The sequence below is a fragment of the Pezoporus flaviventris genome, unplaced genomic scaffold, assembly GCF_033815535.1.
Source record: "Pezoporus flaviventris isolate CSIRO_AGI_PZ_B2104156 unplaced genomic scaffold, CSIRO_AGI_Pfla_v1 ptg000112l, whole genome shotgun sequence".
Lineage (NCBI taxonomy): Eukaryota > Metazoa > Chordata > Aves > Psittaciformes > Psittacidae > Pezoporus > Pezoporus flaviventris.
This window is the reverse complement of record NW_026892660.1, coordinates 814,037-885,262: the sequence shown is the minus strand read 5'-3', so window position 1 is coordinate 885,262 and position 71,226 is coordinate 814,037.

Here is a 71,226-nt window from a genome sequence, read left to right as displayed (position 1 = left end):
GACGTTCGTGCTCTACTGACTGTGCTGCTGGGCAGCCAAGAGCAACGAGCAGAGAAGTTGGATTCAAATGAACTTCTAGGTATGAAAGTGAGGAGCGACAGCAATGACGGAGGCACTGTTGCAAAGCTGAATGTGTCCTGAAGATGCCCAGCACATGCTTTCCCTCCTGGCTCTTCGACTATGGGAGCAGACGGCAACCGTTCATGCTCTACTCACCGTGCTGCTGGGCTGCCGAGAGCAAGCTTCGCAGAGGGTGCATTCAAATGGACTTTTAGGTATGAATGTGAGGAGCAACAGCAATGATGGTGACACCGTTGCAAAGCTGACTGTGTGCTGAAGATGCCCAGCACATGCTTTCCATCCTGGCTCTTCGGCTCTGGGAGCAGAGGCCAGATGTTCGTGCACTAATCACTGTGCCCCTGGGCATCAGAGAACAAGCTTTGGAGACGTTGCACTCAAATGGACTTTTAGGTATGAAAGCGAGGAGCGACAGCAATGATGGTGACACGATTGCAAAGCTGACTGTGTGCTGAAGATGCCCAGCACATGCTTTCCCTCCTGGCTCTTCAGCTGGGCGAGCAGACGCCAGACGTTCGTGCACTAATCACTGTGTCCCTGGGCATCAGAGAACAAGCTTTGGAGAGTTTGCGCTCAAATGGACTTTTAGGTATGAAAGCGAGGAGCGACAGCAATGATGGTGACACCGTTGCAAATCTGACTGTGTGCTGAAGATAACCAGCATATGCATTCCCTCCTGCTTCTTCGGCTCTGGGTGCAGAGGCCAGACGTTCGTGCACTACTGACTGTGCTGCTGGGCAGCCAGGAGCAACCAGCAGAGAAGTTGTGTTCAAATGAACTTCTAGGCATGAAAGTGAGGAGCGACAGCAATGATGTAGGCACCGTTGCAAAGCTGACTGTGTGCTGAAGATTCTGAGCACCAGCTTTCCCTCCTGGCTCTTCGTCTGTGGGAGCAAAGACCAAGCGTTCGTGCTATACTCACTGTGCTGCTGGGCAGCTGAGAGCAAGCTCCGGAGAGGGTGCATTCAAATGTACTTTTAGGTATGAAACCGAGGAGCAACAGCAATGATGGTGACACTGTTGCAAAACTGACTGTGTGCTGAAGATGGCCAGCACATGCTTTCCCTCCTGGCTCTTCGGCTCTGGGAGCAGAGGCCAGACGTTCGTGCACTAATCACTGTGGCCCTGGGCAGCCGAGAACAAGCTTTGGAGACGTTGCATTCAAATGGACTTTTAGGTATGAAACCAAGGAGTGACAGCCATGATGGTGACACTGTTGCAAAGCTAACTGTGTGGTGAATATTCTGAGCACCAGCTTTCCCTCCTGGCTCTTCGGCCGGGCGAGCAGAGTCCAAACGTTCTTACTCTACTCACTGCGCTGCTGGCCAGCCGAGAGCAACCTCCGGAGAGGTCGCATTCAAATGGACTTTTGCATATGAAACCGAGGAGCGACAGCAATGATGGTGACACCGTTGCAAAACTGACTGTGTGCTGAAGATGCCCAGCACATGCTTTCCCACCTGGCTCTTCGGCTCTGGGAGCAGAGGCCAGACGTTCGTGCTCTAATCGCTGTGTTACTGGGCAGCTGAGAGCAAGCTGCGGAGAGGTTGCATTCAAATGGACTTTTAGGTATGAAAGCGAGGAGCGACAGCAATGATGGTGACACCGTTGTAAAGCTGACTGTGTGCTGAAGATGTCCAGCACATGCTTTCCCTCCTGGCTCTTCGGCTCAGGGAGCAGAGACCAGATGTTCGTGCACTAATCACTGTGCCCCTGGGCATCAGAGAACAAGCTTTGGAGAGGTTGCACTCAAATGGACTTTTAGGTATGAAAGCAAGGAGCGACAGCAATGATGGAGGCACCGTTGCAAAGCTGACTGTGTGCTGAAGATTCTGAGCACCACCTTTCCCTGCTGCCTCTTCGTCTGTGGGAGCAAAGACCAAACGTTCGTGCTATACTCACTGCGCTGCTGGCCAGCCGAGAGCAAGCTCCGGAGAGGGTGCATTCAAATGGACTTTTAGGTATGAAAGTGAGGAGCGACAGCAATGATGGTGACACGATTGCAAAGCTGACTGTGTGGTGAAGATGCCCAGCACCAGCTTTCCCACCTGGCTCTTCGGCTGGGCGAGCAGAGGCCAAACGTATTTACTCTACTCACTGCGCTGCTGGCCAGCTGAGAGCAAGGTCCGGAGAGGACGCATTCAAATGGACTTTTGCGTATGAAACCGAGGAGCGACAGCAATGATGGTGACACCGTTGCAAAGCTGACTGTGTGCTGAAGATTCTGAGCACATGCTTTCCCTCCTGGCTCTTCGGCTCTGGGAGCAGAGGCCAGACGTTCGTGCACTAATCACTGTGCCACTGGTCAGCTGAGAACAAGCTTTGGAGAGGTTGCATTCAAATGGACTTTTAGGAATGAAAGCGAGGAGCGACAGCAATGATGGGGACACCGTTGCAAAGCTGACTGTGTGGTGAATATTCTGAGCACCAGCTTTCCCTCCTGGCTCTTCGGCAGGGCGAGCAGAGTCCAAACGTTCTTACTCTACTCACTGCGCTGCTGGCCAGCCGAGAGCAACCTCCGGAGAGGTCGCATTCAAATGGACTTTTGCATATGAAACCGAGGAGCGACAGCAATGATGGTGACACCGTTGCAAAACTGACTGTGTGCTGAAGATGCCCAGCATATGCTTTCCCACCTGGCTCTTCGGCTCTGGGAGCAGAGGCCAGACGTTCGTGCTCTAATCGCTGTGTTACTGGGCAGCTGAGAGCAAGCTGCGGAGAGGTTGCATTCAAATGGACTTTTAGGTATGAAAGCGAGGAGCGACAGCAATGATGGTGACACCGTTGTAAAGCTGACTGTGTGCTGAAGATGTCCAGCACATGCTTTCCCTCCTGGCTCTTCGGCTCAGGGAGCAGAGACCAGACGTTCGTGCACTAATCACTGTGCCCCTGGGCATCAGAGAACAAGCTTTGGAGAGGTTGCACTCAAATGGACTTTTAGGTATGAAAGCAAGGAGCGACAGCAATGATGGAGGCACCGTTGCAAAGCTGACTGTGTGCTGAAGATTCTGAGCACCAGCTTTCCCTGCTGCCTCTTCGTCTGTGGGAGCAAAGACCAAACGTTCGTGCTATACTCACTGCGCTGCTGGCCAGCCGAGAGCAAGCTCCGGAGAGGGTGCATTCAAATGGACTTTTAGGTATGAAAGTGAGGAGCGACAGCAATGATGGTGACACGATTGCAAAGCTGACTGTGTGGTGAAGATGCCCAGCACCAGCTTTCCCACCTGGCTCTTCGGCTGGGCGAGCAGAGGCCAAACGTATTTACTCTACTCACTGCGCTGCTGGCCAGCCGAGAGCAAGGTCCGGAGAGGTTGCATTCAAATGGACTTTTGCGTATGAAACCGAGGAGCGACAGCAATGATGGTGACACCGTTGCAAAGCTGACTGTGTGCTGAAGATTCTGAGCACATGCTTTCCCTCCTGGCTCTTCGGCTCTGGGAGCAGAGGCCAGACGTTCGTGCACTAATCACTGTGCCACTGGTCAGGTGAAAACAAGCTTTGGAGAGGTTGCATTCAAATGGACTTTTAGGTATGAAAGCGAGGAGCGACAGCAATGATGGGGACACCGTTGCAAAGCTGACTGTGTACTGAATATTCTGAGCACCAGCTTTCCCTCCTGGCTCTTCGGCTGTGTGAGCAGAGGCCAAATGTTCTTGCTCAACTCACTGTGCTGCTGGCCAGCCGAGAGTAAGCTCCGGAGAGGTTGCATTCAAATGGACTTTTACATATGAAACCGAGGAGCGACAGCAATGATGGTGACCGTTGCAAAGCTGACTGTGTGCTGAAGATCCCCAGCACATGCTTTCCCTCCTGGCTCTTCGGCTCTGGGAGCAGAGGCCAGACGTTCGGGCTCTAATCGCTGTGTTACTGGGCAGCTGAGAGCAACCAGCGGAGAGGTTGCATTCAAATGGACTTTTAGGTATGAAAGCGAGGAGCGACAGCAATGATGGTGACACCGTTGCAAAGCTGACTGTGTGCTGAAGATGCCAGGCTCATGCTTTCCCTCCTGGCTCTTCGGCTCTGGGAGCAGAGGCCAGACGTTCGTGCACTAATCACTGTGCCCCTGGGCAGCCGAGAACACGCTTTGGAGACATTGCATTCAAATGGACCTTTAGGTATGAAACCGAGGAGAGACAGCAATGATGGTTACATGGTTGCAAAGCTGACTGTGTGCTGAAGATGCCCAGCACATGCTTTCCCTCCTGGCTCTTCATCTGTGGGAGCAGAGGCCAAACGTTCGGGCTCTACTGACTCTGCTGCTGGGACGCCCAGAGCAACGAGCAGAAAAGTTGGATTCAAATGGACTTCTAGGTATGAAAGTGAGCAGCGACAGCAATGATGGAGGCACTGGTTCAAAGCTGACTGTGTGCTGAAGATTCTGAGCACCAGCTTTCCTTCCTGGCTCTTCGGCTGGGCGAGCAGAGGCCAAAGTTTTGTGCTCTGCTCCCTGTGCTGCTGGCCAGCCGAGAACAAGCTCCGAAGAGGGTGCATTCAAATAGACTTCTAGGTATGAAAGCGAGGAGCGACAGCAATGATGGTGACACCGTTGCAAAACTGACTGAATGCTGATGATGCCCAGCACATGCTTTCCCTCCTGGCTCTTCGGCTCTGGGAGCAGAGGCCAGACGTTCGTGCTCTAATCGCTGTGTTACTGGGCAGCTGAGAGCAACCTGCGGAGAGATTGCATTCAAATTGACTTTTAGGTATGAAAGCGAGGAGCGACAGCAATGATGGTGACACTGTTGCAAAGCTGACTGTGTGCTGAAGATGTCCAGCACATGCTTTCCCTCCTGGCACTTCGGCTCTGGCAGCAGAGGCCAGACGTTCGTGCACTAATCGCTGTCCTGCTGGCCAGCCGAGAACAAGCTTTGGAGACGTTCAACTCAAATGGACTTTTAGGTATGAAAGCAAGGAGGGACAGCAATGATGGTGACATCGTTGGAAAGCTGACTGTGTGCTGAAGATGCCCAGCAAAGGCTTTCCCTCCTCGCTCCTATTCTCTGGGAGCAGAGGCCAGACGTTTGTGCCCTACTGACTGAGCTGCTGGGCAGCCAAGAGCGACCAGCAGAGAAGTTGGATTCAAATGAACTTCTAGGCACGAAAGTGAGGAGCGACAGCAATGATGGAGGCACCGTTGCAAAGCTGACTGTGTGCTGAAGATTCTGAGCAACAGCTTTCCCTCCTGGCTCTTCCGCTGTGGGAGCAGAGGCCAGATATTCGTGCACTAATCGCTGTGCCCCTGGGCAGCCGAGAACAAGCTTGGGAGAGGTTGCACTCAAATGGACTTTTAGGTATGAAAGCGAGGAGCGACAGCAATGATGGTGACACGGTTGCAAAGCTGACTGTGTACTGAATATTCTGAGCACCAGCTTTCCCTCCTGGCTCTTCGGCTGGGTGAACAGAGGCCAAACGTTCTTGCTCAACTCACTGTGCTGCTGGGCAGCCGAGAGTAAGCTCCGGAGAGGTTGCATTCAAATGAACTTTTACATATGAAACCGAGGAGCGACAGCAATGATGGTGACACCGTTGCAAAGCTGACTGTGTGCTGAAGATGGCCAGCACATGCTTTCCCTCCTGGCTCTTCGGCTCTGGGAGCAGAGGCCAGACATTCGTGATCTACTGACTGTGCTGCTGGGCAGCCAAGAGCAACGAGCAGAGAAGTTGGATTCAAATGAACTTCTAGGTATGAAAGTGAGGAGCGACAGCAATGATTGAGGCACGGTTGCAAAGCTGACTGTGTGCTGGAGATTCTGAGCACCAGCTTTCCATCCTGGCTCTTCGGCTGTGGGAGCAGAGGCCAAAGGTTCGTGCTCTACTCACTGTGCTGCTGGCCAGCCGAGAGCAAGCTCCGGAGAGGGTGCATTCAAATGGACTTTTAGGTATGAAAGCGAGGAGCGACAGCAAAGATGGTGACAGCGTTGCAAAGCTGACTGTGTCCTGAAGATGCCCAGCACATGCTTTCCCTCCTGGCTCTTCGGCTCTGAGAGCAGAGGCCAGTCGTTCGTGAACTAATTGCTGTGCCCCTGGGCAGCCGAGAACAAGCTTTGGAGAGGTTGCACTCAAATGGACTTTTAGGTATGAAAGCGAGGAGCGACAGCAATGATGGTGACACCGTTGCAAAGCTGACTGTGTGCTGAAGATGCCCAGCACATGATTTCCCTCCTGGCTCTTCGGCTCAGGGAGCAGAGGCCAGACGTTTGTGCTCTAATCAGTGTGCCCCTGGGCAGCCGAGAACAAGCTTTGGAGATGTTGCATTCAAATGGACTTTTAGGTATGAAACCGAGGAGCGACAGCAATGATGGTGACACGGTTGCAAAGCTGACTGTGTACTGAATATTCTGAGCACCAGCTTTCCCTCCTGGCTCTTCGGCTGGGTGAACAGAGGCCAAACGTTCTTGCTCTACTCACGGTGCTGCTGGCCAGCCGATAGCAAGCTCCGGACAGGTTGCATTCAAATGGACTTTTACTTATGAAACCGAGGAGCGACAGCAATGATGGTGACACCGTTGCAAAGCTGACTGTGTGCTGAAGATGCCCAGCGCATGCTTTCCCTCCTGGCTCTTCGGCTGGGCAAGCAGACGCCAGACGTTCATGCACTAATCACTGTGTCCCTGGGCATCAGAGAACAAGCTTTGGAGAGGTTGCACTCAAATGGACTTTTAGGTATGAAAGCGAGGAGCGACAGCAATGATGGTGACACCGTTGCAAAGCTGACTGTGTGCTGAAGATAACCAGCACATGCTTTCCCTCCTGGCTCTTCGGCTCTGGGAGCAGAGGCCAGACATTCGTGATCTACTGACTGTGCTGCTGGGCAGCCAAGAGCAACGAGCAGAGAAGTTGGATTCAAATGAACTTCTAGGTATGAAAGTGAGGAGCGACAGCAATGATTGAGGCACGGTTGCAAAGCTGACTGTGTGCTGGAGATTCTGAGCACCAGCTTTCCATCCTGGCTCTTCGGCTGTGGGAGCAGAGGCCAAAGGTTCGTGCTCTACTCACTGTGCTGCTGGCCAGCCGAGAGCAAGCTCCGGAGAGGGTGCATTCAAATGGACTTTTAGGTATGAAAGCGAGGAGCGACAGCAAAGATGGTGACAGCGTTGCAAAGCTGACTGTGTCCTGAAGATGCCCAGCACATGCTTTCCCTCCTGGCTCTTCGGCTCTGAGAGCAGAGGCCAGTCGTTCGTGAACTAATTGCTGTGCCCCTGGGCAGCCGAGAACAAGCTTTGGAGAGGTTGCACTCAAATGGACTTTTAGGTATGAAAGCGAGGAGCGACAGCAATGATGGTGACACCGTTGCAAAGCTGACTGTGTGCTGAAGATGCCCAGCACATGATTTCCCTCCTGGCTCTTCGGCTCAGGGAGCAGAGGCCAGACGTTTGTGCTCTAATCAGTGTGCCCCTGGGCAGCCGAGAACAAGCTTTGGAGATGTTGCATTCAAATGGACTTTTAGGTATGAAACCGAGGAGCGACAGCAATGATGGTGACACGGTTGCAAAGCTGACTGTGTACTGAATATTCTGAGCACCAGCTTTCCCTCCTGGCTCTTCGGCTGGGTGAACAGAGGCCAAACGTTCTTGCTCTACTCACGGTGCTGCTGGCCAGCCGATAGCAAGCTCCGGACAGGTTGCATTCAAATGGACTTTTACTTATGAAACCGAGGAGCGACAGCAATGATGGTGACACCGTTGCAAAGCTGACTGTGTGCTGAAGATGCCCAGCGCATGCTTTCCCTCCTGGCTCTTCGGCTGGGCAAGCAGACGCCAGACGTTCATGCACTAATCACTGTGTCCCTGGGCATCAGAGAACAAGCTTTGGAGAGGTTGCACTCAAATGGACTTTTAGGTATGAAAGCGAGGAGCGACAGCAATGATGGTGACACCGTTGCAAAGCTGACTGTGTGCTGAAGATAACCAGCATATGCTTTCCCTCCTGCTTCTTCGGCTCTGGGTGCAGAGGCCAGACGTTCGTGCTCTACTGACTGTGCTGCTGGGCAGCCAGGAGCAACCAGCAGAGAAGTTGGGTTCAAATGAACTTCTAGGCATGAAAATGAGGAGCGACAGCAATGATGTAGGCACCGTTGCAAAGCTGACTGTGTGCTGAAGATTCTGAGCACCAGCTTTCCCTGCTGCCTCTTCGTCTGTGTTAGCAAAGACCAAGCGTTCGTGCTATACTCAATGTGCTGCTGGGCAGCTGAGAGCAAGCTCCGGAGAGGGTGCATTCAAATGTACTTTTAGGTATGAAACCGAGGAGCGAGAGCAATGATGGTGACACCGTTGCAAAGCTGACTGTGTGCTGAAGATGCCCAGCACATGCTTTCCCTCCTGGCTCTTCGGCTCTGGGAGCAGAGGCCAGACGTTCGTGCTCTAATCGCTGTGTTACTGGGCAGCTGAGAGCAACATGCGAGAGGTTGCATTCAAATTGACTTTTAGGTATGAAAGCGAGGAGCAACAGCAATGATGGTGACATGGTTGCAATGCTGACTGTGTGTTGAAGATGCCAAGCACATGCTTTCCCTCCTGGCTCCTAGGCTCCAGGAGCAGAGGCCAGACGTTTGTGCTCTACTGACTGTGCTGCTGGGCAGCCGAGGGCAAGCTCCGGAGAGGGTGCATTCAAATGGACTTTTAGGTATGAAAGTGAGGAGCGATAGCAATGACGGTGACACCGTTGCAAAGCTGACTGTGTGCTGAAGATGCCCAGCACATGCTTTCCCTCCTGCCTCTTCGTCTCTGGGAGCAGTCGGCAGAGTTTCGTGCACTAATCGCTGTGCCCCTGGGCAGCCGAGAGCAAGCTTTGGAGCTGTTGCACTCAAATGGACTCTTAGGTATGAAACCGAGGAGCAACAGCAATGATAGTGACATGGTTGCAAAGCTGACTGTGTGCTGAAGATGGCCAGCATATGCTTTCCCTCCTGGCTCTTCGGCTCTGGGAGCAGAGGGCAGACGTTCGTGCACTAATCCCTGTGCCCCTGGGCAGCCGAGAACAAGCTTTGAAGACGTTGCATTCAAATGGATTTTTAGGTATGAAACCGAGGAGCGACAGCAATGATGGTGACATGGTTGCAAAGATGACTGTGTGCTGAAGATGCCCAGCACATGCTTTCCCTCCTGGCTCTTCGGCTCTGGGAGCAGAGGCCAGACGTTCGTGCTCTAGTCGCTGTGCCCCGGGGCAGCTGAGAAGCAGCTGTGGAGACCTTGCATTCAAATGTACTTTTAGGTATGAAACCGAGGAGTGACAGCAATAATGGTGACACCGTTGCAATCCTGACTGTGTGCTGAAGATGCCCAGCACATGCTTTCCCTCCTGGCTCTTTGACTGTGGGAGCAGACGGCAACCGTTCGCGCTCTACTCACTGTGCTGCTGGGCAGCCGAGAGCAAGCTCCGAAGAAGGTTCATTCAAATGGACCTTTAGGTATGAAAGCGAGGAGCGACAGCAATGATGGTGACACCGTTGCAAAGCTGACTGTGTGCTGAAGATGGCCAGCACATGCTTTCCCTCCTGGCTCTTCAGCTCTGGGAGCAGAGGCCAGACGTTCGTGCACTAATTGCTGTGCCCCTGGGCAGCCGAGAACGAGCTTTGGAGAGTTTGCACTCAAATGGACTTTTAAGTATGAAAGTGAGGAGCGACAGCAATGATGGTGACACCGTTGCAAAGCTGACTGCGTGCTGAAGATGCCCAGCACATGCTTTCCCTCCTGGCTCTTCGGCTCTGGGAGCAGAGGACAGACGTTTGTGCTCTAATCGCTGTGCTACTGGGCATGTCAGAGCAAGCTCCGGAGAGGTTGCATTCAAATGGACTTTAAGGTATGAAACCGAGGAGTGACAGCAATGATGGTGACACCGTTGCAAAGCTGACTGTGTGCTGAAGATGCCCAGCACATGCTTTCCCTCCTGCCTCTTTGGCTCTGGAAGCAGAGGCCAGACGTTCGTGCGCTAATCGCTGTGCCCCTGGGCGGCCGAGAACAAGCTTTGGAGAGGTTGCACTCAAAAGGACTTTTAGGTATGAAACCGAGGAGCAACAGCAATGATGGTGACACCGTTGCAAAGCTGACAGTGTGCTGAAGATGCCCAGCACATGCTTTTCCTCCTGGCTCTTCAGCTTGGTTTAGCTTCCCCCATCTCTTCCTGGGGTAGATTAGATTAGCTTAGCCTAGCCTTTAGACAAACACAGAACTCTCCACAAGCTTAATAATATCAGAAATGATGGAACTCGTAAAGGATGGGAAGACCATCAGCAAACCAGCTCCGAGAATCATCATGGCAGCGCAAGGTGGCAGTCTCAACCTTAACGGGCGTCCCCGCCCAGACAACGTTCACCTGCATGAGATGAGCTTCTGCCTCCCTCACACAGCATGAGGCTCGGGCTTTCATACTCACAAAAACGCACGCTCATTGCTACGCAGGGGGCCAGCCCACGTCACAAGAAGCGGCTAACCGCATCTAGGGATGTCTCCAAGGATCAGGACTTCTCCAGGCAGTTCTAAAGCACAACTTTCTGGCTAGGAACCAAAGCTGCCCTTCACCTGAAGCAGCCACAGCACAACTCGCTGCTAGGAGCCAAAGACAACAAACACTACTTTCCCACCCTTGTGTGTTTCACCACAGACCATTACCTGTTGTCCCTGTCATGACGCCCCAGACATAAGCCCCACAAATGGCACCTTTTTATCCTGGCATTTAACTCTCAGGCAATAACCCAGTCCAGCTCAGTTTAATCCAGTCCAGCCCAGTTTAATCCAGTCCAGATAAATTTAACCCAGTCCTGCTCAGTTTAACTCAGTCCAGCTCGGTTTAACCCAGTCCAGCCCAGTTTAACTCAGTCCAGCTCAGTTTAACCCAGTCCAGCTCAGTTTAATCAAGCCAAGCCCAGTTCAACACATTCCAGCCGAGTTTAATCCCATCCAGCTCAGTTTAATCCAGCCAAAACCAGTTTAGGCAAGTCCAGCTCAGTTTAACACAGTCCAGCCTAATTTAACCCTGTCCAGACCAGTTTAATCCAGTCCAGCTCAGTTTGATCCAGCACAGCCCATTTTAGTTCACTCCAGCCCAGTTTAACCCAGTCCAGCCATATTTAATACACCCCAGCTCAGTATAATCTAGCCCAGCCCAGTTAAACCCAGTCCAGCCCAGTTCAGTGAAGACCCGCTGTCATGGTTTAAACCCAGTCAGGTAACTCATTCACTCACTCCCCCCCTTGTTTCCCTCCCTGTACTCCCGGGGGGACAGAGACGAGAATCGAAAAGAATGCACCTCCCATGGGTTGAGATAAGAACTGTTTAGTAACTAAGGTATAACACAGATCACTACTGCTACCACCAATGATAATAATGATAAAGGAAATAACAAGGGAAGAGAATACAACACCTCAGCACCACCTGACGGATAACACGCCCCCCAAGCTCGACCAAGCACCGACCCATACCTCCTCCAACCCTGCAGTCTCCCAGCCCTCTTGGCTAACTCCCATGGGCATGACGTGCTGTGGCATGGAATACCTCTTTGGTCAGTTTGGGTCAGGTGTCCTGTCTCTGCTTCCTCCGGACTTCCCCTCCTCCCTGGCAGAGCATGAGGCTCACAAAGTCCTTGGCCAAACCAAAACATCATTGTTATCAGCTCTGTTCCCAGGCCGAAAATCAAAACACTGCACTGCACCAGCTACCAAGAAGGAGAAACAAGACTGCTACTGCTGAACCCAGGACACCAGCTCAGGTTGATCCAGCCCAGCCCAGTTTAACCCAGTCCAGCCCAGTTTAACCCATTCCAGCTCAGTTTGATCCAGCCCAGCACAGTTTAACCCAGGCCAGCCCAGTTTAATGCAGTCCAGCTCAGTTTAACCTAGTCCAGCCTACTTTAACATAGTCCAGCCCAGTTTAAACAGAGTACAGCTCAGTTTGATCGAGCCCAGCCCACTTTAACACAGTCCAGCTCACTTTAATCCAGCCCAGCATAGTTCAGTTCACTCTAGCACAGTTTACCCTGTCCAGCCCACTTTAATCCAGTCCAGCTCAGTTTCATCCAGCCCAGCCCAGTTTAACCCAGTCCAGCTCAGTTTAATACACTCCAGCACAGTTTAACCCAGTCCAGCTCAGGTTAATCAAGCCCAGCCCACTGCAACACATTCCAGGCCAGTTTCATCCCGTCCAGCTCAGTTTAATCCAGCCAAAACCAGTTTAACACAGGACAGCCCACTTTAAAACACTCCAGCCCAATTTAAACCAGTCCAGCCCGGTTTAATCCAGTCCACCTCAGTTAGATCCAGCCCAGTTCAGTTCACTCTAGCACAGTTTAACCCTGTCCAGTTCAGTTTAATCCAGTCAAACTCAGTTCAATCCAGCCCAGCCCAGTTTAACCCAGTCCAGCCCAGTTTAAACCAGTCCAGCCCAATTTCATACAGCCCAGCCCAGTTTAACGCAGTCCAGCTATATTTAATACACTCCAGCTCAGTATAATCAGGGAACAGCCTGTGGTGGCCGGCATCTCCACCACCCCAGCCATCCCGCCCAGCCTCTTCCTTACCAACCCTCGGGCTCCTCCAAAGCTCCTCAACACTGGTCTCGCCTGTCCCAAAGCCATTCCACAGAGTGACCTGGGGTCTCTCCTGCCCTCCGTGCTCTAGGAGTGCAACAGAAGCCAATGACCATGGTGCTTGCAAAAGGGACAGACCCCACAATCCTTCTCCTTACCTCCCTGACTCACCTCAAGCACTCATCCAACTCCAAAGGTCCAGGGCAAGACCTGCAATACCAAACACTAAAAGCACTGAACATGTTCTTCTCAATTCTAAGCTACCGCACACACACACACAGACCCCTTACCTCCTCACAGCCCTCCACCATTGGCACCTTCAACTCTCCCGAGTTACCTGCGGCACCTGAAACAACAAGGGAAACAAACAAACCCTGAGAGAGGGTTCAAAGTAACACCCTTCCCTCACTAAGTCCCCGCTCCCTCTCCCATCACTCTGCTACTCCTCCGCTGGCCTTTGCACGCCTTCCCTTCTCTTCTTTGAGCCCGGGCACCGCCTGCAAAACACAACATGAAGAGCTGGTTTTAATTTCACAAAAACTACAAGACGCTCCATCAGTTGCTGCTTCAGTCTGCTAAGCAGAACTCACCGAGTCCAAGACAGCTCTGAGGCACCCAGCTCACTTCACTCCTCGCTCTGCACCTCCAAATTAGAAACACACAGCAAGTCATAGGCCCCCAGGAGAATAAACTGGAACTTGCTTCTGACACCACAAACTGACTCACCTGGTTCCATCACTCAGCTCAATCCTCCTCCATCAGCCTCGCACACGTGGCTAACCATCTCACCATCTGCAAGAACAACCTGGCCTTATTCACAGCGACGCCAAGCAGAAGCTGATTCTTCCTCTAAGTCTCAGCCCAAGCTCACACCGACCCGTAGGTTGACAGGCATACACAGACTGACATTCAGACAATCTCAACACGGACCCTCACACCCTCTGTCTCAGACACTAACTCTACATAGGCTATCACACCCACTCCCAAGCAGACTCTCTGGCCCTGACTCATTAACTACAAGCTTATTCTCAGAGCTCTTCCGTCCATTCACACAGATCATCAAGAGGAGAGAACTACACTGTGATTATAGAACCCCACCACATACATTCCAGAGTTCAAGAATTCCAGCCGAGAGAAAAGCAGAAAACTCACAGCTACCTTATTAATACAGAAAACCATAGAGATAGTAAAGCATACTTCACCTGGTTGCTTATCTTACCAACCCCAAGGACCCGGGGAAGACCATCAGCAAACCAGCTCCGAGAATCATCATGGCAGCGCAAGGTGGCAGGCTCAACCTTAGCGGGCGTCCCCGCGCAGGCAACCTTCACCTGCATGGGATGAGCTTCTGCCTCCCTCACACAGCATGAGGCTCGGGCTTTCATATTCACAAAAACGCACGCTCATTGCTACGCAGGGGGCCAGCCCACGTCGCAAGAAGCGGCCAACCGTATCTAGGAAGGTCTCCAAGGGTCAGGACTTCTCCAGGCAGTTCTAAAGCACAACTTTCTGGCTAGGAGACAAAGCTGGACTTCACCTGAAGCAGCCACAGCACAACTCGCTGCTAGGAGCCAAAGACAACAAACAGTACTTTCTCACCCTTGTGTGTTTCACCACGGACCATTACCTATTGTCCCTGACACGACACCCCAGACATAAGCCCCACAAACGGCACCTTTTCATCCTGGCATTTAACACTCAGGCACTACCTTCACTAAAACTGACCAGGTACCTCCCAGGCACTTTCCAGCGTGTTCTCAGACATTCTGGCTCAAATACTACATTGGAATGATACATCTCAAACACCTTCCTGCCATTCTGACGTTGTCTCCCACCCCCTCGCCTCCTAAAGCGGTCCCTCTACTTAGCCTGCATAGGGGCTTGAGTCTCGAAGCAACCTCACTGCTCAGAACTCCCACGGCAGATGCCAGCCATGTTACAGACCTCGACAAGTTCCTCTTCATCATCTACCAGAAACAAACAAAAAACAGGGAACAGCCTGTGTTGGCCGGCATCTCCACCACCCCAGCCATCCCGCCCGGCCTCTTCCTTACCAACCCTCGGGCTCCTCCAAAGCTCCTCAACACTGGCCTCGCCTGTCCCAAAGCCATTCCACAGAGTGACCTGGGGTCTCTCCTGCCCTCCGTGCTGTAAGAGTGCAACAGAAGCCAATGACCATGGTGCTTGCAAAAGGGACCGACCCCACAATCCTTCTCTTAGCTCCCTGACTCACCTCAAGCACTCATCCGACTCCAGAGGCCCAAGGCAAGACCTGCAATACCAAACACAAATACTGAACCCCTTTACCACCTTCTTCTCAACTCTAAGCCACCACACACAGACACAACCCACTTACCTCCTCACACCTAGAAAAGCAACCTGGAGCAATGCCCCACAAGACTACTAATAGGTTGACTGAAGGAAAAGCTCTACTCTGCTTTATGCTTGTAAACAGTGAAAACAAATGCCTGACCCGCTTTTAAACAACCAACACAAGCAGTCAGGATATAAAGGACAAGGTCTAAAGAGCAGGCTTAGCACCTTTAGTCCTAGCAGTGATGTGGAAGCGCCAACACAGATCACAATCAAATGCACTCATTGAAGCAGTCAAGCTGTACTACCCAGCCCACTGTAAGATGGTGCTATAAAACACCCCACTTTCTTCTCATCCCTATGGCACATTTCAGACCTATTCGTGCTATCCTGATGCCGGTCCCCACCCCTCTTCTCACAAAAACTAGTCTTTCTGCTTAATTTTCATAGGGTTTTAAGTCTCAAGCCAAAATCACTGCTCAGATGTCCCATACTAGGCACCTGGGTGTTTACTGCATCCACCCAAATAATTTTCATCATCTGCAGTAACAGTAGTTATAAAAAAAAATAAAACAGAAACCAGAAATACAGCCATATAACATTTTAGAGGCAAACAAATAGAGGGAAATACCCTGAAATATTAACTACATCAGACTGTAAAGAAACAGCGCCCTCTATACTTTAGACTTTTAATGCGAGAAACATACAAGCTGAAAAGTAGTATTTTACCATTCCCTGCCAAAAATCACCATTTCTTTAACAGCCTCTACATCCCAAAACAACATTAATGTTCTGGTTTGGTCTTCTGTAAACCTAAGTATTCAAGTTAGTTTTCATAAGAGCACAGACCCAAAGGCACCCTTCACAAATCAGTTAGTCATATAACCTGTATAGTCATATAACCTGTTCAGTAACCACAACCATGACCATCATATGCAAAAAGAAACAGAAACAAAACACTATGAATGAGAACATAAACCAAAAACAACTTTTGCCATAATTTCTGCGCCAAAAAACCCACTTAGATTAACACCACCAATACCAATAGCACCTCAAAGAAAACCACAGCACAAAAGAGTTTACTGGTACATGCACACATAAATACTAAGCGAGCTTAAAATAGTTAGCCCAGAAAAAAATCATTTTAAAGAACTCAAAAAACAAAAGCAGAAACAAAGCACAAAGCATTAAATCCACAAAACCCCCCAACCAACTTACCTTCAAGATTGCCAAACCCTATAGAAGCTCCTTGTTTGGAAGCTGTGCCTTATATACCCCAGGCCCTACCCACAGCCCCTCCCTCAAAGCCCTGGCTCAGGGGTGGGTCAAACCAGCAGCTGAGGTAAATACAGCCTGACAAGGTACAGCTGGCTCTTTTGGTTTCTGGCTTTACCTTTTTGGCCTTCTTTTCCTGCCTTAGATTTACATTCAGAACTCACAGACTGCACAGCTTCACTTTTATGCAGTTAGGCTCTGAATTATATTTGGTTTCAGACCACACAGGGTTTTTCTGTCTCAGGTTCTGGGGATCAGACTCACATGGGTTTGCTTCCACACAGACTGGCTCAGACTCACTCCCACACTCGAACTAAACACATTCAGCTGGTTTAGCCAAGGGGAGCCATGCTGAGAATACCCAAGGAGCAACTTACTTCAGGGTCTTGCCATGGCCATTAAACAGGAATTATGCCTTCTTGGTAGTGTTCTTCCCAGTTTAACCCAGTCCAGCCCAGTTTAACCCAGTCCAGCTCAGTTTAACCCAGTCGAGCCCAGTTTAACCCAGTCCAGCTCAGTTTAACCCAGTCCAGCCCAGTTTAACCCAGTCCAGCTCAGTTTAACCCAGCACAGCCCAGTTTAATCCAGCACAGCCCAGTTTAACCCAGTCCATCCTAGTTTAACACAATCCGGCCACATTTAATCCAGTCCAGCCCAGTTTAACCCAGTCCAGCTCAGTTTAATGCAGGACAAAGCAGTTTAATCCAGACCAGCTCACTTTAATGTACTCAGGCTCAGTTTAACCAAGTCCAGCCCCATTTAAGACACCCCAGCCCAGTTTAACACACTCCAGAACAGCTTAAACCAGTCCAGCCCAGTTTAATCCAGTCCAGGTCAGTTCAACCATATCCAGCCCAGTTTAACCCAGTCAAGCAAGGTTTAATCCAGTTCAGCTGAGTTCAACCTAGTCCAGCTGATTTCAACCTAGTCCAGCCCAGTTTAATACACTCCAGCTCAGTTCAATACAGTCAAGCCCAGTTTAACCCAGTCCTGCTCACTTTAATCAAGCCCAGCCCAGTGCAACACATTCCAGCCCAGTTTCATCCCGTCCAGCTCAGTTTAATCCAGCCAAAACCACTTTAACACAGGACAGCCCAATTTAACACACTCCAGCCCAATTTAACCTTGTCCAGCACAGATTAATCCAGTCTGGCTCAGTTAGATCAAGCCCAGCCCAGTTTAGTTCACTCAAGCCCAGTTTAATCCTGTCCAGCCCAGTTTAATCCAGTCCAGCTCAGTTTAATCCAGCCCAGCCCAGTTTAACCCAGTCCAGCCCAGTATAACCCAGTCCAGCCCAGTATAACCCAGTCCAGACCAGTTTGATACAGCCCAGCCCAGGTTAACCCACTCCAGCCATATTTAATACACTCCACCTCGGTATAATCCAGTCCAGCCCAGTTTAATCCAGTCCAGCTCAGTTTGATACAGCCCAGCCCAGTTTAACATAGTCCAGCTCTGGTTCACCCAGTCCAGCTCAATTCAATCCAGCCAGGACCACTTTAGTTCACTCCAGCCCAGTTTAACCCAGTCCAGAACAGTTTAACCCATTCTAGCCCAGATTGATTCAGCCCACCCCAGTTTAACCCAGGCCAACCCAGTTTAATGCAGTCCAGCTCAGTTTAATCCAGCCCAGCCCAGTTTAATCCAGCCCAGCCCAGTTTAACCCAGTCCAGACAAGTTTGATGCAGCCCAGCCCAGTTTAAAAGCAGTCCAGCTCAGTTTAATCCAGCCCAGCCCAACCCAGTCCAGCTCAGTTTAATCCAGCCCAGCCCAGTTCAGTACACTCTAGCACAGTTTAACCCTGTCCAGCCCGGTTTAAATCAGTCCAGATCAGTTCAATCCAGCCCAGCCCAATTTCACCCTGTCCAGCCCAGTTTAACTCATTCCAGCTCAGTTTGATCCAGCCCAGCACAGTTTAACCCAGGCCAGCCCAGTTTAATGCAGTCCAGCTCAGTTTAATCCAGCCCAGCCCAGTTTAACCCAGTCCAGACCAGTTTAATGCAGCCCAGCTCAGTTTAATACAGCCCAGCTGAGATTAATCCAGCCCAGACCAGTTCAGTTCCCTCCAGCACAGTTTAACCCAGTCCAGCCCAGTTTAATCGAGTCGGGCTCAATTTAATCCCGTCCAGCTCAGTTTGATCCAGCCCAGCCCAGTTCAGTTCACTCTAGCACAGTTTAACCCTGTCCAGTTCAGTTTAATCCAGCCCAGCCCAGTTTAATCCAGCCCAGCCCAGTTTAACCCAGTCCAACCATATTTAATACACTCCAACTCAGTTCAATCCAGCCCAGCCCACTTTACTTCGCTCCAGCACACTTTAACCCAGTCCAGCCCACTTTAACCCTGTCCAGCTCAGTTTGATACAGCCCAGCCTAATTTAACCCAGGCCAGCCATATTTAATACACTACAGCTCAGTATAACCCAGTCCACCCCAGTTTAACCCAGTCCACCCCACTTTAACCCAGTCCAGCCCACTTTAACACAGTCCAGCCCAGTTTAAACACAGTCCAGCTCAGTTTAATCCAGCCCAGCCCCGTTCAGTTCACTCTAGCACAGTTTAACCCTGCCCAGCCCTCTTTAATCCAGTTCAGCTCAGTTTCATCCAGCCCAGCCAGTTTAACCCAGTCCAGCTCACTTTAATACAGTCCAGCCCAGTTTAACCCAGTCCAGCTCAAGTTAATCAAGCCCAGCCCAGTGCAACACTTTCCAGCCGAGTTTCATCCCGTCCAGCTCAGTTTAATCCAGCCAAAACCACTTTAACACAGGACAGCCCACTTTAACACACTCCAGCCCAATTTAACCTTGTCCAGCCCGGTTTAATCCAGTCCATCTCAGTTAGATCCAGCCCAGCCCACTTCAGTTCACTCTAGCACAGTTTAGCCCTGTCCAGTTCAGTTTAATCCAGTCAAAATCAGTTCAATCCAGCCCAGCCCAGTTTAACCCAGTCCAGCCCAGTTTAACCCAGTCCATCTCAGTTTAAGCCAGTCCAGCCCAGTTTAATCCAGTCCGACTCAATTTAACCCAGTCCAGCCCAGTTTAACCCAGTCCAGCCCAGTTTAAACCAGCCCAGCTCAGATTGGTCCAGCCCAGCCCAGTTTAACCCAGTCCAGCCCAGTTCAATCCAGTCAAGCCCTGTTTAACGCAGTCCGGCTCAGTTTAACACACTCCAGCCCACTTTAATCCGGTCCAGCCCTGTTTAACCCAGTCCAGCCCAGTTTAACCCAGTCCTGCTCAGGTTAATCAAGCCCAGCCCAGTGCAACACATTCCAGCCCAGTTTCATCCCGTCCAGCTCAGTTTAATCCAGCCAAAAACACTTTAACACAGGACAGCCCACTTTAACACACTCCAGCCCAATTTAACCTTGTCCAGCACAGATTAATCCAGTCCGGCTCAGTTAGATCCAGCCCAGCCCAGTTCAGTTCACTCAAGCACAGTTTAATCCTGTCCAGCCCAGTTTAATCCAGTCCAGCTCAGTTCAATCCAGCCCAGCCCAGTTTGATGCAGCCCAGCCCAGTTTAAAAGCAGTCCAGCACAGCTTAATCCAGCCCAGCCCAACCCAGTCCAGCTCAGTTTAATCCAGTCTAGCTCTGTTTCACCCAGTCCAGCTCAATTCAATCCAGCCCAGCCCAGTTCAGTTCACTCTAGCACAGTTTAACCCTGTCCAGCCCACTTTAATCCAGTCCAGCTCAGTTTCATCCAGCACAGCCCAGTTTAACCCAGCCCAGCTCAGTTTAATACAGTCCAGCCAAGTTTGAGCCAGTCCACCTCAGGTTAACCAAGCCCAGCCCAGAGCAACACATTCCAGCCCATTTCATCCCGTCCAGCTCAGTTTACTCCAGCCAAAACCACTTTAACACAGGACAGCCCACTTTAACACACTCCAGCCCAATTTAACCCAGTCCAGCCCAGTTTAATCCAGTCCGGCTCAATTTAACCCACTCCAGCCCAGTTTAATCCCGTCCATTCCAGTTTAACCCAGTCCAGAACAGTTCAATCCAGCCCAGCCCAGTATAACCCAGTCCAGCCATATTCAATGCACTTCAGATCAGTATAATCCAGACCAGCCCAGTTGAACCCAGTACAGCCCAGTTTAACCCAGTCCAGAGCAGTTCCATCCAGCCCAGCCCAGTTTAACCCAGTCCAACCATATTTAATACACTCCAGCTCAGGTCAATCCAGCCCAGCCCACGTTAGTTCACTCCAGCACAGTTTAACCCAGTCCAGCCCCATTTAATCCAGTCCAACTCAATTTAACACAGTCCAGTCCAATATAACCCAGTCCAGCCCGGTTTAATCCAGTCCAGCTCAGTTTCATCCAGCCCAGGTCAGTTCACTGTATCACAGTGTAACCCTATCCAGACCAGTTTAATCCAGTCCAGCTCAGTTCAATCCAGCCCAGCCCAGTTTAACCCAGTCCAGCCCAGTCTGATACAGCCCAGCCTAGTTTAACACAGTCCAGCCATATTTAATCCACTCCAGCTCAGTATAAACCAGTCCCTGTCAGTTTATCCCAGTCCAGCACACTTTAACCCACTCCAGCTCAGTATAATTTAGATCAGCCCCGTTTAACCCAGTCTAGCCCAGTTTGATACAGCCCAGCACAGTTTAACACAGTCCAGCCATATTTAATACACTCCAGCTCAGTATAATCCAGTCCAAACCAGTTTAATCCAGCCCAGCCGAATTTAATTCCAGTCTAGCTCAGTTTAGCCCAGCCCAGCCCAGCTTAACCCAGTCCAGAACAGCTCAGTCCAGACCAGTTTAACACAGTCCAGCCATATTTAATACACTCCAGCTCAGTATAATCCAGAACAGCCCAGTTTAACCAGTCCAGCCCAGTTTAAGCACAGTCCATCTCAGTTTGATCCAGCCCACTTTAACCCAGTCCAGCTCAGATTAATCCAGCCCAGCCCAGTTTAACCCAGTCTAGCCCAGTTTAACCCAGTCCAACCATATTTAATATACTCCAGCTCAGTTCAATCCAGCCCAGCCCACTTTAGTTCACTCCAGCACAGTTTAACCCAGTCCAGCCCCATTTAATGCAGTCCAACTCCATTTAAAGCACTCCAGCCCAGTTTAATCCAGTCCGGCTCAATTTAACCCAGCCCAGCCCAGTTTAACCCAGTCCAGCCCAGTTTAAACCAGCCCAGCTCAGATTGGTCCAGCCCAGCCCAGTTTAACCCAGTCCAGCCAAGTTTAATCCAGTCTGGCTCAATTTAACCCAGTCCAGCCCAGTTTAACCCAGTCCACCCCAGTTTAAACCAGCCCAGCTCAGATTGGTCCAGCCCAGCCCAGTTTAACACAGTCCAGCCAAGTTTAATCCAGTCCACCTCAGTTCCATCCGGCCCAGCCCAATTTCACCCTGCCCAGCCCAGTTTAACCCATTCCAGCTCAGTTTGATCCAGCCCAGCACAGTTTACCCAGGCCAGCCCAGTTTAACCCAGTCCAGCTCAGTTTAATACAGCCCAGCCCAGTTTAACCCAGTCCAGACCAGAGAAGTTGGGTTCAAATGAACTTCTAGGCATGAAAGTGAGGAGCGACAGCAATGATGTAGGCACCGTTGCAAAGCTGACTGTGTGCTGAAGATTCTGAGCACCAGCTTTCCCTGCTGCCTCTTCGTCTGTGGGAGCAAAGACCAAGCGTTCGTGCTCTACTCACTGTGCTGCTGGGCAGCTGAGAGCAAGCTCCGGAGAGCGTGCATTCAAATGTACTTTTAGGTATGAAACCGAGGAGCGACAGCAATGATGGTGACACTGTTGCAAAGCTGGCTGTGCGCTGAAGATGCCCAGCACATGCTTTCCCTCCTGGCTCTTTGGCTCTGGGAGCAGAGGCCAGACGTTCGTGGTCTAATAGCTGTGCTGCTGGGCAGCCAAGAGCAACCAGCTGAGAAGTTGGAATCAAATGAACTTCTAGGCATGAAAGTGAGGAGGGACAGCAGTGATGGAGGCACCGTTGCAAAGCTAACTGTGTGCTGAAGATTCTGAGCACCAGCTTTCCCTCCTGGCTCTTCATCTGTGGGAGCAAAGACCAAACGTTCGTGCTATACTCACTGTGCTGCTGGGCAGCCGAGAGCAAGCTCCGGAGAGGGTGCCTTCAAATGGACTTTTAGGTATGAAAGCGAGGAGCGACAGCAATGATGGTGACACCGTTACAAAGCTGACTGTGTGCTGAAGATGCCCAGCACATGCTTTCCCTCCTGGCTCATCGGCTCTGGGAGCAGAGGCAAGACGTTCGTGCTCTAATCAGTGTGCCCCTGGGCAGCCGAGAACAAGCTTTGGAGACGTTGCATTCAAATGGATTTTTAGGAATGAAACCGAGGAGCGACAGCAATGATGGTGACATGGTTGCAAAGCTGACTGTGTGCTGAAGATGCCCAGCACATGCTTTCCCTCCTGGCTCTTCGGCTCTGGGAGCAGAGGCCAGACGTTCGTGCACTAATCGCTGTGCCCCTGGGCAGCCGAGAACAAGCTTTGGAGAGGGTGCACTCAAATGGACTTTTAAGTATGAAAGCGAGGAGCAACAGCAATGATGGTGACACCATTGCAAAGCTGACTGTGTGCTGAAGATGCCCAGCACATGCTTTCACTCCTGGCTCTTCGGCTCTGGGAGCAGAGGCCAGACGTTCGTGCTCAAATCGCTGTGCCCCTGGGCAGCTCAGAGCAAGCTCCGGAGAGGTTGCATTCAAATGGACTTTTAGGTATGAAACCGAAGAGCGACAGCAATGATGGTGACACCGTTGCAAAGCTGAGTGTGTGCTGAAGATGCCCAGCACATGCTTTCCCTTCTGGCTCTTCGGCTCTGGGAGCAGAGGCCAGACGTTCGTGCTCTAGTCGCTGTGCCCCGGGGCAGCTGAGAAGCAGCTTTGGAGAGGTTGCATTCAAATGTACTTTTAGGTATGAAACCGAAGAGTAACAGTAATAATGTTGACACCGTTGCAATCCTGAGTGTGTGCTGAAGATGCCCAGCACATGCTTTCCCTCCTGGCTCTTCGGCTCTGGGAGCAGAGGCCAGACGTTCATGCTCTACTGACTGTGCTGCTGGGCAGCCAACAGCAACCACCAGGGAAGTTGGATTCAAATGAACTTCTAGGTATGAAAGTCAGGAGCGACAGCAATTATGGAGGCACTGTTGCAAAGCTGACTGTGTGCTGAAGATTCTGAGCACCAGCTTTCCCTCCTGGATCTTCGACTGTGGGAGCAGATGTCAACCGTTCGTGCTCTACACACAGTGCTGCTGGGCAGCCGAGAGCACGCTCCGAAGAGGGTGCATTGAAATGGACCTTGAGGTACGAAAGGAGGAGCGACAGCAATAATGGTGACACTGTTGCAAAGCTGACTGTGCGCTGAAGATGCCCAGCACATGCTTTCCCTCCTGGCTCTTTGGCTCTGGGAGCAGAGGCCAGACGTTCGTGGTCTAATAGCTGTGCTGCTGGGCAGCCAAGAGCAACCAGCTGAGAAGTTGGATTCAAATGAACTTCTAGGCATGAAAGTGAGGAGGGACAGCAGTGATGGAGGCACCGTTGCAAAGCTAACTGTGTGCTGAAGATTCTGAGCACCAGCTTTCCCTCCTGGCTCTTCATCTGTGGGAGCAAAGACCAAACGTTCGTGCTATACTCACTGTGCTGCTGGGCAGCCGAGAGCAAGCTCCGGAGAGGGTGCCTTCAAATGGACTTTTAGGTATGAAAGGGAGGAGCGACAGCAATGATGGTGACACCGTTGCAAAGCTGACTGTGTGCTGAAGATGCCCAGCACATGCTTTCCCTCCTGGCTCTTCAGCTCTGGGAGCAGAGGCCAGACGTTCGTGAACTAATTGCTGTGCCCCTGGGCAGCCGAGAGCAAGCTTTGGAGAGGTTGCACTCAAATGGACTTTTAGGAATGAAACCGAGGAGCGACAGCAATGATGGTGACATGGTTGCAAAGCTGACTGTGTGCTGAAGATGCCCAGCACATGCTTTCCCTCCTGGCTCTTCGGCTCTGGGAGCAGAGGCCAGACGTTCGTGCTCTACTGACTGTGCTGCTGGGCAGCCAAGAGCAAGCTCCGAAGAGGGTGCATTCAAATGGACCTTTAGGTATGAAACCGAGGAGCGACAGCAATGATGGTGACACCATTGCAAAGCTGACTGTGTGCTGAAGATGCCCAGCACATGCTTTCCCTCCTGGCTCTTCGGCTCTGGGAGCAGAGGCCAGACGTTCGTGCTCTAATCGCTGTGCCCCTGGGCAGCTCAGAGCAAGCTCCGGAGAGGTTGCATTCAAATGGACTTTTAGGTATGAAACCGAAGAGCGACAGCAATGATGGTGACACCGTTGCAAAGCTGACTGTGTGCTGAAGATGCCCAGCACATGCTTTCCCTCCTGGCTCTTCGGCTCTGGGAGCAGAGGCCAGATGTTCGTGCTCTAGTCGCTGTGCCCCGGGGCAGCTGAGAAGCAGCTTTGGAGAGGTTGCATTCAAATGTACTTTTAGGTAAGAAACCGAGGTGTGACAGCAATAATGGTGACACCGTTGCAATCCTGACTGTGTGCTGAAGATGCCCAGCACATGCTTTCCCTCCTGGCTCTTCGGCTCTGGGAGCAGAGGCCAGACATTCGTGCTCTAATCGATGTGCTACTGGGCAGCTCAGAGCAAGCTCCGGAGAGGTTGCATTCAAATGGACTTTTATGAATGAAACCGAGGAGCGACATCAAAGATGGTGACACCGTTGCAAAGCTAACTGTGTGCCAAAGATGCCCAGGACATGCTTTCCCTCCTGGCTCTTCGGCTCTGGGAGCAGAGGCCAGACGTTCGTGCAGTAATCGCTCTGCCCCTGGGCAGCTGAGAAGCAGCTTTGGAGACGTTGCATTCAAATGTACTTTTAGGTATGAAACCGAAGAGTAACAGCAATAATGTTGACACCGTTGCAATCCTGACTGTGCACTGAAGATGCCCAGCACATGCTTTCCCTCCTGGCTCTTCGGCTCTGGGAGCAGAGGCCAGACGTTCATGCTCTACTGACTGTGCTGCTGGGCAGCCAACAGCAACCACCAGGGAAGTTGGATTCAAATGAACTTCTAGGTATTAAAGTCAGGAGCGACAGCAATGATGGAGGCACTGTTGCAAAGCTGACTGTGTGCTGAAGATTCTGAGCACCAGCTTTCCCTCCTGGATCTTCGACTGTGGGAGCAGATGTCAACCGTTCGTGCTCTACACACAGTGCTGCTGGGCAGCCGAGAGCACGCTCCGAAGAGGGTGCATTCAAATGGACCTTGAGGTACGAAAGGAGGAGCGGCAGCAATGATGGTGACCCCGTTGCAAAGCTGTGTGCTGAAGATGCCCAGCACATGCTTTCCCTCCTGGCTCTTTGGCTCTGGGAGCAGAGGCCAGACGTTCGTGGTCTAATAGCTGTGCTGCTGGGCAGCCAAGAGCAACCAGCTGAGAAGTTGGCTTCAAATGAACTTCTAGGCATGAAAGTGAGGAGGGACAGCAGTGATGGAGGCACCGTTGCAAAGCTAACTGTGTGCTGAAGATTCTGAGCACCAGATTTCCCTCCTGGCTCTTCATCTGTGGGAGCAAAGACCAAACGTTCGTGCTATACTCACTGTGCTGCTGGGCAGCCGAGAGCAAGCTCCGGAGAGGGTGCCTACAAATGGACTTTTAGGTATGAAAGCGAGGAGCGACAGCAATGATGGTGACACCGTTGCAAAGCTGACTGTGTGCTGAAGATGCCCAGCACATGCTTTCCCTCCTGGCTCTTCGGCTCTGGGAGCAGAGGCCAGACGTTCGTGAACTAATTGCTGTGCCCCTGGGCAGCCGAGAGCAAGCTTTGGAGAGGTTGCACTCAAATGGACTTTTAGGTATGAAAGCGAGGAGCGACAGCAATGATGGTGACACCGTTGCAAAGCAGACTGTGTGCTGAAGATGCCCAGCACATGCTTTCCCTCCTGGCTCTTCGGCTCTGGGAGCAGAGGCCAGACGTTCGTGCTCTAATCAGTGTGCCCCTGGGCAGCTGAGAGCAAGCTTTGGAGAGGTTGCATTCAAATGTACTTTCAGGTATGAAACCGAGGAGCGACAGCAATAATGGTGACACCGTTGCAATCCTGAGAGTGTGCTGAAGATGCCCAGCACATGCTTTCCCTCCTGGCTCTTCGGGTCTGGGAGCAGAGGCCAGACGTTAGTGCACTAATCGCTGTGCCCCTGGGCAGCCGAGAACAAGCTTTGGAGAGGTTGCACTCAAATGGACTTTTAGGTATGAAACCGAGGAGCGACAGCAATGATGGTGACACCGTTGCAAAGCTGACTGTGTGCTGAAGATGCCCAGCACATGATTTCCCTCATGGCTCTTCGCCTCCGGGAGCAGAGGCCAGACGTTCGTGCTCTAATCGCTGTGCCCCGGGGCAGCTCAGAGCAAGCTCCGGAGAGGTTGCATTCAAATGGAATTTTAGGTATGAAACCGAAGAGCGACAGCAAAGATGGTGACACTGTTGCAATCCTGACTGTGTGCTGAAGATGCCCAGCACATGCTTTCAATCCTGGCTCTTCGGTTCTGGGAGCAGAGGCCAGACGTTCGTGCTCTAGTCGCTGTGCCCCGGTGCAGCTGAGAAGCAGCTTTGGAGAGGTTGCATTCAAATGTACTTTTAGGTATGAAACCGAGGAGTGACAGCAATAATGGTGACACCGTTGCAATCCTGACTGTGTGCTGAAGATGCCCAGCACATGCTTTCCCTCCTGGCTCTTCGGCTCTGGGAGGAGAGGCCAGACGTTCGTGCACTAATCCCTGTGCCCCTGGGCAGCCGAGAACAAGCTTTGGAGATGTTGCACTCAAATGGACTTTCAGGTATGAAACCGAGGAGCGACAGCAATGATGGTGACATGGTTGCAAAGCTGAATGTGTGCTGAAGATGCCCAGCACATGCTTTCCCTCCTGGCTCTTCGGCGCTGGGAGCAGAGGCCAGACGTTCCTGCACTAATCGCTGTGCCCCTGGGCAGCCGAGAACAAGCTTTGGAGAGGTTGCACTCAAATGGACTTTTAAGTATGAAACCGAGGAGTGCCAGCAATGATGGTGACACCGTTGCAAAGCTGACTGTGGGCTGAAGATGCCCAGCACATGCTTTCCCTCATGGCTCTTCGGCTCTGGGAGCAGAGGCCAGACGTTCGTGCTCTAATCGCTGCGCCCCTGGGCATCTCAGAGCAAGCTACGGAGAGGTTGCATTCGAATGGACTTTTAGGTATGAAACCGAAGAGCGACAGCAATGATGGTGACACCGTTGCAAAGCTGAGTGTGTGCTGGAGATGCCCAGCACATGCTTTCCCTCCTGGCTCTTCGGCTCTGGGAGCAGAGGCCAGACATTCGTGCTCTACTGACTGTGCTGCTGGGCAGCCAAGAGCAAGCGCCGAAGAGGGTGCATTCAAATGGATTTTTAGGTATGAAACCGAGGAGCGACAGCAATGATGGTGACATGGTTGCAAAGCTGACTGTGTGCTTAAGATGCCCAGCACATGCTTTCCCTCCTGGCTCTTTGGCTCTGGGAGCAGAGGCCAGACGTTCGTGCACTAATCGCTGTGCCCCTGGGCAGCTGAGAAGCAGCTTTGGAGACGTTGCATTCAAATGAACTTCTAGGTATGAAAGTCAGGAGCGACAGCAATGATGGAGGCACTGTTGCAAAGCTGACTGTGTGCTGAAGATGCCCAGCACATGCTTTCCCTCCTGGCTCTTCGGCTCTGGGAGCAGAGGCCAGACGTTCGTGCACTAATCGCTGCGCCCCAGGGCATCTCAGAGCAAGCTACGGAGAGGTTGCATTCGAATGGACTTTTAGGTATGAAACCGAAGAGCGACAGCAATGATGGTGACACCGTTGCAAAGCTGATTGTGTGTTGAAGATGCCCAGCACATGCTTTCCCTCCTGGCTCTTCGGCTCTGGGAGCAGAGGCCAGACATTCGTGCCCTACTGACTGTGCTGCTGGACAGCCAAGAGCAAGCTCCGAAGAGGGTGCACTCAAATGGATTTTTAGGTATGAAACCGAGGAGCGACAGCAATGATGGTGACATGGTTTCAAAGCTGACTGTGTGCTTAAGATGCCCAGCACATGATTTCCCTCCTGGCTCTTCGGCTCTGGGAGCAGAGGCCAGACGTTCGTGCACTAATCGCTCTGCCCCTGGGCAGCTGAGAAGCAGCTTTGGAGACGTTGCATTCAAATGTACTTTTTGGTATGAAACCGAGGGGAGACAGCAATAATGGTGACACCGTTGCAATCCTGACAGTGTGCTGAAGATGCCCAGCACATGCTTTCTCTCCTGGCTCTTCGACTGTGGGAGCAGACGGCAACCGTTCGTACTCTACTCGCTGTGCTGCTGCGCAGCTAAGAGCACGCTCCAAAGAGGGTGCATTCAAATGGAACTTTAGGTATGAAACCGAGGAGCGACAGCAATGATGGTGACACCATTGCAAAGCTGACTGTGTGCTGAAGATGCCCAGCACATGCTTTCCCTCCTGGCTCTTCGGCTCTGGGAGCAGAGGCCAGACGTTCGTGCACTAATCCCTGTGCCCCTGGGCAGCCGAGAACAAGCCTTGGAGAGGTTGTACTCAAATGGACTTTTAGGTATGAAACCGAGGAGTGACAGCAATGATGGAGACATGGTTGCAAAGCTGAGTGTGTGCTGAAGATGCCCAGCACATGCTTTCTCTCCTGGCTCTTCGGCTCTGGGAGCAGAGGCCAGACGTTCGTGCTCTAATCGCTGTGCCCCTGGGCAGCTCAGAGAAAGCTCCGGAGAGGTTGCATTCAAATGGACTTTTAGGTATGAAACCGAAGAGCGACAGCAATGATGGTGACACCGTTGCAAAGCTGACTGTGTGCTGAAGATGCCCAGCACATGCTTTCCCTCCTGGCTCTTCGGCTCTGGGAGTAGAGGCCAGACGTTCGTGCACTAATCGCTGTGCCCCTGGGCAGCTGAGAAGCAGCTTTGGAGAGGTTGCATTCAAATGTACTTTTAGGTATGAAAGCGAAGAGTGACAGCAATAATGGTGACACCGTTGCAATCGTGACTGTGTGCTGAAGATGCCCAGCACATGCTTTCCCTCCTGGCTCTTCGGCTCTGGGAGCAGAGGCCAGACGTTCGTGCTCTACTGACTGTGCTGATGGGCAGCCAAGAGAAAGCTCTGAAGTTGGTGCATTCAAATGGACTTTTAAGTATGAAACCGAGGAGCGACAGCAATGATGGTGACACCGTTGCAAAGCTGACTGTGTGCTGAAGATGCCCAGCACATGCTTTCCCTCCTGGCTCTTCGGCTCTGCCAGCAGAGGCCAGACGTTCGTGCACTAATCGCTGTGCCCCTGGGCAGCCGAGAACAAGCTTTGGAGAGGTTGCACTCAAATGGACTTTTAAGTATGAAACCGAGGAGCGACAGCAATGATGGTGACACCATTGCAAAGCTGAGTGTGTGCTGAAGATGCCCAGCACATGCTTTCACTCCTGGCTCTTCGGCTCTGGGTGCAGAGGCCAGACGTTCGTGCACTAATCGCTGTGCCCCTGGGCAACCGAGAACAAGCTTTGGAGAGGTTTCACACAAATGAACTTTTAGGCATGAAACCGAGGAGTGACAGCAATAATGGTGACACCGTTGCAATCCTGACAGTGTGCTGAAGATGCCCACCTCATGCTTTCCCTCCTGGCTCTTCGACTGTGGGAGCAGACGGCAACCGTTCGTGCTCTACTCACTGTCCTTCTGGGCAGCCGAGAGCACGCTCCGAAGAGGGTGCATTCAAATGGAACTTTAGGTATGAAACTGAGGAGCGACAGCAATGATGGTGACACCATTGCAAAGCTGACTGTGTGCTGAAGATGCCCAGCACATGCTTTCCCTCCTGCCTCTTGCGCTCTGGGAGCAGAGGCGAGACGTTCGTGCACTAAACGCTGTGCCCCTGGGCAGCCGAGAACAAGCCTTGGAGAGGTTACACTCAAATGGACTATTAAGTATGAAACCGAGGAGCGACAGCAATGATGGTGACATGGTTTCAAAGCTGACTGTGTGCTGAAGATGCCCAGCACATGCTTTCCCTCCTGGCTCTTCGGCTCTGGGAGCAGAGGCAAGACGTTCGTGCTCTAATCCCTGTGCCCCTGGGCAGCTGAGAAGCAGCTTTGGAGACGTTGCATTCAAATGTACTTTTAGATATGAAAGCGAAGAGTGACAGCAATAATGGTGACACCGTTGCAATCCTGACTGTGTGCTGAAGATGCCCAGCACATGCTTCCCCTCCTGGCTCTTCGCCGCTGGGAGCAGAGGCCAGACGTTCCTGCACTAATCGCTGTGCCCCTGGGCAGCCGAGAACAAGCTTTGGAGAGGTTGCACTCAAATGGACTTTTAATTATGAAACCGAGGAGTGCCAGCAATGATGGTGACACCGTTGCAAAGCTGACTGTGGGCTGAAGATGCCCAGCAAATGCTTTCCCTCATGGCTCTTCGGCTCTGGGAGCAGAGGCCAGACGTTCCTGCACTAATCACTGTGCCCCTGGGCAGCCGAGAACAAGCTTTGGAGACGTTGCACTCAAATGGACTTTCAGGTATGAAACCGAGGAGCGACAGCAATGATGGTGACACCGTTGCAAAGCTGACTGTGTGCTGAAGATGCCCAGCACATGCTTTCCCTCCTGGCTCTTCGGCTCTGGGAGCAGACGGCAACCGTTCGTGCTCTACTCGCTGTGCTGCTGCACAGCCAAGAGCACGCTCCAAAGAGGGTGCATTCAAATGGAACTTTAGGTATGAAACCGAGGAGCGACAGCAATGATGGTGACACCATTGCAAAGCTGACTGTGTGCTGAAGATGCCCAGCACATGCTTTCCCTCCTGGCTCTTCGGCTCTGGGAGCAGAGGCCAGACGTTCGTGCTCTAGTCGCTGTGCTCCGGGGCAGCTGAGAAGCAGCTTTGGAGAGGTTGCATTCAAATGTACTTTTAGGTATGAAACCGAGGAGTGACAGCAATAATGGTGACACCGTTGCAATCCTGACTGTGTGCTGAAGATGCCCAGCACATGCTTTCACTCCTGGCTCTTCGGCTCTGGGAGCAGAGGCCAGACGTTCGTGCACTAATCGCTGTGCCCTGGGCAGCCGAGAAAAAGCTTTGGAGAGGTTGCACTCAAATGGACTTTTAGGTATGAAACCGAGGAGCGACAGCAATGATGGTGACATGGTTGCAAAGCTGACTGTGTGCTGAAGATGCCCAGCACATGCTTTCCCTCCTGGCTCTTCGGCTCTGGGAGCAGAGGCCAGACGTTCGTGCACTAATCCCTGTGCCCCTGGGCAGCCGAGAACAAGCTTTGGAGACGTTGCATTCAAATGGATTTTTAGGTATGAAACCGAGGAGCGACAGCAATCATGGTGACATGGTTGCAAAGCTGACTGTGTGCTGAAGATGCCCAGCACATGATTTCCCTCCTGGCTCTTCGGCTCTGGGAGCAGAGGCCAGACGTTCGTGCTCTACTGAGTGTGTTCCTGGGCAGCCAAGAGCAAGCTCCGAAGAGGGTGCATTCAAATGGACCTTTAGGTATGAAAGCGAGGAGCGACAGCAATGATGGTAACACCGTTGCAAAGCTGACTGTGTGCTGAAGATGCCCAGCACATGCTTTCCCTCCTGTCTCTTCGGCTCTGGGAGCAGAGGTCAGACGTTCGTGCTCTAATCGCTGTGCCCCTGGGCATCTCAGAGCAAGCTCCGGAGAGGTTGCATTCAAATGGACTTTTAGGCATGAAACCGAAGAGCGACAGCAATGATGGTGGCACCGTTGCAAAGCTGACTGTGTGCTGAAGATGCCCAGCACATGCTTTCCCTCCTGGCTCTTCGGCTCTGGGAGCAGAGGCCAGACGTTCATGCTCTAATCGCTGTGCCACTGGGCAGCTCAGAGCAAGCTTCGGAGAGGTTGCATTCAAATGGTCTTTTAGGTATGAAATCGAGGAGCGACAGCAATGATGGTGACATGGTTGCAAAGCTGACTGTGTGCTGAAGATGCCCAGCACATGCTTTCCCTCCTGGCTCTTCGGCTCTGGGAGCAGAGGCCAGACGTTGGTGCTCTAGTCGCTGTGCCCCGGGGCAGCTGAGAAGCAGCTTTGGAGAGGTTGCATTCAAATGTACTTTTAGGTATGAAACCGAGGAGTGACAGCAATAATGGTGACACCGTTGCAATCCTGACTGTGTGCTGAAGATGCCCAGCACATGCTTTCATTCCTGGCTCTTCGGCTCTGGGTGCAGAGGCCAGACGTTCGTGCACTAATCGCTGTGCCCCTGGGCAACCGAGAACAAGCTTCGGAGAGGTTTCACACAAATGAACTTTTAGGCATGAAACCGAGGAGTGACAGCAATAATGGTGACACCGTTGCAATCCTGACAGTGTGCTGAAGATGCCCACCTCATGCTTTCCCTCCTGGCTCTTCGACTGTGGGAGCAGACGGCAACCGTTCGTGCTCTACTCACTGTCCTTCTGGGCAGCCGAGAGCACGCTCCGAAGAGGGTGCATTCAAATGGAACTTTAGGTATGAAACTGAGGAGCGACAGCAATGATGGTGACACCGTTGCAAAGCTGAGTGTGTGTTGAAGATGCCCAGCACATGCTTTCCCTCCTGGCTCTTCGGCTCTGGGAGCAGAGGCCAGACATTCGTGCCCTACTGACTGTGCTGCTGGACAGCCAAGAGCAAGCTCCGAAGAGGGTGCACTCAAATGGATTTTTAGGTATGAAACCGAGGAGCGACAGCAATGATGGTGACATGGTTTCAAAGCTGACTGTGTGCTTAAGATGCCCAGCACATGATTTCCCTCCTGGCTCTTCGGCTCTGGGAGCAGAGGCCAGACGTTCGTGCACTAATCGCTCTGCCCCTGGGCAGCTGAGAAGCAGCTTTGGAGACGTTGCATTCAAATGTACTTTTTGGTATGAAACCGAGGGGAGACAGCAATAATGGTGACACCGTTGCAATCCTGACTGTGTGCTGAAGATGCCCAGCACATGCTTCCCCTCCTGGCTCTTCGGCGCTGGGAGCAGAGGCCAGACGTTCGTGCACTAATCGCTGTGCCCCTGGGCAGCCGAGAACAAGCTTTGGAGAGGTTGCACTCAAATGGACTTTTAAGTATGAAACCGAGGAGTGCCAGCAATGATGGTGACACCGTTGCAAAGCTGACTGTGGGCTGAAGATGCCCAGCACATGCTTTCCCTCATGGCTCTTCGGCTCTGGGAGCAGAGGCCAGACGTTCGTGCACTAATCACTGTGCCCCTGGGCAGCCGAGAACAAGCTTTGGAGACGTTGCACTCAAATGGACTTTCAGGTATGAAACCGAGGAGCGACAGCAATGATGGTGACACCGTTGCAAAGCTGACTGTGTGCTGAAGATGCCCAGCACATGCTTTCCCTCCTGGCTCTTCGGCTCTGGGAGCAGACGGCAACCGTTCGTGCTCTACTCGCTGTGCTGCTGCACAGCCAAGAGCACGCTCCAAAGAGGGTGCATTCAAATGGAACTTTAGGTATGAAACCGAGGAGCGACAGCAATGATGGTGACACCATTGCAAAGCTGACTGTGTGCTGAAGATGCCCAGCACATGCTTTCCCTCCTGGCTCTTCGGCTCTGGGAGCAGAGGCCAGACGTTCGTGCTCTAGTCGCTGTGCTCCGGGGCAGCTGAGAAGCAGCTTTGGAGAGGTTGCATTCAAATGTACTTTTAGGTATGAAACCGAGGAGTGACAGCAATAATGGTGACACCGTTGCAATCCTGACTCTGTGCTGAAGATGCCCAGCACATGCTTTCCCTCCTGGCTCTTCGACTGTGGGAGGAGACGGCAACCGTTTGTGCTCTATTCACTGTGCTGCTGGGCAGCCAAGAGCACGCTCCGAAGAGGGTGCATTCAAATGGAACTTTAGGTATGAAACCGAGGAGCGACAGCAATGATGGTGACACCGTTGCAAAGCTGACTGTGTGCTGAAGATGACCAGCACATGCTTTCCCTCCTGGCTCTTCGGCTCTGGGAGCAGAGGTCAGACGTTCGTGCTCTAATCGCTGTGCCCCTGGGCATCTCAGAGCAAGCTCCGGAGAGGTTGCATTCAAATGGACTTTTAGGTATGAAACCGAAGAGCGACAGCAATGATGGTGGCACCGTTGCAAAGCTGACTGTGTGCTGAAGATGCCCAGCACATGCTTTCCCTCCTGGCTCTTCGGCTCTGGGAGCAGAGGCCAGACGTTCGTGCACTAATCGCTGTGCCCCTGGGCAGCTGAGAAGCAGCTTTGGAGACGTTGCATTCCAATGTACTTTTAGGTATGAAAGCGAAGAGTGACAGCAATAATGGTGACACCGTTGAAATCGTGACTGTGTGCTGAAGATGCCCAGCACATGATTTCCCTCCTGGCTCTTCGGCTCTGGGAGCAGAGGCCAGACGTTCGTGCTCTACTGACTGTGCTGCTGGGCAGAAAAGAGCAAGCTCCGAAGTGGGTGCATTCAAATGGACCTTTAGGTATGAAAGCGAGGAACAACAGCAATGATGGTGACACCGTTGCAAAGCTGACAGTGTGCTGAAGATGCCCAGCACATGCTTTCCCACCTGGCTCTTCGACTGTGGGAGCAGACGGCAACCGTTCGTGCTCTACTCACTGTGCTGCTGGGCAGCCGAGAGCAAGCGCCGTAGAGGGTGCATTCAAATGGACCTTTAAGTATGAAACCGAGGAGTGACAGCAATAATGGTGACACCGTTGCAAAGCTGACTGTGGGCTGAAGATGCCCAGCACATGTTTTCCCTCATGGCTCTTCGGCTCTGGGAGCAGAGGCCAGACGTTCGTGCACTAATCACTGTGCCCCTGGGCAGCCGAGAACAAGCTTTGGAGACGTTGCACTCAAATGGACTTTCAGGTATGAAACCGAGGAGCGACAGCAATGATGGTGACACCGTTGCAAAGCTGACTGTGTGCTGAAGATGCCCAGCACATGCTTTCCCTCCTGGCTCTTCGGCTCTGGGAGCAGACGGCAACCGTTCGTGCTCTACTCGCTGTGCTGCTGCACAGCCAAGAGCACGCTCCAAAGAGGGTGCATTCAAATGGAACTTTAGGTATGAAACCGAGGAGCGACAGCAATGATGGTGACACCATTGCAAAGCTGACTGTGTGCTGAAGATGCCCAGCACATGCTTTCCCTCCTGGCTCTTCGGCTCTGGGAGCAGAGGCCAGACGTTCGTGCTCTAGTCGCTGTGCTCCGGGGCAGCTGAGAAGCAGCTTTGGAGAGGTTGCATTCAAATGTACTTTTAGGTATGAAACCGAGGAGTGACAGCAATAATGGTGACACCGTTGCAATCCTGACTGTGTGCTGAAGATGCCCAGCACATGCTTTCCCTCCTGGCTCTTCGACTGTGGGAGGAGACGGCAACCGTTTGTGCTCTATTTACTGTGCTGCTGGGCAGCCAAGAGCACGCTCCGAAGAGGGTGCATTCAAATGGAACTTTAGGTATGAAACCGAGGAGCGACAGCAATGATGGTGACACCGTTGCAAAGCTGACTGTGTGCTGAAGATGACCAGCACATGCTTTCCCTCCTGGCTCTTCGGCTCTGGGAGCAGAGGTCAGACGTTCGTGCTCTAATCGCTGTGCCCCTGGGCATCTCAGAGCAAGCTCCGGAGAGGTTGCATTCAAATGGACTTTTAGGTATGAAACCGAAGAGCGACAGCAATGATGGTGGCACCGTTGCAAAGCTGACTGTGTGCTGAAGATGCCCAGCACATGCTTTCCCTCCTGGCTCTTCGGCTCTGGGAGCAGAGGCCAGACGTTCGTGCACTAATCGCTCTGCCCCTGGGCAGCTGAGAAGCAGCTTTGGAGACGTTGCATTCCAATGTACTTTTAGGTATGAAAGCGAAGAGTGACAGCAATAATGGTGACACCGTTGAAATCGTGACTGTGTGCTGAAGATGCCCAGCACATGATTTCCCTCCTGGCTCTTCGGCTCTGGGGGCAGAGGCCAGACGTTCGTGCTCTACTGACTGTGCTGCTGGGCAGAAAAGAGCAAGCTCCGAAGTGGGTGCATTCAAATGGACCTTTAGGTATGAAAGCGAGGAACAACAGCAATGATGGTGACACCGTTGCAAAGCTGACAGTGTGCTGAAGATGCCCAGCACATGCTTTCCCTCCTGGCTCTTCGACTGTGGGAGCAGACGGCAACCGTTCGTGCTCTACTCACTGTGCTGCTGGGCAGCCGAGAGCAAGCGCCGAAGAGGGTGCATTCAAATGGACCTTTAAGTATGAAACCGAGGAGTGACAGCAATAATGGTGACACCGTTGCAAAGCTGACTGTGGGCTGAAGATGCCCAGCACATGTTTTCCCTCATGGCTCTTCGGCTCTGGGAGCAGAGGCCAGACGTTCGTGCACTAATCACTGTGCCCCTGGGCAGCCGAGAACAAGCTTTGGAGACGTTGCACTCAAATGGACTTTTAGGTATGAAACCGAGGAGCGACAGCAATGATGGTGACACCGTTGCAAAGCTGACTGTGTGCTGAAGATGCCCAGCACATGCTTTCCCTCCTGGCTCTTCGGCTCTGGGAGCAGACGGCAACCGTTCGTGCTCTACTCGCTGTGCTGCTGCACAGCCAAGAGCACGCTCCAAAGAGGGTGCATTCAAATGGAACTTTAGGTATGAAACCGAGGAGCGACAGCAATGATGGTGACACCATTGCAAAGCTGACTGTGTGCTGAAGATGCCCAGCACATGCTTTCCCTCCTGGCTCTTCGGCTCTGGGAGCAGAGGCCAGACGTTCGTGCTCTAGTCGCTGTGCTCCGGGGCAGCTGAGAAGCAGCTTTGGAGAGGTTGCATTCAAATGTACTTTTAGGTATGAAACCGAGGAGTGACAGCAATAATGGTGACACCGTTGCAATCCTGACTGTGTGCTGAAGATGCCCAGCACATGCTTTCCCTCCTGGCTCTTCGACTGTGGGAGGAGACGGCAACCGTTTGTGCTCTATTCACTGTGCTGCTGGGCAGCCAAGAGCACGCTCCGAAGAGGGTGCATTCAAATGGAACTTTAGGTATGAAACCGAGGAGCGACAGCAATGATGGTGACACCGTTGCAAAGCTGACTGTGTGCTGAAGATGACCAGCACATGCTTTCCCTCCTGGCTCTTCGGCTCTGGGAGCAGAGGTCAGACGTTCGTGCTCTAATCGCTGTGCCCCTGGGCATCTCAGAGCAAGCTCCGGAGAGGTTGCATTCAAATGGACTTTTAGGTATGAAACCGAAGAGCGACAGCAATGATGGTGGCACCGTTGCAAAGCTGAGTGTGTGCTGAAGATGCCCAGCACATGCTTTCCCTCCTGGCTCTTCGGCTCTGGGAGCAGAGGCCAGACGTTCGTGCACTAATCGCTGTGCCCCTGGGCAGCTGAGAAGCAGCTTTGGAGACGTTGCATTCCAATGTACTTTTAGGTATGAAAGCGAAGAGTGACAGCAATAATGGTGACACCGTTGAAATCGTGACTGTGTGCTGAAGATGCCCAGCATATGATTTCCCTCCTGGCTCTTCGGCTCTGGGGGCAGAGGCCAGACGTTCGTGCTCTACTGACTGTGCTGCTGGGCAGCCAAGAGCAAGCTCCGAAGTGGGTGCATTCAAATGGACCTTTAGGTATGAAAGCGAGGAACAACAGCAATGATGGTGACACCGTTGCAAAGCTGACAGTGTGCTGAAGATGCCCAGCACATGCTTTCCCTCCTGGCTCTTCGACTGTGGGAGCAGACGGCAACCGTTCGTGCTCTACTCACTGTGCTGCTGGGCAGCCGAGAGCAAGCGCCGAAGAGGGTGTATTCAAATGGACCTTTAAGTATGAAACCGAGGAGTGACAGCAATAATGGTGACATCGTTGCAAAGCTGACTGTGTGCTGAAGATGCCCAGCACGTGCTTTCCCTCCTGCCTCTTCGGCTCTGGGAGCAGAGGCCAGACGTTCGTGCACTAATCGCTGTGCCCCTGGGCAGCCGAGAACAAGCTTTGGCGAGGTTGCACTCAAATGGACTTTTAAGTATGAAACCGAGGAGCGCCAGCCATGATGGTGACACCGTTGCAAAGCTGACTGTGTGCTGAAGATGCCCAGCACATGCTTTCCCTCCTGGCTCTTCGGCTCTGGGAGCAGAGGTCAGACGTTCTTGCAATAATCGCTGTGCCCCTGGGCAGCTCAGAGCAAGCTCCGGAGAGGTTGCATTCAAATGGACTTTTAGGTATGAAACCGAGGAGTGACAGCAATAATGGTGACACCGTTGCAATCCTGACTGTGTGCTGAAGATGCCCAGCACATGATTTCCCTCCTGGCTCTTCGGCTCTGGGAGCAGAGGCCAGACGTTCTTGCACTAATCGCTGTGCCCCTGGGCAGCCGAGAACAAGCTTTGGAGAGGTTGCACTCAAATGGACTTTTAGGTATGAAACCAAGGAGTGACAGCAATCATGGTGACACCGTTGCAATCCTGACAGTGTGCTGAAGATGCCCACCACATGCTTTCCCTCCTGGCTCTTCGACTGTGGGAGCAGACGGCAACCGTTTGTGCTCTATTCACTGTGCTGCTGGGCAGCCAAGAGCACGCTCCGTAGAGGGTGCATTCAAATGGAACTTTAGGTATGAAACCGAGGAGCGACAGCAATGATGGTGACACCATTGCAAAGCTGACTGTGTGCTGAAGATGCCCAGCACATGCTTTCCCTCCTGGCTCTTCGGCTCTGGGTGCAGAGGCCAGACGTTCGTGCACTAATCCCTGTGCCCCTGGGCAGCCGAGAACAAGCTTTGGAGAGGTTGCACTCAAATGGACTTTTAGGTATGAAACCGAGGAGCGACAGCAATGATGGTGACATGGTTGCAAAGCTGAGTGTGTGCTGAAGATGCCCAGCACATGCTTTCCCTCCTGGCTCTTCGGCTCTGGGAGCAGAGGCCAGACGTTCCTGCACTAATCGCTGTGCCCCTGGGCAGCTGAGAAGCAGCTTTGGAGACGTTGAATTCAAATGTACTTTTAGGTATGAAAGCGAAGAGTGACAGCAAAAATGGTGACACCGTTGCAATCGTGACTGTGTGCTGAAGATGCCCAGCACATGCTTTCCCTCCTGGCTCTTCGGCTCTGGGAGCAGAGGCCAGACGTTCGTGCTCTACTGACTGTGCTGCTGGGCAGCCAAGAGCAAGCTCCGAAGAGGGTGCATTCAAATGGACCTTTAGGTATGAAACCGAAGAGCGACAGCAATGATGGTGACACCGTTTCAAAGCTGACTGTGTGCTGAAGATGCCCAGCACATGCTTTCCCTCCTGGCTCTTTGGCTCTGGGAGCAGAGGCCAGACGTTCGTGCTCTAATCGCTGTGCCCCTGGGCAGCTCAGAGCAAGCTCCGGAGAGGTTGCATTCAAATGGACTTTTAGGTATGAAACCGAAGAGCGACAGCAATGATGGTGACATGGTTGCAAAGCTGACTGTGTGCTGAAGATGCCCAGCACATGCTTTCCCTCCTGGCTCTTCGGCTCTGGGAGCAGAGGCCAGACGTTCGTGCACTAATCGCTGTGCCCCTGGGCAGCTGAGAAGCAGCTTTGGAGACCTTGCATTCAAATGTACTTTTAGGTATGAAAGCGAAGAGTGACAGCAATAATGGTGACACCATTGCAATCGTGACTGTGTGCTGAAGATGCCCAGCACATGCTTTCCCTCCTGGCTCTTCGGCTCTGGGAGCAGAGGCCAGACGTTCGTGCTCTACTGACTGTGCTGCTGGGCAGCCAAGAGTAAGCTCCGAAGTGGGTGCATTCAAATGGACCTTTAGGTATGAAAGCAAGGAACGACAGCAATGATGGTGACACCGTTGCAAAGCTGACTGTGTGCTGAAGATGCCCAGCACATGCTTTCCCTCCTGCCTCTTCGGCTCTGGGAGCAGAGGCCAGACGTTCGTGCACTAATCACTCTGCACCTGGGAAGCTGAGAAGCAGCTTTGGAGAGGTTGCATTCAAATGTACTTTTAGGTATGAAAGCGAAGAGTGACAGCAATAATGGTGACACCGTTGCAATTGTGACTGTGTGCTGAAGATGCCCAGCACATGCTTTCCCTCCTGGCTCTTCGGCTCTGGGAGCAGAGGCCAGACGTTCATGCTCGAATCCCTGTGCCCCTGGGCAGCTCAGAGCAAGCTCCGGAGAGGGTGCATTCAAATGGACTTTTAGGTATGAAAGCGAGGAGCGACAGCAATGATGGTGACATGGTTGCAAAGCTGACTGTGTGCTGAAGATGCCCAGCACATGATTTCCCTACTGGCTCTTTGGCTCTGGGAGCAGAGGCAAGACGTTCGTGCACTAATCCCTGTGCCGCTGGGCAGCCGAGAACAAGCTTTGGAGACGTTGCATTCAAATGGATTTTTAGGAATGAAACCGAGGAGCGACAGCAATGATGGTGACACCGTTGCAAAGCTGACTGTGTCCTGAAGATGCCCAGCACATGATTTCCCTCCTGGCTCTTCGGCTCTGGGAGCAGAGGCCAGACGTTCGTGCACTAATCGCTGTGCCCCTGGGCAGCTGAGAAGCAGCTTTGGAGACGTTGCATTCAAATGTACTTTTAGGTATTAAACCGAGGAGTGACAGCAATAATGGTGACACCGTTGCAATCCTGCCAGTGTGCTGAAGATGCCCAGCACATGCTTTCCCTCCTGGCTCTTCGACTGTGGGAGCAGACGGCAACCGTTCGTGCTCTACTCACTTTGCTGCTGGGCAGCCGAGAGCACGCTCCGAAGAGGGTGCATTCAAATGGACTTTTAGGTATGAAACCGAGGAGCGACAGCAATGATGGTGACACCGTTGCAAAGCTGAGTGTGTGCTGAAGATGCCCAGCACATGCTTTCCCTCCTGGCTCTTCGGCTCTGGGAGCAGAAGCCAGACGTTCGTGCACTAATCGCTGTGCCCCGGGGCAGCTGAGAAGCAGCTTTGGAGAGGTTGCATTCAAATGTACTTTTAGGTCTGAAACCGAGGAATGACAGCAATAATGGTGACACCGTTGCAATCCTGACTGTGTGCTGAAGATGCCCAGCACATGCTTTCCCTCCTGGCTCTTCGGCTCTGAGAGCACAGGCCAGACGTTCGTGCTCTACTGACTGTGCTGCCTGGCAGTCAAGAGCAACGTGCAGGGAAGTTGGATTCAAATGAACTTCTAGGTATGAAAGTGAGGAGCGACAGCAATGATGGAGGCACTGTTGCAAAGCTGACTGTGTGCTGAAGATTCTGAGCACCAGCTTTCCCTCCTGGCTCTTCGACTGTGGGAGCAGACGGCAACCATTCGTGCTCTACTCACTGTGCTGCTGGGCAGCCAAGAGCAAGCTCCGAAGAGGGTGCATTCAAATGGACCATTAGGTATGAAAGCGAGGAGCGACAGCATTGGTGGTGACACCGTTGAGAAGCTGACTGTGTGCTGAAGATTCTGAGCACATGCTTTCCCTCCTGGCTCTTCGGCTCTGTGAGCAGAGGCCAGACGTTCGTGCACTAATCGCTGTGCCCCTGGAAAGCCGACAAAAAGCTTTGGAGACGTTGCATTCAAATGGATTTTTAGGTATGAAACCGGGGAGGGACAGCAATGATGGTGACATGGTTGCAAAGCTGACTGTGTGCTGAAGATGCCCAGCACATGCTTTCCCTAGCGGCTCTTCGGCTCTGGGAGCAGAGGCCAGACGTTCGTGCACTAATCGCTCTGCCCCTGGGCAGCTGAGAAGCAGCTTTGGAGACGTTGCATTCAAATGTACTTTTAGGTATGAAAGCGAAGAGTGACAGCAAAAATGGTGACCCCGTTGCAATCCTGACAGTGTGCTGAAGATGCCCAGCACATGCTTTCCCTCCTGGCTCTTCGGCTCTGGGAGCAGAGGCCAGACGTTCGTGCACTAATCGCTCTGCCCCTGGGCAGCTTAGAAGCAGCTTTGGAGAGGTTGCATTCAAATGTACTTTTAGGTATGAAACCAAGGAGTGACAGCAATAATGGTGACACCGTTGCAATCCTGACAGTGTGCTGAAGATGCCCAGCACATGCTTTCACTCCTGGCTCTTCGACTGTGGGAGCAGACGGCAACCGTTCGTGCTCTACTCACTGTGCTGCTGGGCAGCCGAGAGCACGCTCCGAAAACGGTGCATTCAAATGGACCTTTAGGTATGAAACCGAGGAGCGACAGCTATGATGGTGACACCGTTGCAAAGCTGACTGTGTGCTGAAGATGCCCAGCACATGCTTTCCCTCCTGGCTCTTCGGCTCTGAGAGCACAGGCCAGACGTTCGTGCTCTACTGACTGTGCTGCCTGGCAGTCAAGAGCAACGTGCAGGGAAGTTGGATTCAAATGAACTTCTAGGTATGAAAGTGAGGAGCGACAGCAATGATGGAGGCACTGTTGCAAAGCTGACTGTGTGCTGAAGATTCTGAGCACCAGCTTTCCCTCCTGGCTCTTCGACTGTGGGAGCAGACGGCAACCATTCGTGCTCTACTCACTGTGCTGCTGGGCAGCCAAGAGCAAGCTCCGAAGAGGGTGCATTCAAATGGACCATTAGGTATGAAAGCGAGGAGCGACAGCATTGGTGGTGACACCGTTGCAATCCTGACTGTGTGCTGAAGATTCTGAGCACATGCTTTCCCTCCTGGCTCTTCGGCTCTGTGAGCAGAGGCCAGACGTTCGTGCACTAATCGCTGTGCCCCTGGAAAGCCGACAAAAAGCTTTGGAGACGTTGCATTCAAATGGATTTTTAGGTATGAAACCGGGGAGGGACAGCAATGATGGTGACATGGTTGCAAAGCTGACTGTGTGCTGAAGATGCCCAGCACATGCTTTCCCTAGCGGCTCTTCGGCTCTGGGAGCAGAGGCCAGACGTTCGTGCACTAATCGCTCTGCCCCTGGGCAGCTGAGAAGCAGCTTTGGAGACGTTGCATTCAAATGTACTTTTAGGTATGAAAGCGAAGAGTGACAGCAAAAATGGTGACCCCGTTGCAATCCTGACAGTGTGCTGAAGATGCCCAGCACATGCTTTCCCTCCTGGCTCTTCGGCTCTGGGAGCAGAGGCCAGACGTTCGTGCACTAATCGCTCTGCCCCTGGGCAGCTTAGAAGCAGCTTTGGAGAGGTTGCATTCAAATGTACTTTTAGGTATGAAACCAAGGAGTGACAGCAATAATGGTGACACCGTTGCAATCCTGACAGTGTGCTGAAGATGCCCAGCACATGCTTTCACTCCTGGCTCTTCGACTGTGGGAGCAGACGGCAACCGTTCGTGCTCTACTCACTGTGCTGCTGGGCAGCCGAGAGCAGGCTCCGAAAACGGTGCATTCAAATGGACCTTTAGGTATGAAACCGAGGAGCGACAGCTATGATGGTGACACCGTTGCAAAGCTGACTGTGTGCTGAAGATGCCCAGCACATGATTTCCCTCCTGGCTCTTCGGCTCTGGGAGCAGAGGCCAGACGTTCGTGCTCTAGTCGCTGTGCCCCGGGGCAGCTGAGAAGCAGCTTTGGAGAGGTTGCATTCAAATGTACTTTTAGGTATTAAACCGAAAAGTGACAGCAATAATGGTGACACCGTTGCAATCCCGACTGTGTGCTGAAGATGCCCAGCACATGCTTTCACTCCTGGTTCTTCGGCTCTGGGAGCAGAGGCCAGACGTTCGTGCACTAATCGCTGTGCCCCTGGAAAGCCGAGAAAAAGCTTTGGAGACGTTGCATTCAAATGGATTTTTAGGTATGAAACCGGGGAGCGACAGCAATGATGGTGACATGGTTGCAAAGCTGACTGTGTGCTGAAGATGCCCAGCACATGCTTTCCCTAGTGGCTCTTCGGCTCTGGGAGCAGAGGCCAGACGTTCGTGCACTAATCGCTCTGCCCCTGGGCACCTGAGAAGCAGCTTTGGAGACGTTGCGTTCAAATGTACTTTTAGGTATGAAAGCGAAGAGTGACAGCAAAAATGGTGACACCGTTGCAATCGTGACTGTGTGCTGAAGATGCCCAGCACATGCTTTCCCTCCTGGCTCTTCGGCTCTGGGAGCAGAGGCCAGACGTTCGTGCTCTACTGACTGTGCTGCTGGGCAGCCAAGAGCAAGCTCCGAAGAGGGTGCACTCAAATGGACCTTTAGGTATGAAACCGAGGAGCGACAGCAATGATGGTGACACCGTTGCAAAGCTGACTGTGTGCTGAAGATGCCCAGCACATGCTTTCCCTCCTGGCTCTTCGGCTCTGGGAGTACAGGCAAGACGTTCGTGCACTAATCCCTGTGCCCCTGGGCAGCCGAGAACAAGCTTTGGAGATGTTGCATTCAAATGGATTTTTAGGTATGAAACCGAGGAGCGACAGCAATGATGGTGACATGTTTGCAAAGCTGACTGTGTGCTGAAGATGCCCAGCACATGCTTTCCCTCCTGGCTCTTCGGCTCTGGGAGCAGAGGCCAGACGTTCGTGCACTAGTCGCTGTTCCCCGGGGCAACTGAGAAGCAGCTTTGGAGAGGTTGCATTCAAATGGACTTTTCTGTATGAAACCGAGGAGTGACAGCAATAATGGTGACACCGTTGCAATCCTGACTGTGTGCTGAAGATGCCCAGCACATGCTTTCAATCCGGGCTCTTCGGCTCTGGGAGCAGAGGCCAGACGTTCGTGCACTAATCGCTGTGCCCCTATGCAGCCGAGAAAAAGCTTTGGAGACGTTGCATTCAAATGGATTTTTAGGTATGAAACCGAGGAGTGACAGCATTAATGGTTACACCGTTGCAATCCTGACAGTGTGCTGAAGATGCCCAGCACATGCTTTCCCTCCTGGCTCTTCGACTGTGGGAGCAGACGGCAACCGTTCGTACCCTACTCACTGTGCTGCTGGGCAATCGAGAGCAAGCGCCAAAGAGGGTGCATTCAAATGGACCTTTAGGTATGAAACCGAGGAGCGACAGCAATGATGGTGACACCATTGCAAAGCTGACTCAGTGCTGAAGATGCCCAGCACATGCTTTCCCTCCTGGCTCTTCGGCTCTGGGAGCAGAGGCCAGACGTTCGTGCTCTAATCTCTGTGCTGCTGGGCAGCCGAGAGCAAGCTCCGAAGAGGGTGCATTCAAATGGATTTTTAGGTATGAAACCGAGGAGCGACAGCAATGATGGTGACACCGTTGCAAAGCTGAGTGTGTGCTGAAGATGCCCAGCACATGCTTTCCCTCCTGGCTCTTCGGCTCTGGGAGCAGAGGCCAGACGTTCGTGCACTAATCGCTGTGCCCCTGGGCAGCCGAGAACAAGCTTTGGAGAGGTTGCACTCAAATGGACTTTTAAGTATGAAACCGAGGAGCGACAGCAATGATGGTGACACCGTTGCAAAGCTGACTGTGTGCTGAAGATGCCCAGCACATGCTTTCAGTCCGGGCTCTTCGGCTCTGTGAGCAGAGGCCGGACGTTCGTGCACTAATCGCTGTGCCCCTGGGCAGCTCAGAGCAAGCTCCGGAGAGGTTGCATTCAAATGGACTTTTAGTTATGAAACCGAAGAGCGACAGCAATGATGGTGACACCGTTGCAAAGCTGAGTGTGTGCTGAAGATGCCCAGCACATGCTTTCCCTCCTGGCTCTTCGGCTCTGGGAGCAGAGGCCAGACGTTCGTGCTCTAGTCGCTTCGCCCCGGGGCAGCTGAGAAGCAGCTTTGGAGAGGTTGCATTCAAATGGACTTTTAGGTATGAAACCGAGGAGTGACAGCAATAATGGTGACACCGTTGCAATCCTGACTGTGTGCTGAAGATGCCCAGCACATGCTTTCCCTCCTGGCTCTTCGGCTCTGGGAGCACAGGCAAGACGTTCGTGCACTAATCGCTGTGCTGCTGGGCAGCCGAGAACAAGCTTTGGAGACGTTGCATTCAAATGGATTTTTAGGTATGAAACTGGGGAGCGACAGCAATGTTGGCGACATGGTTGCAAAGCTGACTGTGTGCTGAAGATGCCCAGCACATGATTTCCCTCGTGGCTCTTCAGCTCTGGGAGCAGAGGCCAGACGTTTGTGCACTAATCGCTGTGCCCCTGGGCAGCCGAGAAGAAGCTTTGGAGAGGTTGCACTCAAATGGACTTTTAAGTATGAAACCGAGGAGCGACAGCAATGATGGTGACACCGTTGCAATCCTGACTGTGTGCTGAAGTTGCCCAGCACATGATTTCCCTCCTGGCTCTTCGGCTCTGGGAGCAGAGGCCAGACGTTCGTGCACTAATCGCTGTGCCCCGGGGCAGCTGAGAAGCAGCTTTGGAGAGGTTGCATTCAAATGGACTTTTAGGTATGAAACCGAGGAGTGACAGCCATAATGGTGACACCGTTGCAATCCTGACTGTGTGCTGAAGATGCCCAGCACATGCTTTCACTCCTGGCTCTTCGGCTCTGGGAGCAGAGGCCAGACGTTCGTGCACTAGTCGCTCTGCCCCTGGGAAGCCGAGAAAAAGCTTTGGAGACGTTCCATTCAAATGGATTTTTAGGTATGAAACCGAGGAGCAACAGCAATGATGGTGACTCCGTTGCAAAGCTGACTGTGTGCTGAAGATGCCCAGCACATGCTTTCCCTCCTGGCTCTTCGGCTCTGGGAGCACAGGCAAGACGTTCGTGCACTAATCCCTGTGCCCCTGGGCAGCCGAGAACAAGCTTTGGAGATGTTGCATTCAAATGGATTTTTAGGTATGAAACCGAGGAGCGACAGCAATGATGGTGACATGGTTGCAAAGCTGACTGTGTGCTGAAGATGCCCAGCACATGCTTTCCCTCCTGGCTCTTCGGATCTGGGAGCAGAGGCCAGACGTTCGTGCACTAATCGCTGTGCCCCTGGGCAGCTGAGAAGCAGCTTTGGAGACGTTGCATTCAAATGAACTTTTAGGTATGAAAGCGAAGAGTGACAGCAATAATGGTGACACCGTTGCAATCGTGACTTTGTGCTGAAGATGCCCAGCGCATGCTTTCCCTCATGGCTCTTCGGCTCTGGGAGCAGAGGCCAGACGTTCGTGCACTAATCCCTGTGCCCCTGGGCAGCCGAGAACAAGCTTTGGAGAGGTTGCACTCAAATGGACTTTTAAGTATGAAACCGAGGAGCGCCAGCAATGATGGTGACACCGTTGCAAAGCTGACTGTGTGCTGAAGATGCCCAGCACATGCTTTCCCTCCTGGCTCTTCGGCTCTGGGAGCAGAGGCCAGACGTTCGTGCTCTAATCGCTGTGCTGCTGGGCAGCCAAGAGCAAGCTCCGAAGAGGGTGCATTCAAATGGACCTTTAGGTATGAAAGCGAGGAGCAACAGCAATGATGGTGACACCGTTGCAATCCTGACTTTGTGCTGAAGATGCCCAGCACATGCTTTCCCTCCTGGCTCTTCGGCTCTGGGAGCAGAGGCCAGACGTTTGTGCACTAATCGCTCTGCCCCTGGGCAGCTCAGAAGCAGCTTTGGAGACCTTGCATTCAAATGTACTTTTAGGTATGAAAGCAAAGAGTGAGAGCAATGATGGTGACACCGTTGCAAAGCTGACTGTGTGCTGAAGATGCCCAGCACATGATTTCCCTCCTGGCTCTTCGGCTCTGGGAGCAGAGGCCAGACGTTCCTGCACTAATCACTGTGCCCCAGGGCGGCCGAGAACAAGCTCCGGAGAGGTTTCATTCAAATGGACCTTTAGTTATGAAACCGAAGAGCGACAGCAATGATGGTGACACCGTTGCAAAGCTGAGTGTGTGCTGAAGATGCCCAGCACATGCTTTCCCTCCTGGCTCTTCGGCTCTGGGAGCAGAGGCCAGACGTTCGTGCTCTAGTCGCTGTGCCCCGGGGCAGCTGAGAAGCAGCTTTGGAGAGGTTGCATTCAAATGGACTTTTAGGTATGAAACCAAGGAGTGACAGCAATAATGGTGACACCGTTGCAATCCTGACTGTGTGCTGAAGATGCCCAGCACATGCTTTCAGTCCGGGCCCTTCGGCTCTGGGAGCAGAGGCAAGACGTTCGTGCACTAATCGCTGTGCTGCTGGGCAGCCGAGAACAGGCTTTGGAGATGTTGCATTCAAATGGATTTTTAGGTATGAAACGGGGGAGCGAGAGCAATGATGGCGACATGGTTGTAAAGCTGACTGTGTGCTGAAGATGCCCAGCACATGCTTTCACTCCTGGCTCTTCGGCTCTGGGAGCAGAGGCCAGACGTTCGTGCTCTACTGACTGTGCTGCTGGGCAGCCAAGAGCAAGCGCCGAAGAGGTTGCATTCAAATGGACCTTTAGGTATGAAAGCGAGGAGCGACAGCAATGATGGTGACACCGTTGCAATCCTGCCAGTGTGCTGAAGATGCCCAGCACATGCTTTCCCTCCTGGCTCTTCGGCTCTGGGAGCAGAGGTCAGACGTTCGTGCACTAATCGCTGTGCCCCTGGGCAGCTGAAAAACAGCTTTGGAGAGGTTGCATTCAAATGTACTTTTAGGTATGAAACTGAGGAGTGAGGACATTAATGGTTACACTGTTGCAATCCTGACAGTGTGCTGAAGATGCCCAGCACATGCTTTCCCTCCTGGCTCTTCGGCTCTGGGAGCAGAGGCCAGACGTTCGTGCACTAATCGCTGTGCTGCTGGGCAGCCGAGAAAAAGCTTTGGAGACGTTGCATTGAAATGGATTTTTAGGTATGAAACCGAGGAGCGACAGCAATGATGGTGACATGGTTGCAAAGCTGACTGTGTGCTGAAGATGACCAGCACATGCTTTCTCTCCTGGCTCTTTGGCTCTGGGTGCAGAGGCCAGACGTCCATGCACTAATCGCTGTGCCCCTGGGCAGCCGAGAACAAGCTTTGGAGAGGTTGCACTCAAATGGACTTTTAAGTATGAAACCGAGGAGCGCCAGCAATGATGGTGACACCGTTGCAAAGCTGACTGTGTGCTGAAGATGCCCAGCACATGCTTTCCCTCCTGGCTCTTCGGCTCTGGGAGCAGAGGCAAGACGTTCGTGCACTAATCCCTGTGCCCCTGGGCAGCCGAGAACAAGCTTTGGAGATGTTGCATTCAAATGGATTTTTAGGTATGAAACCGAGGAGCGACAGCAATGATGGTGACATGGTTGCAAAGCTGACTGTGTGCTGAAGATGCCCAGCACATGCTTTCCCTCCTGGCTCTTCGGCTCTGGGAGCAGAGGCCAGACGTTCGTGCACTAATCCCTGTGCCCCTGGGCTGCCGAGAACAAGCTTTGGAGACGTTGCACTCAAATGGACTTTTAAGTATGAAACCGAGGAGCGACAGAAATGATGGTGACACCGTTGCAAAGCTGACTGTGTGCTGAAGATGCCCAGCACATGCTTTCCCTCCTGGCTCTTCGGCTCTGGGAGCAGAGGCCAGACGTTCGTGCACTAATCGCTGTGCCCCTGGGCAGCTGAGAAGCAGCTTTGGAGACGTTGCATTCAAATGAACTTTTAGGTATGAAAGCGAAGAGTGACAGCAATAATGGTGACACCGTTGCAATCGTGACTTTGTGCTGAAGATGCCCAGCACATGCTTTCCCTTCTGGCTCTTCGGCTCTGGGAGCAGAGGCCAGACGTTCGTGCTCTAATCGCTGTGCTGCTGGGCAGCCAAGAGCAAGCTCCAAAGAGGGTGCATTCAAATGGACCTTTAGGTAAGAAAGCGAGGAGCGACAGCAATGATGGTGACACCGTTGCAAAGCTGACTGTGTGCTGAAGATGCCCAGCACATGCTTTCCCTCCTGGCTCTTCGGCTCTGGGAGCAGAGGCAAGACGTTCGTGCACTAATCCCTGTGCCCCTGGGAAGCTGAGAAAAAGCTTTGGAGACGTTGCATTCAAATGGATTTTTAGGAATGAAACCGAGGAGCGACAGCAATGATGGTGACACCGTTGCAAAGCTGACTGTGTGCTGAAGATGCCCAGCACATGCTTTCCCTCCTGGCTCTTCGGCTCTGGGAGCAGAGGCAAGACGTTCGTGCACTAATCCCTGTGCCCGTGGGCAGCCGAGAACAAGCTTTGGAGATGTTGCATTCAAATGGATTTTTAGGTATGAAACCGAGGAGCGACAGCAATGATGGTGACATGGTTGCAAAGCTGACTGTGTGCTGAAGATGCCCAGCACATGCTTTCCCTCCTGGCTCTTCGGCTCTGAGAGCAGAGGCCAGACGTTCGTGCACTAATCGCTCTGCCCCTGGGCAGCTGAGAAGCAGCTTTGGAGACGTTGCATTCAAATGTACTTTTAGGTATGAAAGCGAAGAGTGACAGCAATAATGGTGACACCGTTGCAATCGTGACTGTGTGCTGAAGATGCCCAGCACATGCTTTCCCTCCTGGCTCTTCGGCTCTGGGAGCAGAGGCCAGACGTTCGTGCTCTAATCGCTGTGCTGCTGGGCAGCCAAGAGCAAGCTCCGAAGAGGGTGCATTCAAATGGACCTTTAGGTATGAAAGCGAGGAGCGACAGCAATGATGGTGACACCGTTGCAATCCTGACTTTGTGCTGAAGATGCCCAGCACATGCTTTCCCTCCTGGCTCTTCGGCTCTGGGAGCAGAGGCCAGACGTTTGTGCACTAATCGCTCTGCCCCTGGGCAGCTCAGAAGCAGCTTTGGAGACCTTGCATTCAAATGTACTTTTAGGTATGAAAGCAAAGAGTGAGAGCAATGATGGTGACACCGTTGCAAAGCTGACTGTGTGCTGAAGATGCCCAGCACATGATTTCCCTCCTGGCTCTTCGGCTCTGGGAGCAGAGGCCAGACGTTCCTGCACTAATCACTGTGCCCCAGGGCGGCCGAGAACAAGCTCCGGAGAGGTTTCATTCAAATGGACCTTTAGTTATGAAACCGAAGAGCGACAGCAATGATGGTGACACCGTTGCAAAGCTGAGTGTGTGCTGAAGATGCCCAGCACATGCTTTCCCTCCTGGCTCTTCGGCTCTGGGAGCAGAGGCCAGACGTTCGTGCACTAGTCGCTGTTCCCCGGGGCAACTGAGAAGCAGCTTTGGAGAGGTTGCATTCAAATGGACTTTTCGGTATGAAACCGAGGAGTGACAGCAATAATGGTGACACCGTTGCAATCCTGACTGTGTGCTGAAGATGCCCAGCACATGCTTTCAATCCGGGCTCTTCGGCTCTGGGAGCAGAGGCCAGACGTTCGTGCACTAATCGCTGTGCCCCTATGCAGCCGAGAAAAAGCTTTGGAGACGTTGCATTCAAATGGATTTTTAGGTATGAAACCGAGGAGTGACAGCATTAATGGTTACACCGTTGCAATCCTGACAGTGTGCTGAAGATGCCCAGCACATGCTTTCCCTCCTGGCTCTTCGACTGTGGGAGCAGACGGCAACCGTTCGTACCCTACTCACTGTGCTGCTGGGCAGCCGAGAGCAAGCGCCGAAGAGGGTGCTTTCAAATGGACCTTTAGGTATGAAACCGAGGAGCGACAGCAATGATGGTGACACCATTGCAAAGCTGACTCAGTGCTGAAGATGCCCAGCACATGCTTTCCCTCCTGGCTCTTCGGCTCTGGGAGCAGAGGCCAGACGTTCGTGCTCTAATCTCTGTGCTGCTGGGCAGCCGAGAGCAAGCTCCGAAGAGGGTGCATTCAAATGGATTTTTAGGTATGAAACCGAGGAGCGACAGCAATGATGGTGACACCGTTGCAAAGCTGAGTGTGTGCTGAAGATGCCCAGCACATGCTTTCCCTCCTGGCTCTTCGGCTCTGGGAGCAGAGGCCAGACGTTCGTGCACTAATCGCTGTGCCCCTGGGCAGCCGAGAACAAGCTTTGGAGAGGTTGCACTCAAATGGACTTTTAAGTATGAAACCGAGGAGCGACAGCAATGATGGTGACACCGTTGCAAAGCTGACTGTGTGCTGAAGATGCCCAGCACATGCTTTCAGTCCGGGCTCTTCGGCTCTGTGAGCAGAGGCCGGACGTTCGTGCACTAATCGCTGTGCCCCTGGGCAGCTCAGAGGAAGCTCCGGAGAGGTTGCATTCAAATGGACTTTTAGTTATGAAACCGAAGAGCGACAGCAATGATGGTGACACCGTTGCAAAGCTGAGTGTGTGCTGAATATGCCCAGCACATACTTTCCCTCCTGGCTCTTCGGCTCTGGGAGCAGAGGCCAGACGTTCGTGCTCTAGTCGCTGTGCCCCGGGGCAGCTGAGAAGCAGCTTTGGAGAGGTTGCATTCAAATGGACTTTTAGGTATGAAACCGAGGAGTGACAGCAATAATGGTGACACCGTTGCAATCCTGACTGTGTGCTGAAGATGCCCAGCACATGCTTTCAGTCCGGGCCCTTCGGCTCTGGGAGCAGAGGCAAGACGTTCGTGCACTAATCGCTGTGCTGCTGGGCAGCCGAGAACAGGCTTTGGAGATGTTGCATTCAAATGGATTTTTAGGTATGAAACGGGGGAGCGAGAGCAATGATGGCGACATGGTTGTAAAGCTGACTGTGTGCTGAAGATGCCCAGCACATGCTTTCACTCCTGGCTCTTCGGCTCTGGGAGCAGAGGCCAGACGTTCGTGCTCTACTGACTGTGCTGCTGGGCAGCCAAGAGCAAGCGCCGAAGAGGTTGCATTCAAATGGACCTTTAGGTATGAAAGCGAGGAGCGACAGCAATGATGGTGACACCGTTGCAATCCTGCCAGTGTGCTGAAGATGCCCAGCACATGCTTTCCCTCCTGGCTCTTCGGCTCTGGGAGCAGAGGTCAGACGTTCGTGCACTAATCGCTGTGCCCCTGGGCAGCTGAAAAACAGCTTTGGAGAGGTTGCATTCAAATGTACTTTTAGGTATGAAACTGAGGAGTGAGGACATTAATGGTTACACTGTTGCAATCCTGACAGTGTGCTGAAGATGCCCAGCACATGCTTTCCCTCCTGGCTCTTCGGCTCTGGGAGCAGAGGCCAGACGTTCGTGCACTAATCGCTGTGCTGCTGGGCAGCCGAGAAAAAGCTTTGGAGACGTTGCATTGAAATGGATTTTTAGGTATGAAACCGAGGAGCGACAGCAATGATGGTGACATGGTTGCAAAGCTGACTGTGTGCTGAAGATGACCAGCACATGCTTTCTCTCCTGGCTCTTTGGCTCTGGGTGCAGAGGCCAGACGTCCATGCACTAATCGCTGTGCCCCTGGGCAGCCGAGAACAAGCTTTGGAGAGGTTGCACTCAAATGGACTTTTAAGTATGAAACCGAGGAGCGCCAGCAATGATGGTGACACCGTTGCAAAGCTGACTGTGTGCTGAAGATGCCCAGCACATGCTTTCCCTCCTGGCTCTTCGGCTCTGGGAGCAGAGGCAAGACGTTCGTGCACTAATCCCTGTGCCCCTGGGCAGCCGAGAACAAGCTTTGGAGATGTTGCATTCAAATGGATTTTTAGGTATGAAACCGAGGAGCGACAGCAATGATGGTGACATGGTTGCAAAGCTGACTGTGTGCTGAAGATGCCCAGCACATGCTTTCCCTCCTGGCTCTTCGGCTCTGGGAGCAGAGGCCAGACGTTCGTGCACTAATCCCTGTGCCCCTGGGCTGCCGAGAACAAGCTTTGGAGACGTTGCACTCAAATGGACTTTTAAGTATGAAACCGAGGAGCGACAGAAATGATGGTGACACCGTTGCAAAGCTGACTGTGTGCTGAAGATGCCCAGCACATGCTTTCCCTCCTGGCTCTTCGGCTCTGGGAGCAGAGGCCAGACGTTCGTGCACTAATCTCTGTGCCCCTGGGCAGCTGAGAAGCAGCTTTGGAGACGTTGCATTCAAATGAACTTTTAGGTATGAAAGCGAAGAGTGACAGCAATAATGGTGACACCGTTGCAATCGTGACTTTGTGCTGAAGATGCCCAGCACATGCTTTCCCTTCTGGCTCTTCGGCTCTGGGAGCAGAGGCCAGACGTTCGTGCTCTAATCGCTGTGCTGCTGGGCAGCCAAGAGCAAGCTCCAAAGAGGGTGCATTCAAATGGACCTTTAGGTAAGAAAGCGAGGAGCGACAGCAATGATGGTGACACCGTTGCAAAGCTGACTGTGTGCTGAAGATGCCCAGCACATGCTTTCCCTCCTGGCTCTTCGGCTCTGGGAGCAGAGGCAAGACGTTCGTGCACTAATCCCTGTGCCCCTGGGAAGCTGAGAAAAAGCTTTGGAGACGTTGCATTCAAATGGATTTTTAGGAATGAAACCGAGGAGCGACAGCAATGATGGTGACACCGTGGCAAAGCTGACTGTGTGCTGAAGATGCCCAGCACATGCTTTCCCTCCTGGCTCTTCGGCTCTGGGAGCAGAGGCAAGACGTTCGTGCACTAATCCCTGTGCCCGTGGGCAGCCGAGAACAAGCTTTGGAGATGTTGCATTCAAATGGATTTTTAGGTATGAAACCGAGGAGCGACAGCAATGATGGTGACATGGTTGCAAAGCTGACTGTGTGCTGAAGATGCCCAGCACATGCTTTCCCTCCTGGCTCTTCGGCTCTGAGAGCAGAGGCCAGACGTTCGTGCACTAATCGCTCTGCCCCTGGGCAGCTGAGAAGCAGCTTTGGAGACGTTGCATTCAAATGTACTTTTAGGTATGAAAGCGAAGAGTGACAGCAATAATGGTGACACCGTTGCAATCGTGACTGTGTGCTGAAGATGCCCAGCACATGCTTTCCCTCCTGGCTCTTCGGCTCTGGGAGCAGAGGCCAGACGTTCGTGCTCTACTGACTGTGCGGCTGGGCAGCCAAGAGCAAGCGCCGAAGAGGTTGCATTCAAATGGACCTTTAGTTATGAAAGCGAGGAGCGACAGCAATGATGGTGACACCGTTGCAATCCTGCCAGTGTGCTGAAGATGCCCAGCACATGCTTTCCCTCCTGGCTCTTCGGCTCTGGGAGCAGAGGTCAGACGTTCGTGCACTAATCGCTGTGCCCCTGGGCAGCTGAGAAACAGCTTTGGAGAGGTTGCATTCAAATGTACTTTTAGGTATGAAACCGAGGAGTGAGAGCATTAATGGTTACACCGTTGCAATCCTGACAGTGTGCTGAAGATGCCCAGCACATGCTTTCCCTCCTGGCTCTTCGGCTCTGGGAGCAGAGGCCAGACGTTCGTGCACTAATCGCTGTGCCCGTGGGCAGCCGAGAAAAAGCTTTGGAGACGTTGCATTGAAATGGATTTTTAGGTATGAAACCGAGGAGCGACAGCAATGATGGTGACACCATTGCAAAGCTGACTCTGTGCTGAAGATGCCCAGCACATGCTTTCCCTCCTGGCTCTTCGGCTCTGGGAGCAGAGGCCAGACGTTCGTGCTCTACTGACTGTGCTGCTGGGCAGCCAAGAGCAAGCTCCAAAGAGGGTGCATTCAAATGGACCTTTAGGTATGAAAGCGAGGAGCGACAGCAATGATGGTGACACCGTTGCAATGCTGACTGTGTGCTGAAGATGCCCAGCACATGCTTTCCCTCCTGGCTCTTCGGCTCTGGGTGCAGAGGCCAGACGTTCGTGCACTAATCGCTGTGCCCCTGGGCAGCCGAGAAAAAGCTTTGGAGACGTTGCATTCAAATGGATTTTTAGGTATGAAACCGAGGAGCGACAGCAATGATAGTGACATGGTTGCAAAGCTGTCTGTGTGCTGAAGATGCCCAGCATATGATTTCCCTCCTGGCTCGTCGGCTCTGGGAGCAGAGGCCAGACGTTCGTGCACTAATCGCTCTGCCCCTGGGCAGCTGAGAAGCAGCTTTGGAGACGTTGCATTCAAATGAACTTTTAGGTATGAAAGCGAAGAGTGACAGCAATAATGGTGACACCGTTGCAATCTTGACTGTGTGCTGAAGATGCCCAGCACATGCTTTCCCTCCTGGCTCTTCGGCTCTGGGAGCAGAGGCCAGACGTTCGTGCTCTACTGACTGTGCGGCTGGGCAGCCAAGAGCAAGCGCCGAAGAGGTTGCATTCAAATGGACCTTTAGGTATGAAAGCGAGGAGCGACAGCAATGATGGTGACACCGTTGCAATCCTGCCAGTGTGCTGAAGATGCCCAGCACATGCTTTCCCTCCTGGCTCTTCGGCTCTGGGAGCAGAGGCCAGACGTTCGTGCTCTAATCGCTGTGCTGCTGGGCAGCTAAGAGCAAGCTCCAAAGAGGGTGCATTCAAATGGACCTTTAGGTAAGAAAGCGAGGAGCGACAGCAATGATGGTGACACCGTTGCAAAGCTGACTGTGTGCTGAAGATGCCCAGCACATGCTTTCCCTCCTGGCTCTTCGGCTCTGGGAGCAGAGGCCAGACGTTCGTGCACTAATCGCTGTGCCCCTGGGCAGCTGAGAAGCAGCTTTGGAGACGTTGCATTCAAATGTACTTTTAGGTATGAAAGCAAAGAGTGACAGCAATGATGGTGACACTGTTGCAAAGCTGACTGTGTGCTGAAGATGCCCAGCACATGCTTTCACTCCTGGCTCTTCGGCTCTGGGAGCAGAGGCCAGACGTTCGTGCACTAGTCGCTCTGCCCCTGGGAAGCCGAGAAAAAGCTTTGGAGACGTTCCATTCAAATGGATTTTTAGGTATGAAACCGAGGAGCAACAGCAATGATGGTGACTCCGTTGCAAAGCTGACTGTGTGCTGAAGATGCCCAGCACATGCTTTCCCTCCTGGCTCTTCGGATCTGGGAGCACAGGCAAGACGTTCGTGCACTAATCCCTGTGCCCCTGGGCAGCCGAGAACAAGCTTTGGAGATGTTGCATTCAAATGGATTTTTAGGTATGAAACCGAGGAGCGACAGCAATGATGGTGACATGGTTGCAAAGCTGACTGTGTGCTGAAGATGCCCAGCACATGCTTTCCCTCCTGGCTCTTCGGATCTGGGAGCAGAGGCCAGACGTTCGTGCACTAATCGCTGTGCCCCTGGGCAGCTGAGAAGCAGCTTTGGAGACGTTGCATTCAAATGAACTTTTAGGTATGAAAGCGAAGAGTGACAGCAATAATGGTGACACCGTTGCAATCGTGACTTTGTGCTGAAGATGCCCAGCGCATGCTTTCCCTCATGGCTCTTCGGCTCTGGGAGCAGAGGCCAGACGTTCGTGCACTAATCCCTGTGCCCCTGGGCAGCCGAGAACAAGCTTTGGAGAGGTTGCACTCAAATGGACTTTTAAGTATGAAACCGAGGAGCGCCAGCAATGATGGTGACACCGTTGCAAAGCTGACTGTGTGCTGAAGATGCCCAGCATATGCTTTCCCTCCTGGCTCTTCGGCTCTGGGAGCAGAGGCCAGACGTTCGTGCTCTAATCGCTGTGCTGCTGGGCAGCCAAGAGCAAGCTCCGAAGAGGGTGCATTCAAATGGACCTTTAGGTATGAAAGCGAGGAGCGACAGCAATGATGGTGACACCGTTGCAATCCTGACTTTGTGCTGAAGATGCCCAGCACATGCTTTCCCTCCTGGCTCTTCGGCTCTGGGAGCAGAGGCCAGACGTTTGTGCACTAATCGCTCTGCCCCTGGGCAGCTCAGAAGCAGCTTTGGAGACCTTGCATTCAAATGTACTTTTAGGTATGAAAGCAAAGAGTGAGAGCAATGATGGTGACACCGTTGCAAAGCTGACTGTGTGCTGAAGATGCCCAGCACATGATTTCCCTCCTGGCTCTTCGGCTCTGGGAGCAGAGGCCAGACGTTCCTGCACTAATCGCTGTGCCCCTGGGCGGCCGAGAACAAGCTCCGGAGAGGTTTCATTCAAATGGACTTTTAGTTATGAAACCGAACAGCGACAGCAATGATGGTGACACCGTTGCAAAGCTGAGTGTGTGCTGAAGATGCCCAGCACATGCTTTCCCTCCTGGCTCTTCGGCTCTGGGAGCAGAGGCCAGACGTTCGTGCACTAGTCGCTGTTCCCCGGGGCAACTGAGAAGCAGCTTTGGAGAGGTTGCATTCAAATGGACTTTTCGGTATGAAACCGAGGAGTGACAGCAATAATGGTGACACCGTTGCAATCCTGACTGTGTGCTGAAGATGCCCAGCACATGCTTTCAATCCGGGCTCTTCGGCTCTGGGAGCAGAGGCCAGACGTTCGTGCACTAATCGCTGTGCCCCTATGCAGCCGAGAAAAAGCTTTGGAGACGTTGCATTCAAATGGATTTTTAGGTATGAAACCGAGGAGTGACAGCATTAATGGTTACACCGTTGCAATCCTGACAGTGTGCTGAAGATGCCCAGCACATGCTTTCCCTCCTGGCTCTTCGACTGTGGGAGCAGACGGCAACCGTTCGTACCCTACTCACTGTGCTGCTGGGCAGCCGAGAGCAAGCGCCGAAGAGGGTGCATTCAAATGGACCTTTAGGTATGAAACCGAGGAGCGACAGCAATGAATGTGACACCATTGCAAAGCTGACTCAGTGCTGAAGATGCCCAGCACATGCTTTCCCTCCTGGCTCTTCGGCTCTGGGAGCAGAGGCCAGACGTTCGTGCTCTAATCTCTGTGCTGCTGGGCAGCCGAGAGCAAGCTCCGAAGAGGGTGCATTCAAATGGGTTTTTAGGTATGAAACCGAGGAGCGACAGCAATGATGGTGACACCGTTGCAAAGCTGAGTGTGTGCTGAAGATGCCCAGCACATGCTTTCCCTCCTGGCTCTTCGGCTCTGGGAGCAGAGGCCAGACGTTCGTGCACTAATCGCTGTGCCCCTGGGCAGCCGAGAACAAGCTTTGGAGAGGTTGCACTCAAATGGACTTTTAAGTATGAAACCGAGGAGCGACAGCAATGATGGTGACACCGTTGCAAAGCTGACTGTGTGCTGAAGATGCCCAGCACATGCTTTCAGTCCGGGCTCTTCGGCTCTGTGAGCAGAGGCCGGACGTTCGTGCACTAATCGCTGTGCCCCTGGGCAGCTCAGAGCAAGCTCCGGAGAGGTTGCATTCAAATGGACTTTTAGTTATGAAACCGAAGAGCGACAGCAATGATGGTGACACCGTTGCAAAGCTGAGTGTGTGCTGAAGATGCCCAGCACATGCTTTCCCTCCTGGCTCTTCGGCTCTGGGAGCAGAGGCCAGACGTTCGTGCTCTAGTCGCTTCGCCCCGGGGCAGCTGAGAAGCAGCTTTGGAGAGGTTGCATTCAAATGGACTTTTAGGTATGAAACCGAGGAGTGACAGCAATAATGGTGACACCGTTGCAATCCTGACTGTGTGCTGAAGATGCCCAGCACATGCTTTCCCTCCTGGCTCTTCGGCTCTGGGAGCACAGGCAAGACGTTCGTGCACTAATCGCTGTGCTGCTGGGCAGCCGAGAACAAGCTTTGGAGACGTTGCATTCAAATGGATTTTTAGGTATGAAACTGGGGAGCGACAGCAATGTTGGCGACATGGTTGCAAAGCTGACTGTGTGCTGAAGATGCCCAGCACATGATTTCCCTCGTGGCTCTTCAGCTCTGGGAGCAGAGGCCAGACGTTTGTGCACTAATCGCTGTGCCCCTGGGCAGCCGAGAAGAAGCTTTGGAGAGGTTGCACTCAAATGGACTTTTAAGTATGAAACCGAGGAGCGACAGCAATGATGGTGACACCGTTGCAATCCTGACTGTGTGCTGAAGTTGCCCAGCACATGATTTCCCTCCTGGCTCTTCGGCTCTGGGAGCAGAGGCCAGACGTTCGTGCACTAATCGCTGTGCCCCGGGGCAGCTGAGAAGCAGCTTTGGAGAGGTTGCATTCAAATGGACTTTTAGGTATGAAACCGAGGAGTGACAGCCATAATGGTGACACCGTTGCAATCCTGACTGTGTGCTGAAGATGCCCAGCACATGCTTTCACTCCTGGCTCTTCGGCTCTGGGAGCAGAGGCCAGACGTTCGTGCACTAGTCGCTCTGCCCCTGGGAAGCCGAGAAAAAGCTTTGGAGACGTTCCATTCAAATGGATTTTTAGGTATGAAACCGAGGAGCAACAGCAATGATGGTGACTCCGTTGCAAAGCTGACTGTGTGCTGAAGATGCCCAGCACATGCTTTCCCTCCTGGCTCTTCGGCTCTGGGAGCACAGGCAAGACGTTCGTGCACTAATCGCTGTGCCCCTGGGCAGCCGAGAACAGGCTTTGGAGATGTTGCATTCAAATGGATTTTTAGGTATGAAACTGGGGAGCGAGAGCAATGATGGTGACATGGTTGTAAAGCTGACTGTGTGCTGAAGATGCCCAGCACATGCTTTCACTCCTGGCTCTTCGGCTCTGGGAGCAGAGGCCAGACGTTCGTGCTCTACTGACTGTGCTGCTGGGCAGCCAAGAGCAAGCGCCGAAGAGGTTGCATTCAAATGGACCTTTAGGTATGAAAGCGAGGAGCGACAGCAATGATGGTGACACCGTTGCAATCCTGCCAGTGTGCTGAAGATGCCCAGCACATGCTTTCCCTCCTGGCTCTTCGGCTCTGGGAGCAGAGGTCAGACGTTCGTGCACTAATCGCTGTGCCCCTGGGCAGCTGAAAAACAGCTTTGGAGAGGTTGCATTCAAATGTACTTTTAGGTATGAAACTGAGGAGTGAGGACATTAATGGTTACACTGTTGCAATCCTGACAGTGTGCTGAAGATGCCCAGCACATGCTTTCCCTCCTGGCTCTTCGGCTCTGGGAGCAGAGGCCAGACGTTCGTGCACTAATCGCTGTGCTGCTGGGCAGCCGAGAAAAAGCTTTGGAGACGTTGCATTGAAATGGATTTTTAGGTATGAAACCGAGGAGCGACAGCAATGATGGTGACATGGTTGCAAAGCTGACTGTGTGCTGAAGATGACCAGCACATGCTTTCTCTCCTGGCTCTTTGGCTCTGGGTGCAGAGGCCAGACGTCCATGCACTAATCGCTGTGCCCCTGGGCAGCCGAGAACAAGCTTTGGAGAGGATGCACTCAAATGGACTTTTAAGTATGAAACCGAGGAGCGCCAGCAATGATGGTGACACCGTTGCAAAGCTGACTGTGTGCTGAAGATGCCCAGCACATGCTTTCCCTCCTGGCTCTTCGGCTCTGGGAGCAGAGGCAAGACGTTCGTGCACTAATCCCTGTGCCCCTGGGCAGCCGAGAACAAGCTTTGGAGATGTTGCATTCAAATGGATTTTTAGGTATGAAACCGAGGAGCGACAGCAATGATGGTGACATGGTTGCAAAGCTGACTGTGTGCTGAAGATGCCCAGCACATGCTTTCCCTCCTGGCTCTTCGGCTCTGGGAGCAGAGGCCAGACGTTCGTGCACTAATCCCTGTGCCCCTGGGCTGCCGAGAACAAGCTTTGGAGACGTTGCACTCAAATGGACTTTTAAGTATGAAACCGAGGAGCGACAGAAATGATGGTGACACCGTTGCAAAGCTGACTGTGTGCTGAAGATGCCCAGCACATGCTTTCCCTCCTGGCTCTTCGGCTCTGGGAGCAGAGGCCAGACGTTCGTGCACTAATCTCTGTGCCCCTGGGCAGCTGAGAAGCAGCTTTGGAGACGTTGCATTCAAATGAACTTTTAGGTATGAAAGCGAAGAGTGACAGCAATAATGGTGACACCGTTGCAATCGTGACTTTGTGCTGAAGATGCCCAGCACATGCTTTCCCTTCTGGCTCTTCGGCTCTGGGAGCAGAGGCCAGACGTTCGTGCTCTAATCGCTGTGCTGCTGGGCAGCCAAGAGCAAGCTCCAAAGAGGGTGCATTCAAATGGACCTTTAGGTAAGAAAGCGAGGAGCGACAGCAATGATGGTGACACCGTTGCAAAGCTGACTGTGTGCTGAAGATGCCCAGCACATGCTTTCCCTCCTGGCTCTTCGGCTCTGGGAGCAGAGGCCAGACGTTCGTGCACTAATCCCTGTGCCCCTGGGAAGCTGAGAAAAAGCTTTGGAGACGTTGCATTCAAATGGATTTTTAGGAATGAAACCGTGGAGCGACAGCAATGATGGTGACACCGTTGCAAAGCTGACTGTGTGCTGAAGATGCCCAGCACATGCTTTCCCTCCTGGCTCTTCGGCTCTGGGAGCAGAGGCAAGACGTTCGTGCACTAATCCCTGTGCCCGTGGGCAGCCGAGAACAAGCTTTGGAGATGTTGCATTCAAATGGATTTTTAGGTATGAAACCGAGGAGCGACAGCAATGATGGTGACATGGTTGCAAAGCTGACTGTGTGCTGAAGATGCCCAGCACATGCTTTCCCTCCTGGCTCTTCGGCTCTGAGAGCAGAGGCCAGACGTTCGTGCACTAATCGCTCTGCCCCTGGGCAGCTGAGAAGCAGCTTTGGAGACGTTGCATTCAAATGTACTTTTAGGTATGAAAGCGAAGAGTGACAGCAATAATGGTGACACCGTTGCAATCTTGACTGTGTGCTGAAGATGCCCAGCACATGCTTTCCCTCCTGGCTCTTCGGCTCTGGGAGCAGAGGCCAGACGTTCGTGCTCTACTGACTGTGCGGCTGGGCAGCCAAGAGCAAGCGCCGAAGAGGTTGCATTCAAATGGACCTTTAGTTATGAAAGCGAGGAGCGACAGCAATGATGGTGACACCGTTGCAATCCTGCCAGTGTGCTGAAGATGCCCAGCACATGCTTTCCCTCCTGGCTCTTCGGCTCTGGGAGCAGAGGTCAGACGTTCGTGCACTAATCGCTGTGCCCCTGGGCAGCTGAGAAACAGCTTTGGAGAGGTTGCATTCAAATGTACTTTTAGGTATGAAACCGAGGAGTGAGAGCATTAATGGTTACACCGTTGCAATCCTGACAGTGTGCTGAAGATGCCCAGCACATGCTTTCCCTCCTGGCTCTTCGGCTCTGGGAGCAGAGGCCAGACGTTCGTGCACTAATCGCTGTGCCCGTGGGCAGCCGAGAAAAAGCTTTGGAGACGTTGCATTGAAATGGATTCTTAGGTATGAAACCGAGGAGCGACAGCAATGATGGTGACACCATTGTAAAGCTGACTCTGTGCTGAAGATGCCCAGCACATGCTTTCCCTCCTGGCTCTTCGGCTCTGGGAGCAGAGGCCAGACGTTCGTGCTCTACTGACTGTGCTGCTGGGCAGCCAAGAGCAAGCTCCAAAGAGGGTGCATTCAAATGGACCTTTAGGTATGAAAGCGAGGAGCGACAGCAATGATGGTGACACCGTTGCAATGCTGACTGTGTGCTGAAGATGCCCAGCACATGCTTTCCCTCCTGGCTCTTCGGCTCTGGGTGCAGAGGCCAGACGTTCGTGCACTAATCGCTGTGCCCCTGGGCAGCCGAGAAAAAGCTTTGGAGACGTTGCATTCAAATGGATTTTTAGGTATGAAACCGAGGAGCGACAGCAATGATAGTGACATGGTTGCAAAGCTGTCTGTGTGCTGAAGATGCCCAGCATATGATTTCCCTCCTGGCTCTTCGGCTCTGGGAGCAGAGGCCAGACGTTCGTGCACTAATCGCTCTGCCCCTGGGCAGCTGAGAAGCAGCTTTGGAGACGTTGCATTCAAATGTACTTTTAGGTATGAAAGCGAAGAGTGACAGCAATAATGGTGACACCGTTGAAATCTTGACTGTGTGCTGAAGATGCCCAGCACATGCTTTCCCTCCTGGCTCTTCGGCTCTGGGAGCAGAGGCCAGACGTTCGTGCTCTACTGACTGTGCGGCTGGGCAGCCAAGAGCAAGCGCCGAAGAGGTTGCATTCAAATGGACCTTTAGGTATGAAAGCGAGGAGCGACAGCAATGATGGTGACACCGTTGCAATCCTGCCAGTGTGCTGAAGATGCCCAGCACATGCTTTCCCTCCTGGCTCTTCGGCTCTGGGAGCAGAGGCAAGACGTTCGTGCACTAATCCCTGTGCCCCTGGGCAGCCGAGAACAAGCTTTGGAGATGTTGCATTCAAATGGATTTTTAGGTATGAAACCGAGGAGCGACAGCAATGATGGTGACATGGTTGCAAAGCTGACTGTGTGCTGAAGATGCCCAGCACATGCTTTCCCTCCTGGCTCTTCGGCTCTGGGAGCAGAGGCCAGACGTTCGTGCACTAATCGCTCTGCCCCTGGGCAGCTGAGAAGCAGCTTTGGAGACGTTGCATTCAAATGTACTTTTAGGTATGAAAGCGAAGAGTGACAGCAATAATGGTGACACCGTTGCAATCTTGACTGTGTGCTGAAGATGCCCAGCACATGCTTTCCCTCCTGGCTCTTCGGCTCTGGGAGCAGAGGCCAGACGTTCATGCTCTACTGACTGTGCGGCTGGGCAGCCAAGAGCAAGCGACGAAGAGGTTGCATTCAAATGGACCTTTAGGTATGAAAGCGAGGAGCGACAGCAATGATGGTGACACCGTTGCAATCCTGCCAGTGTGCTGAAGATGCCCAGCACATGCTTTCCCTCCTGGCTCTTCGGCTCTGGGAGCAGAGGTCAGACGTTCGTGCACTAATCGCTGTGCCCCTGGGCAGCTGAGAAACAGCTTTGGAGAGGTGGCATTCAAATGTACTTTTAGGTATGAAACCGAGGAGTGAGAGCATTAATGATTACACCGTTGCAATCCTGACAGTGTGCTGAAGATGCCCAGCACATGCTTTCCCTCCTGGCTCTTCGGCTCTGGGAGCAGAGGCCAGACGTTCGTGCACTAATCGCTGTGCCCGTGGGCAGCCGAGAAAAAGCTTTGGAGACGTTGCATTGAAATGGATTTTTAGGTATGAAACCGAGGAGCGACAGCAATGATGGTGACACCATTGCAAAGCTGACTCTGTGCTGAAGATGCCCAGCACATGCTTTCCCTCCTGGCTCTTCGGCTCTGGGAGCAGAGGCCAGACGTTCGTGCTCTACTGACTGTGCTGCTGGGCAGCCAAGAGCAAGCTCCAAAGAGGGTGCATTCAAATGGACCTTTAGGTATGAAAGCGAGGAGTGACAGCAATGATGGTGACACCGTTGCAATGCTGACTGTGTGCTGAAGATGCCCAGCACATGCTTTCCCTCCTGGCTCTTCGGCTCTGGGTGCAGAGGCCAGACGTTCGTGCACTAATCGCTGTGCCCCTGGGCAGCCGAGAAAAAGCTTTGGAGACGTTGCATTCAAATGGATTTTTAGGTATGAAACCGAGGAGCGACAGCAATGATAGTGACAGGGTTGCAAAGCTGTCTGTGTGCTGAAGATGCCCAGCATATGATTTCCCTCCTGGCTCTTCGGCTCTGGGAGCAGAGGCCAGACGTTCGTGCACTAATCGCTCTGCCCCTGGGCAGCTGAGAAGCAGCTTTGGAGACGTTGCATTCAAATGTACTTTTAGGTATGAAAGCGAAGAGTGACAGCAATAATGGTGACACCGTTGCAATCTTGACTGTGTGCTGAAGATGCCCAGCACATGCTTTCCCTCCTGGCTCTTCGGCTCTGGGAGCAGAGGCCAGACGTTCGTGCTCTACTGACTGTGCGGCTGGGCAGCCAAGAGCAAGCGCCGAAGAGGTTGCATTCAAATGGACCTTTAGGTATGAAAGCGAGGAGCGACAGCAATGATGGTGACACCGTTGCAATCCTGCCAGTGTGCTGAAGATGCCCAGCACATGCTTTCCCTCCTGGCTCTTCGGCTCTGGGAGCAGAGGCAAGACGTTCCTGCACTAATCGCTGTGCCCCTGGGCAGCTGAGAAGCAGCTTTGGAGACGTTGCATTCAAATGAACTTTTAGGTATGAAAGCAAAGAGTGACAGCAATAATGGTGACACCGTTGCAATCGTGAATTTGTGCTGAAGATGCCCAGCACATGCTTTCCCTCCTGGCTCTTCGGCTCTGGGAGCAGAGGCCAGACGTTCGTGCTCTAATCGCTGTGCTGCTGGGCAGCTAAGAGCAAGCTCCAAAGAGGGTGCATTCAAATGGACCTTTAGGTAAGAAAGCGAGGAGCGACAGCAATGATGGTGACACCGTTGCAAAGCTGACTGTGTGCTGAAGATGCCCAGCACATGCTTTCCCTCCTGGCTCTTCGGCTCTGGGAGCAGAGGCCAGACGTTCGTGCACTAATCGCTGTGCCCCTGGGCAGCTGAGAAGCAGCTTTGGAGACGTTGCATTCAAATGTACTTTTAGGTATGAAAGCAAAGAGTGACAGCAATGATGGTGACACTGTTGCAAAGCTGACTGTGTGCTGAAGATGCCCAGCGCATGATTTCACTCCTGGCTCTTCGGCTCTGGGAGCAGAGGCCAGACGTTCGTGCACTAATCCCTGTGCCCCTGGGCAGCCGAGAAAAAGCTTTGGAGACGTTGCAGTCAAATGGATTTTTAGGTATGAAACCGAGGAGCGACAGCAATGATGGTGACACCGTTGCAAAGCAGACTGTGTGCTGAAGATGCCCAGCACATGATTTCCCTCCTGGCTTTTCGGCTCTGGGAGCAGAGGCCAGACGTTCATGCTCTAATCGCTGTGCTGCTGGGCAGCTGAGAGCACGCTCCGAAGAGGTTGCACTCAAATGGACTTTTAGGTATGAAACCGAGGAGCGACAGCAATGATGGTGACATGGTTGCAAAGCTGACTGTGTGCTGAAGATGACCAGCACATGCTTTCCCTCCTGGCTCTTCGGCTCTGGGAGCAGAGGCCAGACGTTCATGCACTAATCGCTGTGCCCCTGGGCAGCCGAGAACAAGCTTTGGAGAGGTTGCACTCAAATGGACTTTTAAGTATGAAACCGAGGAGCGACAGCAATGATGGTGACACCGTTGCAAAGCTGATTGTGTGCTGAAGATGCCCAGCACATGATTTCCCTCCTGACTCTTCGGCTCTGTGAGCAGAGGCCAGACGTTCGTGCACTAATCGCTGTGCCCGGGGCAGCTGAGAAGCAGCTTTGGAGAGGTTGCATTCAAATGGACTTTTAGGTATGAAACCGAGGAGTGACAGCAATAATGGTGACGCCGTTGCAATCCTGACTGTGTGCTGAAGATGCCCAGCACATGCTTTCACTCCTGGCTCTTCGGCTCTGGGAGCAGAGGCCAGACGTTCGTGCACTAATCGCTCTGCCCCTGGGAAGCCGAGAAAAAGCTTTGGAGACGTTGCATTCAAATGGAATTTTAGGTATGAAACCGCGGAGCGACAGCAATGATGGTGACACCGTTGCAAAGCTGACTGTGTGCTGAAGATGCCCAGCACATGATTTCCCTCCTGGCTCTTCGGCTCTGGGAGCAGAGGCCAGACGTTCTTGCACTAATCCCTGTGCCCCTGGGCAGCCGAGAAAAAGCTTTGGAGACGTTGCATTCAAATGGATTTTTAGGTATGAAACCGAGGAGCGACAGCAATGATGGTGACATGGTTGCAAAGCTGACTGTGTGCTGAAGATGCCCAGCACATGATTTCCCTCCTGGCTCTTCGGCTCTGGGAGCAGAGGCCAGACGTTCGTGCACTAATCGCTGTGCCCCTGGGCTGCTGAGAAGAAGCTTTGGAGAGGTTGCACTCAAATGGACTTTTAAGTATGAAACCGAGGAACGACAGCAATGATGGTGACACCGTTGCAAAGCTGACTGTGTGCTGAAGATGCCCAGCACATGCTTTCCCTCCTGGCTCTTCGGCTCTGCCAGCAGAGGCAAGACGTTCGTGCACTAATCCCTGTGCCCCTGGGCAGCCGAGAAAAAGCTTTGGAGACGTTGCATTCAAATGGATTTTTAGGTATGAAACCGAGGAGCGACAGCAATGATGGTGACATGGTTGCAAAGCTGACTGTGTGCTGAAGATGCCCAGCACATGCTTTCCCTCCTGGCTCTTCGGCTCTGGGAACAGAGGCCAGACGTTCGTGCACTAATCGCTGTGCCCCTGGGCAGCTGAGAAGCAGCTTTGGAGACGTTGCATTCAAATGTACTTTTAGGTATGAAAGCAAAGAGTGACAGCAATGATGGTGACACCGTTGCAAAGCTGACTGTGTGCTGAAGATGCCCAGCACATGATTTCCCTCCTGGCTCTTCGGCTCTGGGAGCAGAGGCCAGACGTTCGTGCACTAATCGCTGTGCCCCTGGGCGGCCGAGAACAAGCTCCGGAGAGGTTTCATTCAAATGGACCTTTAGTTATGAAACCGAACAGCGACAGCAATGATGGTGACACCGTTGCAAAGCTGACTGTGTGCTGAAGATGCCCAGCACATGCTTTCCCTCCTGGCTCTTCGGCTCTGGGAGCAGAGGCCAGACGTTCGTGCTCTAATCGCTGTGCTGCTGGGCAGCCAAGAGCAAGCTCCAAAGAGGGTGCATTCAAATGGACCTTTAGGTAAGAAAGCGAGGAGCGCCAGCAATGATGGTGACACCGTTGCAAAGCTGACTGTGTGCTGAAGATGCCCAGCACATGCTTTCCCTCCTGGCTCTTCGGCTCTGGGAGCAGAGGCCAGACGTTTTTGCACTAATCGCTCTGCCCCTGGGCAGCTGAGAAGCAGCTTTGGAGACGTTGCATTCAAATGTACTTTTAGGTATGAAAGCAAAGAGTGACAGCAATGATGGTGACACCGTTGCAAAGCTGAGTGTGTGCTGAAGATGCCCAGCCCATGATTTCCCTCCTGGCTCTTCGGCTCTGGGAGCAGAGGCCAGACGTTCCTGCACTAATCGCTGTGCCCCTGGGCGGCCGAGAACAAGCTCCGGAGAGGTTTCATTCAAATGGACTTTTAGTTATGAAACCGAAGAGCGACAGCAATGATGGTGACACCGTTGCAAAGCTGAGTGTGTGCTGAAGATGCCCAGCACATGCTTTCCCTCCTGGCTCTTCGGCTCTGGGAGCAGAGGCCAGACGTTCGTGCTCTAGTCGCTGTTCCCCGGGGCAACTGAGAAGCAGCTTTGGAGAGGTTGCATTCAAATGGACTTTTCGGTATGAAACCGAGGAGTGACTGCAGTAATGGTGACACCGTTGCAATCCTGACTGTGTGCTGAAGATGCCCAGCACATGCTTTCCCTCCTGGCTCTTTGGCTCTGGGAGCAGAGGCCAGACGTTCGTGCACTAATCGCTGTGCCCCTGGGCAGCCGAGAAAAAGCTTTGGAGACGTTGCATTCAAATGGATTTTTAGGTATGAAACCGAGGAGCGACAGCAATGATGGTGACATGGTTGCAAAGCTGACTGTGTGCTGAAGATGACCAGCACATGATTTCCCTCCTGGCTCTTCGGCTCTGGGAGCAGAGGCCAGACGTTCCTGCACTAATCGCTGTGCCCCTGGGCAGCCGAGAACAAGCTTTGGAGAGGTTGCACTCAAATTGACTTTTAAGTATGAAACCGAGGAGCGCCAGCAATGATGGTGACACCGTTGCAAAGCTGACTGTGTGCTGAAGATGCCCAGCACATGCTTTCCCTCCTGGCTCTTCGGCTCTTGGAGCAGAGGCAAGACGTTCCTGCACTAATCGCTGTGCCCCTGGGCAGCCGAGAACAAGCTTTGGAGACGTTGCACTCAAATGGACTTTGAAGTAAGAAACCGAGGAGCGCCAGCAATGATGGTGACACCGTTGCAAAGCTGACTGTGTGCTGAAGATGCCCAGCACATGCTTTCCCTCCTGGCTCTTCGGCTCTGGGAGCAGAGGCCAGACGTTCGTGCACTAATCGCTCTGCGCCTGGGCAGCTGAGAAGCACCTTTGGAGACGTTGCATTCAAATGTACTTTTAGGTATGGAAGCGAAGAGTGACAGCAATAATGGTGACACTGTTGCAAAGCTGACTGTGTGCTGAAGATGCCCAGCACATGCTTTCCCTCCTGGCTCTTCGGCTCTGGGAGCAGAGGCCAGACGTTCATGCACTAATCGCTGTGCCCGTGGGCAGCCGAGAAAAAGCTTTGGAGACGTTGCTTTGAAATGGATTTTTAGGTATGAAACTGAGGAGCGACAGCAATGATGGTGACATGGTTGCAAAGCTGACTGTGTGCTGAAGATGACCAGCACATGCTTTCCCTCCTGGCTCTTCGGCTCTGGGAGCAGAGGCCAGACGTTCGTGCACTAATCGCTGTGCCCCTGGGCAGCTGAGAAGCAGCTTTGGAGAGGTTGCATTCAAATGGACTTTTAGGTATGTAAGCAAAGAGTGACAGCAATGATGGTGACACCGTTGCAAAGCTGACTGTGTGCTGAAGATGCCCAGCGCATGCTTTCACTCCTGGCTCTTCGGCTCTGGGAGCAGAGGCCAGACGTTCGTGCACTAATCCCTGTGCCCCTGGGCAGCCGAGAAAAAGCTTTGGAGACGTTGCATTCAAATGGATTATTAGGTATGAAACCGAGGAGCGACAGCAATGATGGTGACACCATTGCAAAGCTGACTGTGTGCTGAAGATGCCCAGCACATGCTTTCCCTCCTGGCTCTTCGGCTCTGGGAGCAGAGGCCAGACGTTCGTGCACTAATCGCTGTGCCCCTGGGCAGCTGAGAAGCAGCTTTGGAGACGTTGCATTCAAATGTACTTTTAGGTATGAAAGCAAAGAGTGACAGCAATGATGGTGACACCGTTGCAAAGCTGACTGTGTGCTGAAGATGCCCAGCACATGATTTCCCTCCTGCCTCTTCGGCTCTGGGAGCAGAGGCCAGACGTTCCTGCACTAATCCCTGTGCCCCTGGGCGGCCGAGAACAAGCTCCGGAGAGGTTTCTTTCAAATGGACTTTTAGTTATGAAACCGAAGAGCGACAGCAATGATGGTGACACCGTTGCAAAGCTGACTGTGTGCTGAAGATGCCCAGCACATGATTTCCCTCCTGGCTCTTTTGCTCTGGGAGCAGAGGCCAGACGTTCCTGCACTAATCGCTGTGCCCCTGGGCGGCCGAGAACAAGCTTTGGAGAGGTTGCACTCAAATGGACTTTTAAGTATGAAACCGAGGAGCGCCAGCAATGATGGTGACACCGTTGCAAAGCTGACTGTGTGCTGAAGATGCCCAGCACATGCTTTCACTCCTGGCTCTTCGGCTCTGGGAGCAGAGGCCAGACGTTCGTGCACTGATCACTGTGGCCCTGGGCAGCTGAGAAGCAGCTTTGGAGACGTTGCATTCAAATGTACTTTTAGGTATGAAAGCGAAGAGTGACAGCAATAATGGTGACACCGTTGCAAAGCTGACTGTGTGCTGAAGATGCCCAGCACATGCTTTCCCTCCTGGCTCTTCGGCTCTGGGAGCAGAGGCCAGACGTTCGTGCTCTACTGACTGTGCTGCTGGGCAGCCAAGAGCAAGCTCCGAAGAGGGTGCATTCAAATGGACCTTTAGGTATGAAAGCGAGGAGCGACAGCAATGATGGTGACACCGTTGCAAAGCTGACTGTGTGCTGAAGATGCCCAGCACATGGTTTCCCTCCTGGCTCTTCGGCTCTGGGAGCAGAGGCCAGACGTTTGTGCACTAATCG